The 72,089-nt window shown below is 37.8% G+C and overlaps 1 protein-coding gene across 1 annotated transcript; it reads right to left on the reverse strand.

Moving 5' to 3' along the window:
* Nucleotides 1–35,412: 35,412 nt before the first annotated feature.
* Nucleotides 35,413–36,832, reverse strand: LOC145132923 (uncharacterized). Its single transcript, XM_079067875.1, has 2 exons — nt 36,417–36,832; nt 35,413–36,143 (listed from the first exon to the last, which is right to left on the reverse strand). Exons 1-2 carry the CDS (start codon nt 36,739–36,741, stop codon nt 35,599–35,601), a joined length of 870 nt encoding a protein of 289 aa, XP_078924001.1. The 5' UTR covers nt 36,742–36,832; the 3' UTR covers nt 35,413–35,598.
* Nucleotides 36,833–72,089: the final 35,257 nt, after the last annotated feature.

The following is a 72,089-nucleotide window of genomic DNA, read 5'->3' on the forward strand; positions in this document are numbered from 1 at the left end:
CGCTTTCTGAAAATCAAACTTTTCCTCTCAATCTTCAAAACCTTCAAGAACTCCGTGTTTTCCTTTTTCTCTCATTCTCTCACAATGGTTAAATCAGGTGCATCAAAGAAGCAATCCAAAGCACCAGGCTCGATGAACCCCACTGGTTCAGACACTCCATTGATTGCTTCAAGTAATTTCAGGGCAGTGTTTGAAGATCATCCATCATACAATGCTCCAACAAAACTGATGATCAAGTTCCTCAAGAATCATCCCCTGATTGGCCCATTCGACGCCTTCACAGATGCTGTTCCAGTTTCTACCCTATTCAAATGTGCTTTTTCTGCTTACAGACCACTCGAAAACCCTCAAGAAGTTCACCTCAACCTATTTAACGATTCTTTGGTCATCCTGTCCAAAGAAAAGTTCCTTACAGCCATAAACCTTCTGATTCATCCATCGATCAAGATCTTCTCCCCATCAATGGCAGACATTACATCAGCCCTCTACCAAATAGGGTATCAGAAACCAATTCGAGGGATTGGTGAATTCAAGAAGAACCAGCTGCCTGCGGTTTGGCAGTTTGTATGTCACTTCGTCATCCGCTGTCTATCCGGCAGAACCGGAGGCATTGACAATATGGGTCTCAAGCTCTTAGAATTAGTGTGGAGCATCTTCACCGGACATGATGTCAACTACAGGCAAATCTTATGGGACGATTTCCTTCAGTACATTCCCAAAGAAAGCCCCAAGGAGAACCCAACAGAGCTCACATTTGCACGATTCTGGTCTCTCTGCATATCAGACCTGCATGCGGACGCTGGAATAGACATGGGTAGTGACATCAACTTCTTTGTCACTAAGGATCTAAAAAGGTACAATCCATCTTCCAATCAATCTGTTTTTAGACCGATCCCCAGACTCCCTACACACATTCTTTCAACCCTTGGTCTCGAGACTGCTGATGTCTCAGACCACATTGAGGCTATGGAAGGTATTGCCCCATACCCTCCTACCCCGCCTCTTCCTCAAACATCCGCAATTGTAAACCCTGAGGGTACCGCAGTCCCCTCTACCACTACACTATCCAATCTTTCTCAAAGAAGAAAGCAGTTGGCAACCAAGAAGCAGAGAACCCTAAAGAAAAACGCTCCCAAACCAACCGCACCCACCAAGAAAAGAAAAACCAAACCAGTCACACCTCCATCTGATAGTGACTCTGAGGATGCGCAACCGATTGCCATCCTTAAGAAACGGAAAACCACCACTACTGGCCAAATGCGTGACCGGACCGATACTGAAGCCTCTCAAAAGGCTCCAGTAGTCCTTGGGGTGCCCGCACACCCATTCAACACCACTATCCTCTTCTAGTCAGACTCAAAAAGTGAGTCTGATTCCCAACATCGTGGAGACTCCCCCCCCCCCCCCCCAGTTCACTCCCAAGAGGATGACACTGGTGCACGCCCTAGGGTCTCCAGGGCTACCCGACTGCATTTCTTTACTCCTACGGAGTTGCACTCCATCCTTCTTAATGTCACCCAAACACTTCATACACCTTCCCAACCGCAGGGCACTTCTTCCGCCCATGCCAGAACTGAGCCGAGGCCAAACTTGACCACGGGTCAAGGAGACCGAGGAAGCTCAGGAAACCCTACTCTGCTTACATCTTTTACAGGTGGTTTAGGCACGGTGAGCACAAGCGTACAAGGATCCGTGGACCCGAAGGACACTTCGGTGCATTTTACAGGATTTGACGGAGACGAATCAAACGACTCTTGGTTACGGTACACACCAGTAACCGAGTCAGATAAAAAGAAGTATGCTGCATTTAGAAGGGCTTTCCAAGCCCACAAGGAACAACAGATTAAGCAGCAACAGCAAAAGGAGCAGGAAATCCAGCTCGTGGCTACGTATTGGGCAAATGCCATCAGCAACGCCAATACTGTAGCCACCATCCTCAAAGTTCAAGACTGGATGGACTCAATGGCCGAAACAATCTGCAACGCCCAAGCAACAGGAGAAGCTGCAGGTTCATCCAGAGTAATTCCTAATCCTACTCCAACTTCCAATCCTACTCCAACTCCCATTCCTACTCCAATCATCAATGAATCACAAGACGAAGGAACCGCAGTCGAAGTCAGTTCTGCTCCTACCTTCGGTTTTGATGATGACGATATCCAAGAGGTCAACAAGCCCAGTCCCTCAGACGACGACCTCATGATGTTTGATGAGGAAGAGGAGTCCAGCGGTTCCCAACATTCAACTTCCAAGCCAAAAGACAAGAAGAAGAAGAAGAAGAATGTGGTCTCAAGAAAAGAGTTTTTAAGTCTTCAAGCCAAGGTCGATCAGATCTTAGCTACGGTCAAGTCCACTCAGCCACCACCAGAAGACACCCAGGGACCGTAGTCCCTGATTGAACGAATTGAACGTCTGGAAACAAGGGAACGCATGGCTGCAGAAAGAATCTCTCTCAAAGTAGAGATGGGGATCTGGTCCCTTGACAACAACCGCAAGGCGGACCATAAAGAATTCATGGCTGCAGCGGAACGCCTCATCACTGAGATGACCGCAATCAAAACGGATCTCCAGGCAGCCATCACGGATCAAGCCTCTCAGTCTAAGAAATTGATAGATGAGACTCATACTGCTTATGAGTCCACTATCTCTGTTCTTCACGCCACCATCAACAGACTGCAGAAATCCCTATCCTCCAACTTCCACGGTCCAGAAATCCTCCAGCTCACAAAGGACATTCACAAACTACTCTTCAGTTCCTCCACTCCTAACAATCAACAATTGGCCGAAACCCTCAAAGCTCAGTTCCAAGAAGTTTTCGCCAAGGTGGATGGACTTAAGCAATGGCTTGAGGAAGCTCCACCGTTGCATTCCTCAAGAGGGGGAAGTGAAGAAGAAGAAGTCCATCATTCTGATAAATCAGTCTCTCAACATCAAAGTCCCCCCATCATCACTGAAAAAATTCCCACTCCTACACCATCTCACCACACTCCACCACATAACACTCCACCGAGGGAAGTCACTCCAGAAAAGCCAGAGACCCCTCCTCACTTCAAGAACCTTGCTGAAAACATGTCCTCTCCAAGCACCACGGACTCTCCTGCCACCGCACAAAGAAAGCAAGATTGGAAAGCAGCCAAGCTGGCAGAGTTAATTTGGAGAGAATGCGGGTTTGACACCATGATGGATGAATCGCTGATAAATTCATGGATCAATCCGCATCGCCGCTTGCTGGATGAAGACTACCGACCCCACCTCACATACGCTGAACCCCCATCAGACGGGTACTGGGATGTACCAATTTCTCCAAATGCCAAGTACTTCACAGTATTTGAGCAATTTGACCGCAACCTTCCTGATCACAAACGACTGCCGATGGAATTTGAAAGACTTAATCGTTTTTATGCTAAGCATGCCTCTTCTATTGAGAACATATGGTCTAACGACAGACCATCCGCAGTCAAAAACTACAAAGTCAGGAAGTTCATGAAGGCTGAATACATCCAGTACACCCTCACAAGAAGGGAACATGACTACGTCCGCAGCCAGGCAGACTTCCCTTGCATGAATCCGGAAGAAATCTTCCTCATTGCCAAGGTGTTTCAAAACAAATCCTAGAAGCACCCCAAAATGAAGATTGCACTGGAAAGAGCCAACACCTTTTTGAAGGAAACTGTCTGCGACTTCACCAAGATTGATGCGGATATTACCCCACCATCCTCAAGAAGTTTGATCTCCCACCCCTTGAGCCTGCGCCAATGCCTACCGAAGCTTTCAAGAAAGATCATTAGGCGCAACAAACTTCCCTAAACTTGGAGTCATATTCAAAAGGAAGACTGATAATGTCAAATATTTCATTCCTATGACTGCCATGCACCGTCTGACCAAGAAGCAACTTGACATCTGCAAAGTCGGAGTTGAAAGATCAAAGCATACTACCGCAGAAATCAAGTTCGAGATCCTAAGGAGAATCCATTGGCTGGAAAACATCAGGAAGTTTTGGTGGATCCTGATCAAGTTCCTCAAACTTGATAACTGAACCGAAGTTTAAGAGGTCACTTAGGGGGAAATTGTTGAATCATAAAAGTGACCCTCTTGAACTTCAGCTACCGCAACCATTCCAGCTACCGCAACGGTTCAGCACCCGCAGTCATGTTGTTCAACCGCAACCGCAACCGGAGTACTTCTCAGCAGTCAACTTAGCTAGATTACTTTTCTTATCCTTTTATTGTAATACACTCTATTGTCCGGTATGCCTTGTATGGCTACTCATAGAGTTGTAATCTAGTGTAGTTCTATGTCTCTATAAATAGAGACTTATTCTCTTGTATTCACAACCGATAACTTATGCATTCTATCTGAATACACATTCTGAAGTTATCTTTCTATCTTTCTTCACTCATCTCTTCTTACATAAATCTTATCTTAATTCTGCTGATCAGAATCTCTCGTCTGAGCAAGTCATCTTTGACTTAATCACTAAGTTTGATCTTCCTTATTAACTTGGTTTGAATGCATTCCTCGTTATGAATCAACTTAAGTGTCTTCTTGATATAACAACTGCTGTCATTTATATTTCTTTACTTTTCCGCAACTAACTCTCTAACTATCTAACTCTAACTTATTAACATTATTGTTGAGCTTTTAGATCCTTTGAGATTAACTATTCCACAATATACTTGTTCTAACTTTTGTTCAAGTGTGTCTCTAAGTTTTTCTCTCAACAGTTATCAAACCAAGACTTGAGCCTTAGAGAACGCCTATCCAACTCATAAATAGGAAAGGCTAAGTGTCCATAGGATCACTGACTACTAAGAATCAAACGAAACCACCCTCAAGGATCCATATCCCTTATCCCGAATCGAAGATTTACTCGACCTACTTGTAGAAACAAGCAAAGATCAACCTCCCACTAGTTCAAAACCTCGTAGTAAGAAACTCCCATGGCAACCTAATAAGTATGAGTCCAACTATACCACACGCGACCTTAACTTTAGTGACAATAGTGTTCGCCCTATGGGATAGAGGCACTATTGTTGGGACGCCAAGTACACAATCCTCAATTACCATGACCTTCCATTCACTTCACCATATAGGAAACAAAAGCAGAATGCCTCTATGATTGGTTGCGATAACAAACACCCAACTAACTAAAGGAACAAGGTTAAAGGCCAGTAGCAAAGGTCCTCTAGAACACTAAGTAAAGACTTAAATTCCCCTAGGAACGAAGACACTAGACAAAACCGAGACACTCACACTTTTTCCTTAGTGCTTGGGATGCTGCTTTAGAATGAATTTCGGGACGAAATTCCCTCTAACGGGGGGATGATGTCAAAAATGACAAAAATTAGGTCAAGATGTGAATTCCTAAAACAATATAATCTCCTTGTATAAGCCCAAAAATCGATCCATAAAGCCAAGCTCAATCATTTTTGGGCCTTAACCCATAAATTCTCAACCTAAAACCCTTATTGGACCAAGATTTCTTTATTGGGCCCTAATGGGCCGATAACTTCTTCACTTAGTCTCCATGGGCCGAAAGTCCCTATTGGGCCAAGCTAAAAATCGAACACCCCATTAATTGGGCCAACACCCACCCTATAACATTTTGGGCTGACATGTGGGCCAAGAACCCACCCTAATCGGTTGGCCCATTTAAAAAAAAAGAACAAACACAAGGGTTGACTTTATGTGACACCTCATTGTTGCATGGAGGATATCCATGCTTGTGTCCATCATGCATCTAGGAAGTATCCAACAAATATCAAGGTTTAAATCTCTCTCCCCTCCTCTCTCTTTAAAACTCGGCCAAACACTCTTTTTCTCCCTACTCTTCACTTAAAAATCACTCAAACACTCTCTCATATCTCCCTGTCTAGCACAAGAAAACTCTCCTCCTTCATTTCTCTCAAAACTCGTGGGTGGGGTGCCATCCTCAAGATTTTCGTCAAGTATCATAACTTGGTAAGTCCATATTCATCTCTAGATGTTATATTTCAAGTCTATGCTAAGATCCTTCCTCTTACAACTTCATTTTCGTGATTTTGGACCTTAGAACCACATCCATCTCAAGATCTCACCAAAAACCCAAGCTAGGTTCAAAGTTTCATCATCTTCTTCTTATACATCTCAAAAACCCCCAAGGTGAGCTTCATACCCCCTTGTTTTCGGTTTTATAATGTTTTTGGGGGAGAATACAAGTGCTTTTGTGTTAGATCTATGTATATATGCATGTTTATGTGTTTAACTTTTAGATCTTTACTAGAAAATGAAGTTTATCACTTGGATCTTCATATAAACCTTGAGAAAAGTATGTGTCCTCATATATAATACTTGTAAAATTGTAGATCTGGGATTTATCCACTTAAAATAGCAAAAACAAGTGTTGTGAACAAACTTAGATAACTTAAACTCAAAAATCAGCCCTTGACAGAAAAGTTTTAGTCCAATATCGAACTGCTTTGACCTTCTTAATGGTAATATTTTTCAAAACTGTTTTACATGCAAAAAGTTCAGGTTATTACCTTTAAAATGACTACTCTCACGTTTTCATACTATTTTTCTACTATTTTTGGCGAATTTTACAAAACTGCCTATCAGATTTGAAATAATTTCGGACCAACCTGTGAAAGTGAGCAATTTCACACTTGTTAGAGGCCAATAAAAATTATGAGAAACATTCTGAACAAAGTAGACAAAATTTCCAAACTTCCAGAATTTACGGATCCAAATTTCGACTTACGATGCTTTTTCTACAAATTTTCCAACAAGTAGGTCAGAAAAGCCAAAAACCATAAAAATGTGTATTTCACAAAAATCAAGCCAAAAATGATATTTTTGACAAAAATGAGTTTAAAATGTCATTTTTACCACAAACTAGTCAAAAACACAAGTTTTGAACAAAATGGGGGCTAAAGTGTTATTTTTACTATAATTGGGCCTTAATTGAAAACTTTGTGGCTTATTGGGCCAAGAACGTCATTTTTACAAAAAGTGGGCTTTTTATATCAATTTTGTAAATAATCGAGCTAAAATAAACAAAACAATAACAAACGGGTTAAAAACGATATTCTTATCCTTATTGGGCCTGGAAATGGTATACATGTTTAGTGGGCCTTAGTGTCCTTTTACATGTATATTGGGCTCAGGGTAGACATTCACATTCCTTTGTGCCTGGAAATAATAGATACGTATAGTGGGCCTTAGTGGTCCACTTACATGTTTATTGGGCCTGGGAATGAGTTTTATATGTGTTCTTCTTTCTTTTCCGTGTAAATTTTCGAGTAAGGATCTAGTGAGACCTGTCGGTTGGCACATTTGAGTGTATAATCGTAGCCTGTAGTTATAACCAGAGTTTCCTGAAGGGAAAGCGGGAGTTTGTGTATAGATCTATACGGGGGTGACACCCCACACGTGAGTTGTTCGCTAGGGTAGACTAGGTCAGTCTAGGGTGACAAAAACCTTATTCTATTCCGGCGGCGTCCCAAAGACGCAAAGACAGGTGAAATTGTCATTATTATGTATGGTTATAGCGACTCACTTAAAGGAATTAACGTTATAAGATTTACGGGAAACTATTCTATTTTCTTTTTGGGATAAAACAGGAAACCATTCTATTTTCTTTTTGGAATAAAACGGGAAACCTTCTTTTTGATAAAACGACAATCTATAAGCATCGGTACTCAACTACCGGGGTTGAGATTTCAGCATTAACTATTGCAGACAACGTCGGGTTGTCTGGAAATCATTCTCTTTCTATTTTTGTAACCATTAACACACATGCATTATATAAGATCGGACACAAATATTTCAAACCATTTCTTTTTAGAAAGTATCGGATATTTTTGAAAGCACTTTGAAAACGATTCTAAACAAGTACAAAAACCATTTTTATTCAAAACTGCTTATGAACTCACCAACTTTTTAGTTGACGCTTTTCAAAACGACTTGTATTCTCAGGAATTCCAGTAGCAGGTAATAAGTTCGACTATAAGATCAAGTGGTGCGACTTCAAGAAATTTTACTTTCTTACTTTTGTGTAACTGATGAACAAGATTCAATATGTAAACTATGTAAGTGTGTATTTCCAATGTATGATGTTTGGTTGCTATGTTTCATTCATATTCAATTGTTATGATACTGTACACGAGTCGTCCACCCCCGGACGTTTCCGCCGTCCAGGTTCGGGGGTGTGACAGTTTGCAAGTCAAAAAATCTTTGTACTTGCATCCAAGTCCACCATTTCCTCCCTTTTGGTTGTTTTGTCTAATTATCGGTGGGTTGGCTTGACCAACAACCCCATTGAAGTTTCCTTAATCTGATTGCCCTTCACTCAATTCAGGCTGTACAATCAGCATTGAAAGTTCTTCACGATTCTGCTGAAGCAAACGTCTAGTTTCTTCCATTTGACAATCCAACATTGTTTGAATCATCGCTTGTACACCATCCATTGTTATTGGCTCAGGTGCTGATGCTACAACAGGTACTTGCACAATTACAGGTGGTTGATTCCTGTTTTCGTTCACGTTTCCAACTCCACTTCTAGTTCTTGCCATTCTTGATCTATACACCGAATAAAGTGAATTTAGATCCTCATTCATGATAGATATTTAAATTATCCAAATCACTCCGAAACGTTTACATGCTAGTTCTAATATTGTAATCCTACGCTTAGAATCCTAAACACATAAGGTTTCCAGATCCGGTTGGCAACAAACCGTAGATCCGAACAAATAACATCATATATGGAAAACATATAACATTTAGCACATAAAAGCATTTTAGGCATCTTTCCTAAAATATACTAGTGCTTGTGTCTAAAATACAACATACACTCATCTCACAATCTTTACTTAGCATCCTAAGTTTAAGTCTAGAAATCCCACAAATTCCTAGTTCGCTTAAACTGATGCTCTCATACCAACTGTGACATCCCCAAATTCACGGCCAGAAAAGACCGGTTTAATTTATGCTTTTAAAATAATTTCAGAGTAATCATTTGATTAAAAGAGTTGCGGAATTTGTTCCCAAAACGAAATATGATAAAATAAGATTTACCAAAGCATTTCTTAAAGAAATGTATTTTCATTATATAACAAAAATCGGGATGTCATGTTGACAGACAAAAGCATAAACGGCACATTATAAGCCTTACAACAGTTATATACACTACAAGCCTATAATCAAAATATCTTGATAAGTCGTCCAACTTATGCTCTCGCGCCACTACCTGTAATACAAAGAAAACTGAGTGGGTCAGGCTTGGGAGCCTGGTGAGCATATAGGGTTTTCAACCCACAATAAATAATTATATTAATTTCATCAACCAACAATAACCCAATTACTCATTCCCGTTATCCTCACTTTACGTCCCTAAAACAACTATCACAAGGGACCTAGCCTAAGGATTTTCATCGGGGTGACAACACATGCTTCGGGGTTTCCTCAGCAATATATATCAAATAAGGCAACCATATGGGGGATGGAGTACAACAAATGAACACCCAAGTTCATTAACACCTACAGGTGGTGAGCCTGCCAATGTTTCACTAGACTGTCTAGAAAAGTCTGTGGTCGTCATCTAAACTCCGCTAGATGACTGGATCACAATAACATCGAGGTCTCTCATGATTTTATCACACGTCAACTATCTACCCATGTTTTACCCAACATTTTAGTAGATAACAATATACTTATACATTCATATACAGCTTAAAACCTGTATAAAATATTCATTCAATACTCACTCCAAATACACAGATAATATATATACACATAGCACGTATTCTATAGAAGATACTTCATACCTATGTGTTAGGAGAAAAGGATTATACACTCTCTCAAAACATATACTTAATACATTCAAACAATACTTGTATTAAAATCGTGTTTATGAAAGACACTATGCACTCACTTGTTAAGACGATGCTCGGACAGCACTACGGCTCTTCAAGTAGTAATTCTTCGATGAATCCGGGATATCTTCACACACCAGGCTTCTCGCGGGCAGAGCTTCAGCTTGGAAACTCTTTTCTTCTCGGGATCTTCGGAGCGTCGGGACTTGTTTCGGGTGTCGGGATGATATCGGGGCTTCGGGGGTTCTTTAAGAGGGCTAGAGAGGGTATCGGGAGTGAGAGAATAAGTGAATTAGCAGTTATGGCCGACTGCCCTTCGGTTTCTATTTATAGGGCCATTTTTCTGGATTTACGTCGTGAATCTCAAAATTCACGTCGTGAGTTCAGTAGTCATCAGGTGCGTCATCGCAACTTGGGTCTGTAAGGATCCAGAAGACATTAATATTGAGTTCACATCGTGAACACTATGTTCACGTCTTGAACTCTGACACAGTGTCGGGGTTCGCGCCCCGAACTTCATAAATTCATATCTTTCGCATACGAGCTCCGTTTTCGACGTTCTTTATATCCACGCGTAGGTGAGATTATGTTCTACAACTCTCGTTAAGACTTCGTCAGCTAATTTTGAATTTATTTTTTATTATATTATTTTTAGTAGGCCGGGACAGGAAAACTCCGTTAGAAATTCACAACTCCTTCATCTGACGTCCGTTTTTGTCTGTCTTTTTTCCATTGGACTACTATCGATGAGATCTTCAATTTCGTTTAGATTGTTTCGGCTAGAAATCACTCGATCTCATATTCGAACTTTGGGTTGCATACCGCTAAGTCGAAACTTCGAAAAATCATAACTTCCTCATACGAAGTCAGATTTAAATGTTCTTTTTATGCACGCTCTCGGTTTAACGTATTCTACGACTTTTGTTTAGATCACTAAGGCTAAATATCGCTCTATCGTAAATTCACTATTTACGTCACGCAGTGTCGTATCGGTTCTGTCTCGAAACTTCGACAGGTCATAACTTCTTCGTTATAACTCAGATTTCGGCATTCTTTATATATCCGGAACCCTTGTCACGACCACTACAACTTCCTTCATAGATATAGGGTTTATCTAATATTTTACTTTATCGCTTATTTTTATCCTTAATTCATTTAAATCACACAATTAAGCAATAAACACATAATACTCAAATAATACATTTCTATTACTTCAAAATGAGTTACAAAGGTTAACCTAGACTATTACATCAATATTAATGTCTAGCCTAAAAACACGGGCATTACACTAACCCACCGATGTTTTAAAATATATAAAAAAGTCAATTGTTTTCCTAATGCATATAGAGTTTTGCTGACTAATCTATTAACTGTTGCGTCTATAAAAACAAACTTCTCAAAATTGAAGTTGTTAAAGTCCTACTTACGGTCAACAATTTCACAAGAAAGACTTAATCACTTGGAAATGATAGATTTTGAGAACAATATATTTGATAGATATTGAGAAGAATATTTTGGAGAGTATTTATTATGTCAAGTTGGTGAACAGCTTCGATTCTTAGAATGCTATTAGAGCATTGCGATTAATGTAACTATGTAAGATTATATTGTATGTTATCGATCCTTTTTTTATAATAATAATTGACTTATCATAGTATTAACGAATTTTACTTGTATATAAAAAAATTTATGTTTAAGGGCCTAATTTTATTTTCCGCACAGGACCCTCAAAATCAACGAGACACCCCTCTAAAATATTAAACCTTCGAGAGGGTGTAGAAACATCATAGGTTATATTACATATCTTATTTTCACCAAAAAAAATCGATAGCAAATAAAAATTAAAAGAATACAGATTTTATATGAACAAAAATGAGGTTAATATCATGGAGTACATACTAATGGAATTTCTTATGCCAGAAGAACGTTAAAAGAAACAAATACATGCCTTCGATGATGAACTTCATATTAAATGATGAGTAACACTACGAATGTGATGATTTGGTAGTATGGAAACCAATTCACCCTGTGATAGGGGTTCATCAAACCATACCATATGATTTGATGAACTTCATACATGCGCTCTATACAATCCATTATCAATCAGTTTTTAAAAAAATAACTTCATTGTAATTTTGATCGATGGGTTCATCAAACCATACCTTGTGGGAGGATTAGGGTTTTTATCAAAAGAGATGGGGGTGTCTTCCTGATTTATTGGGATTTCGTTGATAGCCGAATATTTTTTATAGCTTATTTTATGGGATTGAAAGGAATAAAAACGAATCGCAATGAATTTAAAGCAGAAAAGGGTAATTTTGTAATTGAACTTAAGGTAAAATGAGCAGGAAATCATCCCAGCAAGCATTAAGGAGAGGAGATGTGGCAATATTGTACTTTTTGTAAGAGTAGGGGATATTATCGCCTGTCCACTTCAGCTTCTTCTCTTTTGAAATTCAAATTGTTTGGGAATCAACTATTCCATTTATTTTAAAAACATAGCATCCTAAAGAATTAGCAATTAAATCGCAATAAACCAATGACTTCCAGCATAGTTGGAAAGAGGTATCGTCGTATCAGGTTTAATGCCAATGTGAGGTCAGAGGTATGGAGTTCAACTTGTGGTAAAAGTTCCTCTTAAACATTACCTCATGTGGGAAATTTTTCCATGGAAATCCATATGAGGGTTGAGTTTGTCCTGTAAAGGAGCTCGAACCTGGGGTGCCCGATGAAAAATTGTGAGTAGGTTTCCGCTAAATCATTTTTCGTTTCCAAAAAAATCACAATAAACTATAAAACAACATCATCTTCAAATCAACAATTAAATCGCACATCTAATGTATTGCAATTTCTTTTACAACGAAGCTAGGGTTCTTCCAGTTTCCTGTAAGCAAGTTGAAGGAACCATTTCAATCTTATTTCATTTTTTCCAAGGTACGGTTACATCGAAAGCATGAGTGAATTGGTGATTTTCCATATTTTGCGTTTTTTGAATTCAAATCATAACTTGAACTTAAAATCATAGATTCATCTACGTTCAAGATTTATTAATGATTTATAAGTAGTTTGGATCTCTCTCTCTCTCTCTCTCTATCTCTCTCTCTCTCTCTCATAAACCAAAACCAGGAATGATTTGAGTTTTCCAACATGAACATGTTTGTTCCGATTTTTGGGTCTTTATCTTTCTAGGTTTTAGTTTTTAATAGATCCTGCAAATTTGAACGGTTTTAGTGCTTTAAACATTTGGGTTCGATTTTTTTGCAAGGATCTATTTGTAAAATTCGATGGTTGTAAAAGATTATAAAGTTAATATCATTTTCATTCATTGTTGATAGGAGTGTTACTTCTTGTTGATTAGGATTGAAGTTGGAGCGGTTGATGAAGAAGCGTGTGGTTGATTTAGCAGGTTGCCTTGGAAAAAGTGGGAAAGTTGAACTTGATGGAAAGTATGTTCCTCCAAAAACATTTGAAGACTATGTCAAACTTTATCTACAATATTCTCAAGAACCTCTAAAATACTTTTTAATAGCTATCACCAATAATAATTACTTCTTTTTAATTTAATTGGTAGTTTATGGATACTAATAGTCTATTATTGTATGGGATTTATGAGAAAGTGAATGAAAGATGGGAGATTTGTGTTAGTATGGCTAATGGGCATTTTGAACAAATACTTTTTCTTGTGTTGGGTTAATCGGATTTATGAGTGCAGGGGCATTTTAGGAAAGTTATATATTTAAGTTTTGTTTGATTGTTTTAGAGTTTGATAAGGTTTCTATTTTACTGAGTTCATCTTTTAGATTTAGAGTTTGAGTAGGATACTGTAACATCCTGTTTATTGAGTAAATGAGTAGAAAAAGATTTATAAATGAATAATAATCCTAGAATAAATAATATTTAGCAGGGTGTTGGTGTTGGGGAGCTAATTGATATAATTTTTGGAGTTTAGGGTTAAAAGAGTAAGTTATGGATTTAAATTGAGAAGGGTTTCAGAAGTCAGGGTGTGTATGGTAAGTTTTGGACCTGATTTGAAAGGAGTCTATAGAATCAGGGGTTAAAGGGTAACTTTTGGAATTGCATTGAAAATAAATTAGTGGGGAGGGACCAAAAGTGTTTAATTTGCATCATAGTTTGGGAGGAACACGGGTTAATCCCGTATACTTGTTTTCCTTTTGTTCGGATGAGATTAGGAACCCTAGCGCTACACTATTGCATATCGGCCGTCACCATGCCTTTGAAGCACCTTCAGCCGTCGCTAGTGAGTCCTTAGAGGCCACCCATCATCTCCATCGCTATTCCAATCAGGCGATGTGCCGCCTGCTGCCACCATTGTGCGCCGCCTCATACTGCTGCCGAGAACGGGACGTGAAGCCGGAGGGAAACCGCTGAGGGCCGTGATGCACGACGTGTACATCGTGCGTGAGCCGGGAGCCATCGTAATTGCTCAGTAAGTCCAACCGCAATTTGTTTCCTCTTCCTTTCACCATTTGTTGCGTATATGGCGTTTTGACCGCCGACGGTGGTCGCTGGTGGCCAAGGGTCGCCGCTGTTATGCCATTAATTGTCGTCTGCCACCTGTGAGGCTGATTTGGTTATGTTTGTGTGCTCAAATCGCATCTGTGAGCGTGTTTATGGGTTTGCACAGTTAAAAATCAAAGAGACCACCACCACCACTTCAAGGCGGTGGCTGCCACCCATTTCGTTTTTCTGCCACCATTGGCCGCCACCAGTCACCGTGGGTGGTGGCTGTGGCTGTGTGTATTCTATATGGGAGGTCATTTATGCACTTTTTGGACAGGAACCATCACCATCACCATTAGAAATGGTGGCTGCCGCCAGCCCGCCGCCATGACCACCACTACCCGGGGTGGTAATGGGTGGTGTTTGGCATAGTGAACCCTAATTGGCCCAAATGCTTGATCTGGGCTTGATGGATGGCTATTGGGCTAAAAACCCTAATTTTTGGGCTTGTTGGATTGGGCCTATTGGGACCCGCATTTGGACCAGTGACTGAAGATATAACTCATGACAATTCTACTATATGATGTCTTAGTGGAATGATGGGCTTAATGGGTTAAGTCCTTAATGGGCTAAGTCCTTAATGGGTTAAGTGAGAAACACTTAACCCTAATCGTCATTTTATGTGAAAACCCTAATTTTTCTTGGGCCTTGTGTTGGGCTTTCCTAATGGGGTTATTTGTGGGTTTGACTTAGTGATAGAAGCCAGAGTGTAGCAGCAGCATGTATAGGATCTGTTCGCCATTCGAGGTGAGTCTTCTCACTATACTTATCTGTGTTGTAATTTGTGTGTGACCGGAGAGTCTTATTCTTGTTGATGAACAGAGGGTCTTATTTGCACTATCGACCGGAGGGTCTTAGTATATTATTGACCAGAGGGTCTTAGTACATATAGACCGGAGGGTCTTAGTACACTATCGACCGGATGGTCTTATTTGTTTATTATGTGTTATGTGTTATCGTGCATACTGTCTTTGTGACTTATGCTGTTATGGTAATATGTGTATATATTGATCTTATGTGTTTATTTGAGTACTGCGATGTCCTGCATTATGTCTCTGTGAATTATGTTGTGTATTTATTATGAGCTTATAGAGTTAGGACCGGAGGGTCCACAGAGTTAGGACCAGAGGGTCCATTAGAGTTGTGGGACTGGAGGGTCCCACTGAGACACATTGACCGGAGGGTCTTACAGAGTTATAGCCTCGAGTGGCTAATGTGTATTTGTGGTATTTTGGGGAACTCACTAAGCTTTGTGCTTACCGTGTTATGTGTTATGTGTTTCAGGTACTTCTCAGGATCACGGGAAGGCGCCGGCTTGATTGTACACACGAGATAAAGAGTTATTTTTTTAGGATCCTGGATTATTAATCAAACAATTATGGAACCGTGTTTTGTTAAATTGATAATTGGGATTTTTGTGAACTGCATTATGAGAATTTTTGTAATTTAAAAATGAAAAATTTGTTCGAAAATTTACGGTGTTACAGATGCTATCTTAATTAGTATAAACAGTTGTAGTCATTTGTTTTGTTAATGCAATTTCGATGCTTCTATTTAGTGTAACTTTGTTAGCAAGAAACTTGTTCCTTTTTTTGTTTCATTTAGTTTTGTTTCTTCCAAACACAACAAGGAATTTGTTTAGTTTATTACTTGGTGTTAATCATTTAAGTTTTTTTGGCTTAGTTGCTAACTTCAACTTATGTATAACTTTTCATTTTTTTTATTAAACATGTGAGTTTTGTGAACAATATATGCTACTCTCAAGGCTCATAATGTAAAGAATTACTTGTGGGTATTTGTCAATGTTCTAATTGAAAATCTTGCATTTGATTCACAAACCAAAAATATTTTAACAATCAAACAAAGCACATGTGTGAACTCACCCCAAAGTTCTTAAAAAAAGGTATGCAAATTAAACATGCTCAGTTTTATTTCTAGATCTGATGCATTCACAAAAGTAAGCTGTTATTTTGTGATTTGTTTTGCAGTGGTGAAATATGATATTATGAAAAAGCTATCTTAAGAGAACTGATGGTAACAAGAGGGGAAAACTGTTGTGTCTGGATTATTTGTTGCGGGACAAGATTAATATGGTGTGCTTCCATTAAAAGGTAAATTGTTGAGTGTGTCGCCTTGTTCTCGAGTTTTTTTGTAAATTCAATAAAGGAAAGGGAAGGAAATTTTGATAGAAAGAAAGGGAGGGGAAGGAAAATATTCATTATTTCGTGTTCCCGAGTTCGAAGGAAATGAAAGGAAAATTTTAAGATTTTGTGTTCCCGAGTTAGGAGAAAAAAGAAAATAAAACATAAAATTTTCTTTCCCCTCACTTTCTTCCCAAATCCGCCCAATTTGGAAGGAAAATATGGCTCCAAAATCCTTTCCCTCCCCTCACTTTCCTTCCATTAATGAAACTCAAGAACAACATTTTCCTTCGACACCCCTCACTTTCCCTCTGTATCCTTCTTTTTCCCTCCTTAAGTAGAACTCGGGAACAAGGCGTGAGGGAAGCAAGTCCTAAACAGTTGCAGGAAAATTCTGAAAATGCAGAACATAAAGACAATGTCAAATCTTTGAGATGTGGTTACCTGATGATAATGGGTGTGCCAAAATCTTTACATAACATAGTTGTCACACCCCCAAACCAAGGATGGCGGAAACGTCCGGGGGTGGAGGACTTCATATATAGTATCACAACAACGAATATAATAGTGCTCAAAGTAAGTACAACCATCATAAATATAATTGAAAAGGTTACACCATAGAATAAGTTTACATGTTTCAAAATCAATTACATTATGATGACAAAATGAACTGTTTGACGACTTAACGTCCTATCCTCAAAATGCTGTTGGTTTTCCTGTTTCACTGATTTCCTGAGAATACAAGTAGTTTTGAAAAAGTGTCAACAATTAAGTTGGTGAGTTCATAAGAGTTTTGTTTGAGAAAGAAACCGTTTTCCTTGTAAAAGCGACAGAGTATGTTTCCAGAAAATCCAATATTTTCTTTATTAAGTGTGAGATGAATGCTTCTATGTTATACGATAATGTACCCTAGAAGGACCCATAGATTCCTTCTATAATCGCCCAGCGTATATAAGTTATATAAAATTTAAGTTAAATAAACCCTTGAATATAATGGGTCTGCCATAGGTCCACAACCAAACAAGGAACAGGAGATAAGGCGGGCCCACCAATTCTAAGTCGATTGTGACTAGATTCTTATATAGCTCTAGCATATACACATAGCAATTATAGCTGAAGTCTAACAATTCCAAGACCGAAAGTGTACAGTACTATCCATACTTATTGATATAAAAAGTGATTTTAAATCGACATAAAACCTTTTTTGATTTGAGAAAAATCCCCGTAAACTTTATGTGTTGTTAACTCCCTATGTGAGTCGCTATAACCATACTATGACTAATGAACATGCCACGACGTTTCTCAGGCGTCGAAAAAGATAATGACACTTGTCACCTCAGACCTGCCGGTCTAGTTGTTGCATGCAGCTCAGGTGTGGTTTGTCAAACCCAATATAGATCTATACACAATTATCACGTTCTCCCTACAAGAGACTCTGGTTATAACTACCAGGAATTTTAACCCGTACTCTAGGAGTACTAAGAGGAATGTCTCACAATTTACGTTAACAAGTTTACGTGTGGTGTGTGTGAGTGTAAAACCTTTTTCTGTGGGAATAAAACCTTCCAAACTATGTTTGTTGTGTTAATGGAATCATAAACTATACATATTATAGTTTATCATGTAATATATGAAAAACCCATTTGTTTTGAGAGTAAAACCTTTTTCATGTAGTAAAAATCCATAAACTATGCTTATTGTAGTTTATTATATGTGTTCGAAATGAATGAAGAAACCTTATCATGAATGACTAAATTTCAGTTTATGACGATAAACTAACAAGAAAATACATTCAATATTTAAAACTTATGGTTATACACTTTGCTCAACATACTACAAAGTGTTATGAAAGTTGTAAGTTGTTAACTAGTTTTTAACCTTTCTACACTGTTTTAGAAAAATCATACGAAGTCGAAAACTAAATCCTTAAATTCTGAGAATTCCCAAAATGTGTCTAGTTTATTCATAATTTTTATTATGATTTTTAGAAGTCTTTAACTTGTGTTAAAATGTTCATATTCACAGACTGGTCCGAATTCGTTTCTGAAATGATAGGCAGTTTTGTAAAAATCACCATAAATCGTAGAAAAATCGTATGGAGATGTGCAAGTAGTCATTTTAAAGATATGAACCTGAACTATATTCATATTAAACAGTTTTGAAAGATATTAAGTTTAAGATAGTCAAAACAGTCCGTGAATAAGACTCAACTTTTCTGATGAAGGCTGTTGTTTGAGTTTAGTTGTGTTCTTGGTGTTTTAACTTGTATTCCCCCCCCCCCCTAAAACTTGAAGAAAACATGAAAATGTAGCGGTATGAACTCACCTTGAGTGATTTCAGTAGATGGATGATGGAGAAAAGAAGTGTTCAACTCAAGAACACTTGGGAGATGCTTGAAGATTTGAAGATCTAACACAAATATGACGATATTTGTGTAAGCAATCTATGATTTGGATGAAGGATAGTAGAATATCTAAGTGTAGGAGGAAGATACTTACCAAATGTGGGGGAAAAACCCAAGACCAGCCTTTGAATCTCGAATTTTTAGAGAGAGAAAGTGGAAGAGAGGTGTTTGTTTTTCTTGAGAAATAGTGAATAAAGCGGGAGGAGAGATAAGGATATCTCCAGCTTTTGCTCAAGATTATGGCTGAAAAAGAGTGGAAAAAGGACAATGATTGACTAGGTATGGGTGAATAGTGACTAGGGGCTGTACTATGAAGGTATGGGGAGGTTGCTTGTGTCCTTGTCCAAAGGATAAGTCAACACTCCACCTAAATATCTCACCAAATAGATTTTATTCTTCGGCAAGGATTTTCCCCAAAATATAGTTAAAAAAATATGAATATTTGGGGTTTATTATGTTAAAATACGAGTTTGGGTGAAAATCCCGCGTTAAAATCTCGAAAAACGGGCTTAAAACGAAGTTTGGGTCAAAAACCGGCAATAGGGACCGAACCTGCGAGGTTCGGCTCTTAGGAGTGAGAACCGAGAGTATAGAAGGAAGGAACCGAGAGTAGAGAAGAGGATCGAAGGTGCGAGGGGGAGGGTCGAAGGTCAGGCCTCGGTCCGAAGTAGCTAGGGAACCGAAATAGACCGAACCCTCGGTCCATTTCAGCTGAGAGGGTTTCGGTTCTGATGCATGTTCGGTCCGAGAATGGGAGGTTCGCTTCTGACAGGTTCGCTTCTAAGAGGTTCGGTTCCTAAGAGGGTTCGGCTCCTTAAGAGGTTTCGGCTCCTTAAGAGGGTTCGGCTCCTTAAGACTGTTTTTCGCGTAGACTTCCGTTTTCGAGCGGTTTTCGACTAATTTGAGGGTTGGGATGCCCCGAGTGATTATAAAAAGTTGAGAGAGATTTTGAGAGAGATTTGGGAGAGATTTCACACTCTTGGAGAGATTTCTCATACAGAGAGAGATTTGGGAGAGATTTCGCATAATTAGAGAGATTTCTCATACAGAGAGAGTTTTGGGAGAGATTTCACACTCTTGGAGATATTTTTCATATAGAGAGAGATTTTAGGAGAGATTTCACATTCTTGGAGATATTTCTCATACAGAGAGAGATTTGGGAGAGATTTCACACACTTGGAGAGATTTCTCATACAGAGAGAGATCTAGGAGAGATTTCACATACTTGGAGAGATTTGGGAGAGATTTCACACACTTGGAGAGATTTCTCATACAGAGAGAGATCTGGGAGAGATTTCACATACTTGGAGAGATTTGGGAGAGATTTGAGGTAGAGAGAGATAGAGTGAAAGAGATTGGGAGAGACTTCTTTTGTGACCTTTTTGAGTGTTTGGCTTTGTAACGCAAGGTTTGTAAACCTCGTTAAGTCTCGTTATGATTGTTATATGCCCCCGAGGGTTAAGGAATAATGTTTTATCGAGTAGTTTCATCACTTGCCCTGATTAGGGTTTAGAATTTCCGAACACGTGAAAACTCTAAGTGATACTTTGTATTAAGATTGCGAGTTGTTCAATAAGAAACATAATGGAAACCCTAATATACAAGGGTTAGATGAGTTGACCGGTTTGACTTGTTGACTATAGTTGACTTTGACTTGGCCAAAATTTAGGGTTGTCACATCATCCCCCCGTTAGAAAGAATTTCGTCCCGAAATTAGTGTTTCGACTGGGACTCCAAGAATTTGGAGGGAAGATGGGGGAACTTTTCGCAGTACAAGAAATTGATTATGGTGGGGACCAACCCGCCTGATGTTAAATGACGACCTTGGAATTTCTTATTGTAACTTGAGCCGAGTCGATGTAAAAGGAGTTATTGTTTTGGGAGGATAGTGTGTTCTATGTGTGCCTTTATGCTCCCTGCTTTATTCTTGATATTACTACTCCGAATATTTTATAACGTAGTTAGCGAGTTCCAGCATTACGAATGCTTTAACAATTTGAGACGAAACTTGCATTATAAGTCCTACCAGATCTTCTATAATCGCTTTGGTGTAAACTAATCATATATCATTAAGATTGTAAGGGCATTCGGATGAGTGACCCCGCCTTAAGCCCACAACCAAACAAGGAACAGGAAATGAGGCGGAATCACACATTCTAAGTCCATAGAATCTTAATGATATATGACCATAATGTTTACACTAGCCATCATAGATTCACCAGTAAAAACTCTGCGTTTTTATATAGATGATAAGACTTATTCGGGTTTCGCCGTGTTCCCGAGATGCTTTCAACCTTTCTCGAATTTGTACTAAGTCATAAGTGATAACTTCTCCTCGAAGCGCTGCATAGGGTCTGCTTTAGTGTTTCTCATTTGATTAGATCGGTAGGGAACATATGGGTTCGGTTTACACGACTAGACTTATTCGGGTGGTAGAACGTTCACTCGCACTCCTGGGTAGCCTTGTCCCGCAGTTCATGGTAGGACTTGTACCTGGTCCATCCATCATCAACTTGCGCATATAGGTCGTATGAACTTAAAAGGTTGGCAAGACAGTTGGATGGGTGACTCTGCCCCAAGTCCACAACCAGACAAGGAACAGGAAATAGGGCGGAAACACACATCCAATGTCCGTAGAATCTTAATTATACATTATCCTCGTGTATACACTTAGTGGTGATAGACTAACCGTATTCGTCCCAAGCTTCTGTGCTTGAACCTTATCTGTTGCATGCGTGACATTCCCGAAGGCTCTTCTGGAAATACTTGTGATAAGGTTTCAGAAGGTATAATACTCCTCTGGTGAGTGTTTTGGGGTTTCGCAGCGAGAGATGACCCGGAGGCCCATGTCAGATTTGTGTTTATGGGAGACGAAGGTTTCGATATTTGGTGGGTTAGGTGAAGGGTCCTTTCGTAGCCGTTAAATCGGGAATGTGAGGACTATACCAATCGAAATTGAATGATGACAACAATATCTTTTTAGGTAAAACATGTGTTAAGCTGTATTCGCAAGAAATGCTCATTAGGGTGATAGAGTATCTTGTGTTCCTTTTCAGTGTGTTCCGTTTTGTTCGATGTTATTATTACTGCAGATGATTCCTACCACAGCGTCTAGCACTGGTAGTGAGTGTGTTCTGATAGCTAGTAATGATACTTGATATCATGATCCCTGACAGGTCACTCTATGATCGAGCGGTATATGTAAGTCGCATGTAATTTGATATTGGTGAAATCGTCGGGTGGGTGGCTCCACCCTAATCCCACTACTAGACATGGAACAGGAGTCAAGACGGAATTATTCGCTTTAAGTCTTTAGTATTTTGATTATAATTAACCCCGATGTATGCACAAAGTCATCACAGCTTACAGGTAATGATCCTAAGGTCATACATGAGTGTATTTGATTTGATTTGAACGAGAGAGTATTTTAACTACTTTTTGAAAGACGGTAATTTTAGCAAGCATACCAAATTCATTACAAACATATGGTACTTAAACGTTTTTGTTTGTTGGAACATTACAAAAGTCTTAATAAGGTTTCCTTGTTGCCCCTGCTGGTTTGTTCATCACACTCCTCCTGCTCCCCCGTCATTCTTCTCAGTTGGACATTCTCTCTTGAAGTGTCCCGTTTCACCGCATAGGTAGCATACTGGACTTACACTGGCATTGGGGATTGAAGTGATGCGTTGGGTCTGGGTCCTACAGGAGCGGGAAGTATGTCCATTCTTGTCGCAATTTTTACAATGCGGCACCCGGCAAACCCCATTGTGATGGTAGCTACACTTGTTACACTTTGGGAGTGTTCCCATATATTGTCTGACCGGTGCCTGGGTGACAGACCTCGTGGCTAGTGTCGAGGAATGTGTCGTGACTGGTGTTGTAATGGCAGGTGCAGCCACGGATTGCTGTCTTCCAGCGAATTTTTGAGGTAGGTTACACTTCTTTTCGTCCCAAAACTTTCGTTTCTTGTTCGTAGGTTTGTGGCCTGAGGCGCCTTCATTGGCAGACACCCGCCGGTGTTCCTGATTGTTACAACGATTTGTATTGTCGGTACCGCTTCCATCTCTGCTGGCGTTGTTAGCATTGAGATACGCTATGACGGCTGTCATGGCTGCCGTGGCTGCAGCTTGAAAAGTAGCAGGATCTATCTGCAGGATTGCTGCCTTGCTTGTCGGCTGGTTACCTTCTTGTGAAGACATAATCTTGTTGCATGAGGAGAAACGATGTCGTGAGTGGGGATGATTATCTCTAGTTATATCCTTACCATTTATATACACATATATAAATTTCACACTTTACTGAACTATTCTCGGTGTTTCTGCTGACGTTCCTGAGACGAAGTTATGGTAGTGGGTAGAAGTAGGTTTCGTGCGGGCGTTAAGCTTTCCTCATCTTACAATCATGTTTGTCCAAACACACCTGGCTAAGGAGTTTTTATGGGACCCGGTGCATTAGTGTTGGTATGATCGCACCCTCATATGTCTACGAAAAGGGCACCTTTTAACTATGAGGCTTAAAAAGGTGAGATGATAGTGAGGCTTGAATAAGGGCTTATTCGTCGGGAGTTATTTATCTTAGTTCTGAGTGTATCGTTTTCCGGTTGTTTATGGTGTTCTGAAAACAGTTCATAACGAGAGCCTATATATGATAAACTTATGAATTTTAGTAGTATTGCTCCCAATGAAATAATACGCATGCCCCTTTTATTTGTATGATTTTAGCATATTTAGTTTTTAGAAGAAGGTTTTGAGCCTGATGCAGGTCCACACCACATCATTGCAAGAAACGTTTGGACCGCAAATAAATCTCTCGACTAGTGTAATCACTAACTCGCGGGGTCGGGCCTACACATGGAGGGGAGTAACACCGACGCATACTCACAGACCTAATCTACAAGGTCTTCTGAGTAAAATGAACTCTGCTTACGATAATACGTCCCCAAATGGCGAGTTGATGTTGCTGATGGCGACTCCATCCCTCGATCAATGCTGCCCAACGGGGCACATGTTTGATGGAGTCGAGACGGTTCGCGAGAGCCCAGGCTATGTGAGGAGAGTTTTCGACCTCTGGCTCCACCTCCGACTCTTTTCCTCATCACTCACTAACTCTCCGGGTTCAGAAAGTAGGGGTCTCCTGGTATGTAAGATCTTGTCATGATGTCCGTGCGAGAATAGGGGTGGAAGAGATAATTAATAGACGTCTAATCCTATAATTACTTATAGGGGTGATCCTTATCAGTCACGTCTATAATCACATAGTGCATACCAGTTATACATAATCTAAGATAGAATAGACCTTGGAATAAATGACTCTACTCTAAGTCCACAACCAAACAAGCATCAGGAAGTAGAGCAATAGTCATAGATTTTGAGTCTATAATATCTTTAATTATGTATAACCTTGGCGTATGCACTCAGTCATTATAGACCTACTAATAGGGGTCTTTAGTTTTCACATAAGTTGATTATAGTATCACCAAATACTCCTATAGTATTTTTAATGTTTGTCTTATGTTTTTCAATGTTTCTTTGTAGATAGAGTTGGTAAGTTTTTAGACTTGTTGTCCACCATGACTATCCCTCGGCACATGCTAGTCATTTCTCGGACGAATATAGTTGATCAGGCTATATCCCTCCTAGACTTGATTGCATATCCTAGGGCATATTCACATTGCACAACTCCTCTATTTTTAACTTTTGCGTTTTCCTTAGACATGACACTAAACCGGTATGCATGTAGGTATTTTTAACAAGAAACTATTTATTTCTAAAAGTATAGTTATTTGAAAATGTTAATTCAGAGACCTTAGTCCCAATGCATTTATAGTTTGTATATCTTATGTGGTTCGATATACTTAGTTCACTATAAACAATGCTCTGATACCAATCTGTCACACCCCCAAACCAAGGATGGCGGAAACGTACGGGGGAGGAGGACTTCATGTATAGTATCACAACAACAAATATAATAGTGCTCAAAGTAAATACAACCATCATAAATATAATTGAAAAGGTTACACCATAGAATAATTTTACATGTTTCAAAATCAATTACATTATGATGACAAAATGAACTGTTTGACGACTTAACGTCCTATCCTCAAAATGCTGTTGGTTTTCCTGTTTCACTGATTTCCTGAGAATACAAGTAGTTTTGAAAAAGTGTCAACAATTAAGTTGGTGAGTTCATAAGAGTTTTGTTTGAGAAAGAAACCGTTTTCCTTGTAAAAGCGACAGAGTATGATTCCAGAAAATCCAATATTTTCTTTATAAAAGTGATGTGTTGTCTTTAATTCCAAGACCGAAAGTGTACAGTACTATCCATACTTATTGATATAAAAAGTGATTTTAAATCGACATAAAACCCTTTTTGATTTGAGAAAAATCCCCGTAAACTTTATGTGTTGTTAACTCCCTATGTGAGTCGCTATAACCATACAATGACTAATGAACCTGCCACGACGTTTCTCAGACGTCGAAAAAGATAATGACACTTGTCACCTCAGACCTGCCGGTCTAGCTGTTGCATGCAGCTCAGGTGTGGTTTGTCAAACCCAATATAGATCTACACACAATTATCACGTTCTCCCTACAAGAGACTCTGGTTATAACTACCAGGAATTTTAACCCGTACTCTAGGAGTACTAAGAGGAATGTCTCACAATTTACGTTAACAAGTTTACGTGTGGTGTGTGTGAGTGTAAGACCTTTTTCTGTGGGAATAAAACCTTCCGAACTATGTTTGTTGTGTTAATGGAATCATAAACTATACCTATTATAGTTTATCATGTAATATATGAAAAACCCATTTGTTTTGAGAGTAAAACCTTTTTCATGTAGTAAAAATCCATAAACTATGCTTATTGTAGTTTATTATATGTGTTCGAAATGAATGAAGAAACCTTATCATGAATGACTAAATTTCAGTTTATGACGATAAACTAACAAGAAAATACATTCAATATTTAGAACTTATGGTTATACACTTTGCTCAACATACTACAAAGTGTTATGAAAGTTGTAAGTTGTTAACTAGTTTTTAACCTTTCTACACTATTTTAGAAAAATCATACGAAGTCGAAAACTAAATCCGTAAATTCTGAGAGTTCCCAAAATGTGTCTAGTTTATTCATAATTTTTATTATGATTTTTAGAAGTCTTTAACTTGTGTTAAAATGTTCATATTCACAGACTGGTCCGAATTCGTTTCTGAAATGATAGGCAGTTTTGTAAAAATCACCATAAATCGTAGAAAAATCGTATGGAGATGTGCAAGTAGTCATTTTAAAGGTATGAACCTGAACTATATTCATATTAAACAGTTTTGAAAGATATTGAGTTTAAGATAGTCAAAACAGTCCATGAATAAGACTCAACTTTTCTGATGAAGGCTGTTGTTTGAGTTTAGTTGTGTTCTTGGTGTTTTAACTTGTATTCCCCCCCTAAAACTTGAAGAAAACATGAAAATGTAGGGGTATGAACTCACCTTGAGTGATTTCAATAGATGGATGATGGAGAAAAGAAGTGTTCAACTCAAGAACACTTGGGAGATGCTTGAAGATTTGAAGATCTAACACAAATATGACGATATTTGTGTAAGCAATCTATGATTTGGATGAAGGATAGTAGAATATCTAAGTGTAGGAGGAAGATACTTACCAAATGTGGGGGAAAAACCCAAGACCAGCCTTTGAATCTCGAATTTTTAGAGAGAGAAAGTGGAAGAGAGGTGTTTGTTTTTCTTGAGAAAGAGTGAATAAAGCGGGAAGAGAGATAAGGATATCTCCAGCTTTTGCTCAAGATTATGGCTGAAAAAGAGTGGAAAAAGGACAATGATTGACTAGGTATGGGTGAATAGTGACTAGGGGCTGTACTATGAATGTATGGGGAGGTTGCTTGTGTCCTTGTCCAAAGGATAAGTCAACACTCCACCTAAATATCTCACCAAATAGATTTTATTCTTTGGCAAGGATTTTCCCCAAAATATAGTTAAAATATGAATATTTGGGGTTTATTATGTTAAAATACGAGTTTGGGTGAAAATCCCGCGTTAAAATCTCGAAAAACGGGCTTAAAACGAAGTTTGGGTCAAAAACCGGCAATAGGGACCGAACCTGCGAGGTTCGGCTCTTAGGAGTGAGAACCGAGAGTAGAGAAGGAAGGAACCGAGAGTAGAGAAGAGGACCGAAGGTGCGAGGGGGAGGGCCGAAGGTCAGGCCTCGGTCCGAAGTAGCTAGGGAACCGAAATAGACCGAACCCTCGGTCCATTTCGGCTGAGAGGGTTTCGGTTCTGATGCATGTTCGGTCCGAGAATGGGAGGTTCGCTTCTGACAGGTTCGCTTCTGACAAGTTCGGCTCCTAAGAGGTTCGGTTCCTAAGAGGGTTCGGCTCCTTAAGAGGTTTCGGCTCCTTAAGAGGGTTCGGCTCCTTAAGACTGTTTTTCGCGTAGACTTCCGTTTTCGAGCGGTTTTCGACTAATTTGAGGGTCGGGATGCCTCGAGTGATTATAAAAAGTTGAGAGAGATTTTGAGAGAGATTTGGGAGAGATTTCACACTCTTGGAGAGATTTCTCATACAGAGAGAGATTTGGGAGATATTTCGCATACTTAGAGAGATTTCTCATACAGAGAGAGTTTTGGGAGAGATTTCACACTCTTGGAGAGATTTCTCATACATAGAGAGATTTTGGGAGAGATTTCACATTCTTGGAGAGATTTCTCATACAGAGAGAGATTTGGGAGAGATTTCACACACTTGGAGAGATTTCTAATACAGAGAGAGATTTAGGAGAGATTTCACATACTTAGAGAGATTTGGGAGAGATTTCACACACTTGGAGAGATTTCTCATACAGAGAGAGATCTAGGAGAGATTTCACATACTTGGAGAGATTTGGGAGAGATTTCACACACTTGGAGAGATTTCTCATACAGAGAGAGATCTGGGAGAGATTTCACATACTTGGAGAGATTTGAGGTAGAGAGAGATAGAGTGAAAGAGATTGGGAGAGACTTCTTTTGTGACATTTTTGAGTGTTTGGCTTTGTAACGCAAGGTTTGTAAACCTCGTTAAGTCTCGTTATGATTGTTATATGCCCCCGAGGGTTAAGGAATAATGTTTTATCGAGTAGTTTCATCACTTGCCCTGATTAGGGTTTAGAATTTCCGAACACGTGAAAACTCTAAGTGATACTTTGTATTAAGATTGCGAGTTGTTCAATAAGAAACATAATGGAAACCCTAATATACAAGGGTTAGATGAGTTGACCGGTTTGACTTGTTGACTATAGTTGACTTTGACTTGGCCAAAATTTAGGGTTGTCACAATAGTGTACTTTCAAAATACACTAACCATTATTAATAGTGGTATGACTTTTTGGTCACTCATTTTTGACCCTATTAACCTTTTTCTACTTATAAGTCATAGCATATTTGATCATATTTTTCCGAAATATGAAAAACTCTATTGTTACCATTTGTCTATGCAAATCCTTAGTGACGGTTGTTGATGGAAATTTCTCAATTGTCACAATATATATATATATATATATATATATATATATATATATATATATATATATATATATATATATATATATGTGTGTGTGTGTGTGTGTGTGTATGTGTGTTAAATAATGAAAAAATGATTTCACCACTCTTTTATTTAGGCTAAGTTTGATATTAAACGGATTGGGTTCGGTTAGTATTTTTGGCTGATTCGGTTTGGTCAGCCTGTTTGATAAAGGCCAAACTCAATTGACTCGGTCAGTCATTGATGACCCGTCTACATACCCGACCCTTACTTTAAATGTGGCTGACACAAAATAAAGATTGTTGTGCCTAAAAAAATGAACACGGCTTCATCGATCGGTTGTTCTCCCTTCCTTCTTTAATAAAAACCTATTTGAAGTGGACTCTCTTTTGGGCCGCTTAGACGTCACCGTCTCAAGTAGAGCCGTCGGCCTCCAACTATCGCCAACGCCTACCTCCACAGTGCTTCGTCTTTTTTTTTAATCAGTTGAAAAAATGGTGCTGATACTTTTGTATGTATATTTGATGAATGAAATCAAAATTATATTTTATGTTGTTATTTATGTTGGTATGTTTTATGTATGAAAATATGGATTAAGCTTTAATTTCTTCATACAATGTATAAAAATCTGAAATCAAAATTCTTGCTTGTATGATCTAATGTATGAAATCTGAATTCTGCTTGTATGATCTTGTTATGAAATCAAATTTTTTGTTATGAAATCATAATTTGTGAAATCGTAATTTATAAAATCTTGGTATAAATCAGAACTTTTTGATATGAAATCGAAACTTATGCTCTACATTTGTGTTAGGTTGGTTGGTTTATTAGATTTTGTCCTTGAAATCATATTTATGAAATCAGATTCATGTTGGTTTATGAAATCAAAATTATGTTCGTTTGTGAAATCAAATTTATGTTATATATTTATATTTGGTTGGTTGATTTATTATTGCTTTTATCCTAGAAATGACAAATAAGAGACCTAGAGATAGGTGGAAGTTGGAATGCGTGGACAAAATGTTTCTGGAAACATGTATACATGAACTAACAACTAACGGTCGGGAGGGTAGTGGCTTAAAAGGAAGCTCATGGAATGTATTAACGGAAAAACTAAAAAATGCTCAAATTTTTTTTGTTGACAAAAAAAACATATGAAAATTTGATATGACTGCTTAAAAGTAAAGTGTGTTGTTTGTTTGAAACTTAAAAACAAAATTGGGTATCTTTATAATCTTGTAACAAACACATTCAATATGAGTGATGTAGAATGGGATACGAGGGCGAAGGTATTTAAAAAAAATTGTTTCTTTTGTTTTACTAGTTTGATAATATTTATTAAATTTTCAAACAGTCGAACAAGTTTGTAGACAAATTGATAAATGTATCCCTATGTTGCCCTAGTCTTTGTACCCTATTGTTTGATGGGGTGACATCGACTGACCGTTCACAACCATCTTTTACATTCCCTCATCTCATTGAATAGGATTATGCATGTAGATGTGCTCATTGATCGACAACTCGTTATAAGGGAAGAGGAAAAGGTGAATGTTATCAAAATGTATTGAGAACTTGTGGTTTGATACAATATTCATCTTTGTATGGGCTGAATGGGAGGGCATAACACATGATTCACGAGTTTTGAAAGAATTTGCATTTAATCAGACTTTCGGATTTCCATTTCCTCAACGAGGTTTATAATATTTCTATATTTTTTATTATTAAATACATTATATCTATTCTTTATATAATAGGTGTCACACTTACATACAAATATTACCTTTGTGATGCGACATATACTAACACTCGTGAATTTATGACTCCCTACTGCAATATGAGGTATTGGTTAGCCCGTTTTCGACTACGGCAAACGTTAACTAAAGAAGAAAGATTCAATCATGCTCATACACAACTCAGTAATTTTTTTGAACGTGCTTATGGTATATTGAAGACGAGATTTTCAATCACAAAACAAATGGTTCCTTATCCATTTGCAGTACATAGAGACATAATCATTGTTTATTTCGCAGTCCATAATTTTATAAGGAATTAAAATATTCAAAATGACTTATTTACAGACTTTGAAGAGAACATTATGGTTACTGACGTGCAAGATGGAGAAAGTGAGGGACAAAACACACAAGGCGTAGAATGAAGTTTCAGAAATCATTGAATATATGTGTATTTTACGTGACCATATTGCTAATCAACTACTTTCAAATGGTTATTTTCATCATTCAAACACAATCAAACTCAATCAGAGTTTCTGACTCAGACAAATATGATTCAATTAGCAACTATCAAATAATCTCTTTTGATGTTTTATAACATATGTAATATTTTTGTTTTATACAATGAGCATTTATATGCCACTATGATCCGACGTATGCTTTATTGGGTCGCGTTTTCCATCTTAATGTCATTGTTGGTCTCATGATCATGACCCATATCTTCGTAGTTCGCACTTCGCATATGAATTATGAAGACTACTTTTGGTTAGTGGGTGTGAGTGAAGATCAAAAGAATGGGCTTCACATTTTTAAGTTATTTTATTCTGAAGTCCAAGTTTATATTGAATATTTGGTTATCAACTCATTTACCAGGCATGTCTCGTAGTGATAAGTTTATTAAATGTTTGTCGTGGCTCCATCATATTCACTGAAAAAACTCATAGGGTGATTCAAAGCAGATATTTTTCTAGGATATTTGACGATTAATTTTATCTTCTATTTTAGGGGATCGTGTAACAAAGGTTATCTCATCTGTTAATCTTTGTGTTGCTAATGTTATCTTTTGACTTTTGAAGCATAGTGTTTGTGTAAGAAACCGGTGGATGGTATTGTTTGACTAATTTTTTTATTCAATCAACGTTAATATTATTTTTTCATCGGTCGTTGTCTTTTGGAAATCCTTGCTTGAACACCAAAGTTTGGTGTTAGGTAAAAGTTGGACATTTGAGTTAGACATGAACAATAAGACCTGCTTCAGGTCGGTTCCGGAAAAGAAAAACCAAGATCGGACCAAAGGCCGGAAAACAAATTGGTCGAGAACGGTCTGAAAAATAAAACCGGACTGTTTCGAAACCGATCAAAGACCGGTCTGAATCCAACCCGAGACATGTCTCAAAAAAGAATAGAAACCAAGTTTATATACATATAATTTTTGTGTCATTTACATATTTGTTAATCACACATTACCCAACTTCTTCCCTTCTTTATTTTATTAAATTTTAGTATATAATTACCCAAATTCTTCCAACTTGTTAATCATACATATGTACATGGAAACACCCGAAACCGAAACCAAAAAACCGAAAAATATTGAAACCGAACCGAAAACCCCCTAAAATTGAACAAAAAAAAGGTGTATACAAAGAACGCGACACATGACCAAAAAAAATGCATGCAAAGACTGCAGACCGGACCAAAAAAACAGAGACCGGTCTAAAAAAGACCGGCTTAAAACCGTCCAAGTTCGGTCCGAAAATAGGATTTTTCCTAGACCGGTTTTAAAAAAATCAAACACTTCCGAGACCGACCAAAGATCAGGACCGCTAATATGCAATTTAGGGAAATTGTGATGGATAAACCAATATCTAATTAACAAGTAAACTATTATATGAGTATTAAAATGTGGTTACATGAACAATGGTTAATGATTTTAAGGACGCGTTTGGCAAAACTAGTCGGTAGTTAGTAGCTGACAGCGTTTTGTTAAACGCTATGTGAAATAGTTTTTAGATTTTGAGTGTTTTGTTTAAACTAAACGCTAAAAATTTGTAGTGTCAAACAAGATTTTTGGTTCAAAACGGAGCACTTTGTCAAATCCTAGAACCTCCTGAACGCTCTGTGGCAAATGCTAGAACCTCCTAAATGCTCTGTGTCAAACACGCCCTAATGTTATGGTAATTGATTTGTCATAAGGGTAGAAATATTTTTTTTCCATACGGGGCACTAATGATCATATATATGATCGTGTTAGGTCAAATGGTTAATATCAAGGTTGTAGAACTCGCTACTCGGTACCTGCTCGGCCGACTGGGGAGTAGCGAGTACTCGGGAGTACTCGGATTCAGTAATTCATGTAGAAATATTTTTAGGAAAATTATATATGTCAAAATCATAATTTGATTGAAATATATAACAAAATTAGATACATGTGAATACATAAAAACTGAAATACACACAATTGTCTCATTTCGTGAATAATTACTAAAAGTTTAAGATATATATGTAGTAATAATCACATATGTGTGTTAAATAATAAATCATTAAGTGTATTATACATATTAATCTTGAAATTCTTGATTTTCTTCTCTTTTTATGACAATTTTGACCATTTGACCAAGTTTGACCGATTTTGACCGAGTTGGCCGAGTTTGACCGAGTAGGCCCGAGTAAGACCGAGTAATACCGAGTAGGCCCGACTTAGTGAGATGTTGACCGATTTTTGACCGAGTTTGACCGATTTTTGACCGAGTTTGACCGATTTTTGACCGAGTTTGACTTAATCCGAGTTTTTTTGCCGAGTTCACATTACTCGCTTCGGTGGAGGGCCGATTCCGAGTAATCGGCCGAGTAGGCCGAGTTTTGCAACACTGGTTAATATAACTCTTCGGGTCAAAATAGTATGCTTTTTCGATCATTTAATGAAAAATACACAGCTAATTATTTTCAATAAAAAGAAAATTGTTAGATTGTTGCATAAAAAACTGCTTTCTTAGATACGTTATCATAACCATAACATAGTCTCAATTTGCTATACCTCAAGAAACATAAACATAAAACTTACTAAACGAATTTTGCTGATTATGAACAGATAGTGGCTTGCAAATGCAATGTCCTAAGACATAAAATTGGTCCCTATTTGTGCAATAGTTTATAGACTTCTGAATTTAGGATACACCTGTCTAGTGTATGTATTCATGAAATTGAGAGAGTTTGAATTTGTTTATGGTGTGTGTTCATCTAAGAGATCAAAAAAATCATATTTCACTTGTTTAAATAAGATCGCTATGAAACTGTCAAAATACAGTTTTTGATAACTTCTCAAAACCAACCTTATGATAAAACCGAAATTAATTAAAAATAATAATTAATACTAATTTTCGGATTATCTCTTAAGACCCCGGGATCCATCTTTTGACCATTAATATGTATTTAAATCACTAGAGTCCACTAATTCAAAGCCTACAAACCTACACTAGTCCACTTCATGGTCTTAATCCATTATGATAAGAATTGGAGAGCAAGCCTTCTAAACTTAATAAAGTTTGATGTCCCCTCGTAAGTGGGACAAGTAGCTTTGACAAACTCCAACAATTTTTACCCTCAATTTGACTTCCAATAATAAGTTCTCTTAAGAAGAGACTCGTTTTTGGTGACTCAAAGCATGAAGGATCTAATAGCATAAAAAACTAGTCTAGAAATTGATAAATATAATCTAAGGTATAATGCATACTCTTCCTTCGTTATAAACTTAATAACAAGATTATATTTATTTGATTTAGGAAAAGTTGCAAGTGAGTCGTATCCATCATTAAATCTTAGATCTTTTACATCTACTTCATGAGGGTTTTCTTTCTAGTCGGTGGCAGAGTTGAACCTCGTCATGTGGGGATCAGCAAAGGATTTCGAGACAGAAGGTCTAAGATAGGTCTAATGTTTCTAGCCGTTAAAGTTTTCTAAAAAACTCAGTTGAACCGGTAACTTAGAAACCACAAAAACCCGAGTCGAACTGGTTTTTGCCCACACAATTTGAAAATAAAAAAGTTTTTTTATCTACTTTATAGTAAAAAAAAAAAAACCAGTATGTTTAGCCTCGAAAGCCAAATATATCCTCTTATATGAGCTCATAAAATAGGGATTCATGGTTGTTTTGTTAGAGCTTGGAAGCTTGCCAATTGTATTTGATGTTGCCAAAGTCAACTATTGGCTGCTGCTTAGATTATCTGTCGAAGTAACTACCTTATTACCTGTATTTAATTATATTTAAAACGGATTCAACCAATTGACCCGTGACCTGATCGAGTGAAGTTAAAAACCAAACCATCGCACAAACCTTATATGCAAGAGAGTTGAGACTTTTTTTATACTTTCACAGATGTTTTAAGTATATTGACAATTATACCTAGGGGTGAACAAACCGGTTTTTTTTCAAACCGAACCGGTTCAGTAAACCGGTTCGGTTCAAATTCGTGAATAGTAAAACCGGTTCAACCATAAACCGGTTCGGTTCAAACCGGTTCCGTCATAGAAAATCTCGAACCTGTCTAAACCGGTGCTGTCTAAACCGGTTACACCGGTTCGATCGGTTTGACTACCGGTTCCAAACCAGTTCACAGTTATTAAACCGGTTCTAAACCGGTTTCAATATTTAAAATCTCGAACGGGTGCGAACCGGCGGTTCGGTTCTTGAATCGGTTCGGTTCATAGTGGACCGGTTCGTAGTGAACCGGTTTACCGGTTCAGTGACCGGTTCGGATCCTGAACCGGTTTTTTTGTGCAAGCCTAATTATACCCATGCTCTATATAAATATGATGGACATTGGACCCTACCAACTTAACTCTCATCTTTGATATGTCTTTCCTCTCATTAAGTTAAAAAATCCAGTAAAACTCAAGGCCCAAAATGTAACTCGGGTTTTCTGAAATCCAACTTCTAGAAAAATGCACCATTATGTAGCACACTCTCAAAGCTTTATGACAATTTATTTCTCTGTGCAGAATTTTGACACAAACTGAGTTTTGTTGGCTGCTTTGACTTGAATGGGAGGTTTATGTTCTTTTTTTGAAAGGGCACTACCAAAGAAGCAGCACTATGTAGGAAGGGCATAATTGTCAACTTCCAGAGGGAGTATAAAAAAAACCCCTATATGCAAAGTTGAAAGTTCAGAAACTTAAATCCCAAGCTTTTGAAAAAAACAGTTATCTCTAAATTCAAAATATGTTAATTGATGAAAAAAGATATGTCAAATGTTTTAAGGATTTTGATTAAATAAACAACTCAAATAAAAAGAGTCTACAATCTTATCACAAGTTTTAATGCACATCAAAACATGAACAATAACTCCCAAAAATCTTGCTTACAAACAATGTAGGTAGGAAATTTTAAAGAAGAAACGCAAATGTAAATTCATGAAAAAGCAAAAAAGACTAATTTGCCCTGGGAGCAGCCCACTCAACACTCAAGATAAGGTTATCATAACCATAACCATTAAGCTTAGCAATAGCTCTTTCACCCTCTTCCCTCCTGACAAAATTAACAAACCCAAACCCTCTGCTCATTCCAGTCTTCTGATCCATAGCCACATAAACCCTAGAAACATTCCCAAAAGGTCTGAACAGCTCCAGCAAGTCAGGCTCACGAGTGTCCTCTGAAAGGTTATTGACCCGAACCGAGTTCTCATCATTCCTCCGCCTCATGTCTGCACCAGCAGTGGTTCGAACCGCACCCGCACGCATCGTGGGTGGGACATATGCACCCTTGGTTGCACCGGTTGCACCCGTGGTTGATGAGTCTGAAGGGTTTGGGTTCTCAGAGAAGGACTCGGTAGGCTGAGCCAAGTCCTTGTAAGGGCACTTTGAGGTCCAATGGTCTCCTTTCTTCCCACATGTCCTGCATACCATCAATACAGCTCCTCCTTTCGACATTTGGGCTAATGGGTCTCCAGATGCATTTGAGTCTTCAGCTTTTGTACCTAAAAGACAAAACTTCGCATTCACAATCTGTATATCTAACAAGCAGCAATGAAATTGAGATAGATTCCTAAGTGTTTAAATCGGTAGCGATTGACTATTGTGATTATAATTGATATGTGCATAGTCAATTGCAACTGAAACTGTTGATCTAGATGTAGAGAACTAGCGCTAGAGATGTAAATAAAGTAATAAACTTCTTCAACTACATATGGATTAACAATTTAACAGGATTGTTACAACTATATGAAATTTCAGATCTAGGGATGACGTACCTGGAGCCCTAGGTCGCTCGAAGATGATTTCCTCGGTTGAAACCATGGTGAGTCTGGCGCCGACGTCCTCTTGAACGGCATCACCGAACTTAGGCCAAGAACGCCTCTCCACGGCGCGCTTGCTGAGCCGAGCATTGGCGAGTTTACGGACGCGTGTGGTGGTGGTAATCTTAACCCGATTACCTTCGTCGTTGAATTTGTACTCAATAATCTTCTTCAACCCGTGTTCGTCGGGTCCAATAACCTGTTTCGGCGGCAACAAATAGTCATAGTCACCGCCATCATCTTCTTCCTCCAATTCTCCCCATCTGGGTTTTTGAGCCATGTCTGCGAAGCTGCTAGAATTGTTGCTGCGGGAAAATTAGGGTAGGAGATTCGAAGTGGTAATGTGAATAAGATGAAGATGTAATGAAGTCGGTTGTTGTGATTCTCTAGGCTTCAAAATTTGGGCTGTATATTAAACGTGAATTTGGACTCTGGTTTTGGGCTTTTGGACCTCTATCAACTATCAAGTATAATCGTGTTATCTAACTGGTTATAACTATTTTTAAATTGAGAATTAATTTTCAAATGGAGATTTGATAATCTAAAACCACTTAGGTGTTGTTTGTTTTTTTGAAGCAAAAATTCATAAAGTCTACGGACCACCTCTGCAGACCTCTGCAGCAGAAGAGGTGGACCAAACGACTGCAGACTGTAATAAGAAGCGTGCTTATTTTTGTTAACATCTGCAGACTGCTGCAGACATTAAAAAATTAAAATAAACTAATTTAATACACCAAAAATTGTTTTTAAACACAGAAAATTTAATAATTGTAGTCTTAAAACATTGAAATAAATTTCATACAACCAAATTAGTCTTACAATAACATTTTGCAATAAAGTTCATACAACCAAACTTTAATAATTCTCATTCGATATTTTGCATCAATTGCTCAACAATTTCATCCCGTAACTGGGTTATATATTCACGGTCCGCTACAGCTTGTAGTAAAAAGCGTATTTGTTTTTTTAACGTCTGCAGGATACTGTAATTGAGGTATAAGATTTCTAAAAGGAATAGGTATCTCCAATTTCTAAACTTTTTAAAATTTCACAACTCTATAACCTTTAATCCTAATCAAATCCTAACAACATTTGAAGGGTTGTTTTTATAAATAAATATCCTAACACTCTAACTACACATCTAATAATTCAAACTTGTTTTTTTTTTTTCATTACACTATGTAATGTAATATGTATAGGCAGTAACCTCAACTTCATATCACAAAGGGAAAATGACTCTTGAGGGTAATTAACTTTTGCGTTTGTACTCATTTGGTCTCTTTCCTTTTTTTGTATTCAATATACCATTGAACTTGTTGTTTGTGTTCACCATAACCCTTTTGACCGGCTTTTGACCTGTGATAGTCGGTCAAAGGGTTATGGTGAACATAAACAACAAGTTCGATGGTATATTGAATACAAAAAAAAGGAAAGGGACCAAATGAGAACAAACTCAACAGTTGGTTACCCTCCTGAGTCATTTTCCCCAAAAAGTTAAATGAAATTAAAGTTGCAAAATTATCAAAGACTACAACCTTCTATGGCTATAACGTATATGAAGAGCGTTTCAGAGGGATAACTTCGTTAAAACATGGTCTATGTTATGCTTACTGTGGTTAGTTGTCAACACCTCTCTTCAAAAGGATATGATTGTGTATGAGAGGTATATTTATCAGTATAAACGTTTACCTCAAGGTATATTATGGTGATGTGTATGCAAAAGCAGCATGATATTATACATATTGATGTTGTATCTCATCCCATGAATTCGATCTTAAAGCTAAGTAAACTAAAAAATCACAGCACTTGTGATTCCACTCGTTTGTAGACTTGTCTAAAATCCATGATACGATAAATCATTTGATTGGAAATGTAAATGTAGTCATGAAATGCGTCTGCTTAGTCAAGATTCCCCTAATAAATATTCAAATGCATTACAAAGTTGTACATGTATGAATAGTGTTCTTTCGTGGGTTATGTTTTGAAGAGAAGCAAGAATGAATCTCATAAAGTCATTAATATCAGTAGGAGATGACGTAGGATTTGCTGTAAATGAGTAAAGGGAAAATGACTCAGGAGGGTAACCAACTGTTGAGATTGTTCTCATTTGGTCCCTTTCCTTTTTTTTTGTACTCAATATACCATCGAACTTGTTGTTTGTGTTCACCAGAACCCTTTGACCGGCTATCACATGTCAAAAGCCGGTCAAAAAGGTTATGGTGAACACAAACAACAAGTTCGATGGTATATTGAATACAAAAAAAAGGAAAGGGACCAAATGAGTACAAACACAAAAGTTAATTACCCTCAAGAGTCATTTTCCCTATCACAAATGCACAATTTTCCATCTTCTTCACGAGGAGGCTGCTTCTTCTTTTTCTTCACCCCCATCCAACCCCACCACCCACAAAATCCTCCAACATTGAGCATTCACCTACAATAAAAAAAAACACAACATCATCTGTTTTCTATATGAAAACAAACAATAATTTTTTGCAAAACAAAGCAACAAAATTTGAGAAAGCTATTAAAAATTTAAAACCCTCTAAGCATCTTCCACCACACAAACAATGACTTCTTTGTTGAGGGTAAATTCGTCTAAAGCATGGACATTTTGAAGTAAAAAATCAATATCCATTCCACAATTAATTCCAACACATAAGTATTGTCAAGATCTCATAGCATTTTCAATAAGTTGAGGGATGTCAACAAGGGTAAAATCGTCCAAACAAGGTTTAAATAGCAGATTCCATTCCAAGATCCATTAAGCAAGAACTTCAATCGATATTAGCAAGGGTAAATTGTCCAAAAAGACCTGGACAACTCCATCAGCAAGAACTTCAATCGATTTCACACTTGGATCCAAGAAATCAACATAACAAGCATATCCAATCAGGAAAAAAAACCGATTTCAACAAGGAATTCACACTTGATTCAGAAATCAGTAGCAAGCATCATGAATAAAAAAACGATTTCAACAAGGATAAAATTGATTTCAGCAACACTTGAATCAAAAATCAAAAAAAAAAAAAAAACTTACCTGTGGACTGATTTGAAAAAATCAGCATACCTGATGTCGACAATCAGAAGGGCTGCTGCTGCACCGACGAGAAACTAGATGTGTCGACGAAGAGTTGAGGCCGACAACCAGTTCGTGGAGAAGGAAGAACGATGGAGCGAAGATGAGGATGGAGCGGCGCTTGTTTGTGTGTCGGTTCTTTTTTTGGGGAGTGAAGAAGTGTTTTGAAGCGGTTGTTCCACTGCTGCACCAAGAAGCACACGGTCAGAGATTTTTGACTTATAAGACTTTTAAAAAAACAAACAGCTGTAAAAGCCCAACTGTTACGCATTGTGACATCCCCAAAATCTCAGCCAGAAAAGACCGGTTTCATTTATGCTTTTTAAACATTTTCAGAGTGAATCCTTTTGATTTTAAAAGAGATGCATAATTTGTTCCCAAAAACAAAACATGGTAAAATAGATTTTTATCAAAACATTTCATGAAGAAATATAATTTCATTTCATAATCCAAAAACCGGGATGTCATGTTCCGATACAGACCATAAAGCATAAACGATAACATTACAAGTCATTCAACAAATATATACATATACAGACTTGTAAACAAAACAACTTGATGATTCATCCATCTTATGCCCTCGCGCCACTTCCTGTAATACAAAGAAACTGAGTGGGTCAGGATTGGGAGCCTGGTGAGCATATAGGGTTTTCAACCCACAATAAATAATTATATTAATTTCATCAACCAACAAAAACCCAATTACCCATTCCCGTTATCCTCACTTTACGTCCCTAAACACTTTTCTCAAGGGACTTAATCTAAGAATATTTCATCGGGCGACAACACATGTTTCGGGGGTTTCCCGGCAATATATGTCAAATAAGGCAACCATTGGGGGGGGGGATGGAGTACAGCGAATGAACACCCAAGTTCATTAACACCTACAGGTGGCGAGCCTGCTAGTGTTCCACAGGACTGTCTAGAAAAGTCTGTGGTCGTCATCTAAACTCCGCTAGATGACTGAATCAAAAACAACGACATCGAGGCCTCTCTTCATTTTAACACACATCAACTATCTACCCATGCTTTACCCAAAACTTTTGTAGATAAAAATACATATATGGTTTAAAATTTGTAGAAAACATTTATTCAACACTTGTTTCAAATAAACAAATAATGTATAAACACATAACACGTATTTCAAAACAAAGACTTCATATTTGTGTGTTAGAAGAAAGTAACCACACACTCACATGTATAAACAACAATATATATACACATAGCACGTATTTTATAAAATACTTCATATCTATGTAAGATGAAAGTAACTATACACTCACTTGATCAGAAGATGGTCGGACAATACTACAACTTGTAAAAGTAGTATTCTTCGCTAGATCTGGAAGATCTTCACAAAAACCGGGCTCCTCGCGGGCAGGGCTTCGGCTCGGGAATAACGCTCCTCGGGATCCTCGGGACTTCGGAACTTACTTCGGGGCTCGGGAATGATACCGGGGCTTCGGGATATAATTGGCACGCAAAACGATGCAAAACTTAGAGAGAAAGGAAGAAAATGAACAAAGAAAATGGCTGATCTCGGTTTCTATTTATAGGCTGATGGGTCTGGGATTACGCTGGGCGTAATTTCCAAGTACGCTGGGCGTAATTTTGGTTACGCTGGGCGTACGCTTCGGATAAGCTTTGGTATGCGTGCCACGATATTCAAAAATTCATAACTTTCGCATACGAGCTCCGTTTTTGACGTTCTTTATATCCACGCGTAGGTGAGATTATGCTCTACAACTTTCATTTAGACTCTGTTGGCTAATTTTGAATTTATTTTTTTATTATTTATTTTTAGTAGGCCGGGACAGTAAAACTCCGTTATAAATTCACAACTTCTTCATCCGACGTCCGTTTTCGTCCCTCTTTCTGTCGTTGCACTACTATCGACGAGATCTTCGATTCTCGTTTAGAAAGTCTCGGCTAAAACTCGCTCGATCTCAATTCGAACTTTTGGGCTGTCTACTGCTAAGCTGAAACTTCAGAAAATCATAACTTCCTCATACGAAGTCAGATTTAGACGTTCTTTTTATGCACGCTCTCGGTTCAACATTATCTACGTCTTTCGTTTTGATCACTAAGGCTAAATATCACTCCTTCGTAAATTCACTATTTACGACATGCTGTGCCACACCGGTTTTGTCGCAAAACTTCGACAGGTCATAACTTCTTCGTTATAACTCGGATTTCAGCATTCTTTATATTTTCGGAAACCTCGTCTCAACCACTACATCTTCGTGCAAAGATATCGGGCTTACCTCACACTTTAATTTTGACGCTTATTTTATTCTTAATTCATTAAATTATAACAATTAAGAAAATAAACACATAATTCACATAATATTCAAATATTTCATCGCTAATACTTCAAAAAAAGTTACAAGGGTTAACCTAGACTATTACATCAACAATAATGTCTAGCCTGGAAACGCGGGCGTTACACGCGTGTTCAGCCTGGCGAAGTGAAAAGAGGTTGGAAGAGGTTTTTTTATAAAAACAAACAACACCTTAGTATCTGATGGTGAGCAAAACCGAAATCGAAAAACCGACAAAAGCAAAACCGAAAAATTAAATCTTAACCTAAACCGTCGATTTTGAGTTTGGATTTCTTTTAAAAAATGGTTTGGGTTTTTAAAACCGACCCAATATAGAAAACCAAAAAAACTGATCGATGAAACTAAAACCAACCCAAAATGTATATATTTTAAAATTTAAAATAAACATGTTGTATCTTTATGCAACTTAGGTTAGACTAAGATTAGAACTAGAATCGTGAAATCGAAATCATAGTCTATCTGTCTCCCTCTCAAGTCTATGTGTCTATAGCCTTAGCTCTCTATGTCTCCCTCTCAAATCTCAGTGTCTATAGCCTTAGCTCGTAAAATCGTGAAGACAACACAGAACCCAAAACCCATGTCGGAAAACAGACCACATAAACTGAAAACCAAACTCATTCCAAAACCAAACATGACCCATGTTCAATCATACTAGTATCTGTAATTTTAAAATTAGTATACCAATTCCTATTTGAATTTTCTTGTGTTTTATTGGTCTATATAAGTTGTTTAAAATATACTGAAATGAAGCTTTAAGATGTAATCTTAAAAAACCGAAATATTTGTCAATATTGAATTTTAAGTCAATGTCATAAAACTTTGGAATGTTTGTTTGTGGAAAAAGAATTCCAAACCAACTTTTTAAAGAAAAATATACCATCTACCCCCTTGAACTAATAAACAAATGTGTGATTGATATGCTTATGTCAAATTTCTTTTATATTATCCAGAAAATTATAAATCTCATCTACCCATACCTAAACTACGACAAGTCCACACATATATGTAAAAGTCCAATATTGTTGTAATTGAACCACATCGGAAATATCAAGTCGTAATGCACCCAGAAAAAGGGCTATCACTTTTTCTTCTAGTTCTTCGACTCCACACCGCATTCGCAACCTGTCAAAATCATTAATGAAGTCTTCAACGGTAGATGATCGTTGGGACAAGTTATGGTATTCTAAGAAAGCTTCCTGTCGATGGTTTGTGAGAAGAAACTTTTCACATGACAGTTTCTTCATCTTAGACCAGGTCCCAACTTTAGATTTTCCTTCCCAAACCCTTTTTTCCACGTCCTTGACTCGTTGCAACAAAGTGATCTCTGCAATGTCACGGGGATCTCGTATATACTTATTGTTGCCTCTGTCGGCGTCTCTATGTGGTTGTCGATTTCCCCGTCCATTGTGAGCCATCGTCGTGTGAGCTTTTGTAACAACCCGATATTTCAAGTCAATGTAATGACTTAAAGTCAAATATTGTAACCTATTTTTAAGTTAATAAAATAGCGTCAAAAATGAAATGTTCAAAAATCTCAATTTTGATGTACCAAGTGATAGATATCGTAACAAGGTTTTCAAAAATATAAAGAACACTAAAATCCGAGTTATAACAAAGAAGTTATGACCAATCGAAGATCCACAACAAACCTGTAAAACCCTGTTAAGCATAAAACGCGAAATTTCAATAAAATACTTTTTAGCCTTAGGTATCTAGATGAAAGTCATAGATATCATTAAATCGTAAGCGTACATAAAAAGAACGTCCAAATCAGACTTCGTATGAGGAAGTTATGATTTTTCTAAAGTTTCGGATATAGCAGTAGACAACTAAAAACTCGAAATAGAGATCGAGCGACTTTTAGCCGACGCAACCTAAACGAGAATCGAAGATCTCGACAATAGGAGTACAACGGTAAAAAGACAAACAAAGACGGACGTCAGATGAAGAAGTTATGAATTTTTAACGGACTTTTCCTGTCCCGGCCTGTTAAAAATATAATATTAAAAATAAATTCAAAATTTGCCGACGGAGTCTAAACTAAAGTTGTAAAGCATAATCTCACCTACGCGTGGATATAAAGAATGTCAAATCGGAACTCGTATGCGAGAGATATGAATTTCTGAAGTTCGGGACACGATACCAAACACTGTCAGGAAACTCACGACGTGAGCCAGAAGCTCACGATGTGAGCTTGTGACTGATGTGTGCCAGAGACGGGATATCAGACGTCGCGTCTACGGAAGAGATAAGAACCAAACTCACGTCGTGAACAGCTCCATGCTCACGACGTGAATCCCAAAAATGCACCCTATAAATAGAAACCGAAGGTGTCGGGTTTAGGATGCTCAATTCTACTCTCCTTTCTACTTTTACTCTGTGTTAAGCATCCCGAGACTATCCCGACGCCCCGGTTATGTGTCCAAGCCCTGACGGAAGCCCGAAGTCCCGAAGTTCCCGAGAAACTTGCTTCTTTCCAGTCGAAGTGTTGCCCGAGTTAAACATCGTCTTCATCAAACCGTCACTCTTACCAAGTAAGTTCATACTCCTATCACTACACTTTTAAATGCTTTTTAAATGCTTTTAAACACTTTAAGGGGGGGGGGGGGGGGTGGGGATACAAGTAAACACATGGCTAAAATCGTGTGAAAACATCAATCTTTTGCTATAATCTTGTGGTTGTTGTTATAACTATCATATGAAACCATTAGCATGCAAAAACATCTCACAACACTATTTTACCCTCTCTGGATAACATTACGTATACATAAGAAAATACAAATCATTGTTATGCCTTTAGCAACCTAGTAAAAAGGGTAATCATTTCGGACATAAACACAATCATTCCAAGAATATGTGACTTAGTTAAGAATATGTGAGTCATTCGTCTTCCTCGTACCTATCAAGGTATACAAGAAAGCCCTGTTTTATAACCAGAGTCTCAGTCCGGAGAACGTGATAAGTGTGTATAGATCTATATGGGACTGATGATCCCGCACCCTGGCTGTTAGCTACAGCCGGACTGACAGGTTAAGGGTGACAAGTGTCATAACATTTTGATGCCTGAAGAACGTCGATGCAGGCAAATTCATCTTAGTATGGTTATGAAAACTCATAGGATAGACAACTATTATGATATTATGTTTTATGGGAAAAGTAATATTACAATTATTTTTACGTAAAAATACAAGCTTCCTATAGTTTTATTCACTAATAAAACTATACATTTTCAGTTTAAGTATGACATATTTACTTACAAAATTACAGTTTTGGAGATTTAAGACTACTTCTCACTTTTAGGAAAATATAGGATTTTCCTGGTTCAAGTACATCCATTTTATACAAACAAGGATTCATACTCATTTTATACATCTTATAAGAAAATATCGGATTTTCTTAAAACAAACCCGAACTTTCGAATGGCATGCATTTTACTCAAATAACTACTTATGAACTCACCAACTTAAATGTTGACACTTTTTCTTTGAAATAACTTGTATTCTCAGGGAATCGCTAAACCAGGTTAGCAACTACTTTTGGGGATTAACGCTCTGGCGTTAGTATCATCTTTTGGAACATCATATTATAATTACGTTTTTTTTAAACATGTAATACTACAATCATGTAAACTTTTTAATTATATATATATATATATATATATGATGGTGGTGTGTACTTTCTTTACTATTCAACTGTTATGATATTGTACATGATGTCCTCCGCCCCCGAATGTTTGTCGTTCAGGTTTGAGGTGTGACAACTTTGAGCTCTGATACCAACTGATGTTGATTCTATGACACCTGAAGTTGGAATCGAAGGCAATAAAGAATTTCCCAGGAACACACGTTTTATTAATCAATCAAAATCTAAATCCTCCAAAAACACGTCCCAAACTAAAAAGGATAAAAAAAATAAAAAGAAATAATAAAAAATAAAAAATAAAAAATAAAAACTAACAAAAGGATAAATCTAGTCTTTTCAAAACAAGATAATAAGATAAATGAAAATAGTGAAAAACCAATGGTCTGGGATCCAAATAGGCTTTCACGAGCCCACAGCTAGGTCGGGTCATCGTCGTCAAATTCAAAGCTCACAAACCCACACTAGTCCACTTCATGCTCTTAGTCCATTATGATAAGAATTGGAGAGCAAGCCTTCTAAATTTAATAAAGTTTGATATTCCCTCGTATGTGGGAAAAGTAGCTTTAATAAACACCAACAATTTGTATCCTCTATTTGACTTCCAATAATAAGTTCTCTTAAGAAGAGGCCCGTTTTGTTGACTCGAAGCATGAAGAATCTAATAGTATGAAAGACTAGTCTAGAAATTGATAAATAATCACCATAATCTAAGGTATACTGCATATTCTTCCTTGTTATAAACTTAACAACAAGATTAGGTTTATTTAATTTAGGAAAAGTTGCAAGTGAGTCATGTCCATCATTAAATCTTAGATCTTTTACATCTTCATGAGGGTTTTCTTTCTAGGTGCTGCCACACTTGAATCTTGTAATGTGGGGGTGAGAGAATGATTTTGGTACTATGCAAGGCATACACTACGTATGCAGGGCATAGTGGGACGCACCTTTAATGGGTTACGTAGGGTGTAACATATGTGTACTGTAACATCCCGACCTTGAGGTTTTTTAAAATTTAACCCTTACGTATAAAGACTTATAGTATTTAGCCCTTATGCATGAGAAAGTTGGGTAAATAGACATAGTGGCATTTTGGTAATTTTGGGTCGAGGTTAAGTATGTTGGGCGTACATTATGTACGCTAGGCATACTTATGCGGGTCTAGTACGTTGGACGTACGTGCAAGTGTTTCAAACCCTAAAGCTTAGGGTTTGGACCCTATTTAAACATCATTATGGCCTCCAACCTCATCTATCATCAGCCTCCAACACCTTCATACGATTTAAGTAAACTCTAGCCACCTTCTTGAGCATTCTTGACCCTTGTGTGAGTTTTTGGTGGCCTTGAAGGAAAAAGAAGGAAGTAGAACCACCTTGGAAGCTTGAAGAAGCTTTGGATTTGGGATCTTCACCTCTCTAGCAACCTCCAAGAGGTATAAATTTTCAAACGTGGCTTATATTTCATTAGATCTTGCTAAGTCCTTGTTTCATGAGCATTTTGTCCCAAGTCTTGACCTTTTTGGTGTATGGAATGCTCTAGTCCATTCTAGCTATTTTTTCAGATGTTTTCAGGGGTTTAGAAGCATAAAAATAGGGTCTTTGCTCTGAATACTTCTTCATGCATGTGTTTGTTGGTCTTAATGGGTTAAGAGGATGGGGTTTCTAGCATTTAGCACTTATTGGCCATGCAAGTCCATAAAGTTGGAAACTTTATGGTTAAGGATGATATTTGGGACTTGGATTTGCATTTTGGCTTTTATAGCTTAAGTATTAAGCTCTTAAGTCATTAAGAAGGAAGCCAGTTGTGTACGTTGGGGTACCAAATGGTACGTTACGCGCACGCAGTTCAATCCTCGATCCTTCGAACAGCGAGTACACCCCGCGTACGAGGGCTAAGTTGATCCGTCTGAGTTGACTCGGTTAGGTTGACTCGGCTGATTTCGTTAATTTTGACCGACTTTGACCAAGGGTATTTTGGGATATTGATATTGATTTAGATTGGGAAATGTTTTTGATTATTAGGAGTCGGGTAGAGCTAGTTGTCGGAGCAGAGCTTCACTCAGACTGTTTTCAAACTGAGAGGTGAGTTTTCCTCACTATACTTATGGCCCAAAGGCACCAAGGCCAACCCATTGGATTAGATATCCTGTTTTGTTGTATGTTCTTATGATGAGATATGTGTTTACTGGTGATGTGATTAGACTGGTAGATCTGTAGGACTACTTGTGTTTTTTATTATTATGGTAATGTTTATATCGATATGTTATGGTTGTGGTTTACTGGGTTGAGGTAGGCCAACTAAGACTAAAGGCCAAGATACCCAAGGTGGTTCGGATAGACTGAAGGTCTGTGAGGTGGTCCAGTTAGGTCGAAGGCCCGGAGAGCAATCCAAATAGGCTGAAGGCCCAGTAATGCGGTCCAGTCATGCTAAAGGCTTTGTATGTATGTTGTTGTTTTCTTATGTTTATGTGGTGGTACTTTAGGGGAACTCACTAAGCATTGGCTTATAGTTTTAGTTTTGTTTCAGGTACTTCTGAGGACCGTGGCAAGGCGAAGGCGTGACCATACACATCCTTGGTTTTATGTTGTTGGATCTTGGGAGACTCTGATTTCAAATAATGTTTTTGGGAACAATGGTTATGTAAACACTTTTTGAGTAATTGGGATGTTTTTGAAAAGTTTAAATTTGTTGTGATTTTTAAACGTTACATGTACAGAGGGTGTACGCGACCAGAACCCAAACCCTAATTTCAAGGTTTTAAGCCCTATTTAAGGACCTTAACCTTCATAACCCTTCCACTCTCAACCTCCATTCCTCCAAACAACTCCCTTAAAAGCCAAACCCTATATTAGTGCATTATGAGTTTAAATGTGTGTTTTTTGGTGCCTTTGAAAAAAGAAGAAGTTGGTGGTGTTGCTTGGAAGATTGAATCAACCTTGGATCTGGAAGCTCTTCACCCTCATTCATCTCCAGAAGGTATAAAGTTTATAGATTTATGCCTCCATTGATAGTTCTAGGTTAGATGTTGAAGTTATGCTATTTTGCCCATTATTTTGGTCCCTTTGAGTATGAACGACTCTAAATGTAACATCTCAAAAATCATAACAAAATTAAACTTTTCAAAAACAACCCATTTACTTATAAAGTGTTTACATAACCATTGCTTCCAAAAACATTATTCAAAATCAGAGTCTCCCAAGATCCAACAACATAAAATCAGGGATGTGTATGATCACGCCTTCGCCTTGCCACGATCCTCATAAATACCTAAAACAAAGATAAAATTGTAAGCCAACACTTAGTGAGTTCCCCCAAAGTACCACCACACAAACATAACAAGCAACAACATGCATATAGAGCCTTCAGCATGATTGGACTGCCACCCCAGGCATTCAACCTATATGGACCGCTCTCTGGGCCTTCGGCCTTACTGGTCCGCCTAGCAGGCCTTTAGTCTATCCAGACCGCCCTGGGTATCTTGGCCTTCAGTCTCAGCTGGTCCGCCTCAACCCAATAACCATTACATATCAACATACACCATAACAATCAATAGCTAGCAGATACAGGTAGTCATACAGATCTAACATATCACTATAACATAGCAACATCCTATATATATATATATATATATATATATATATATATATATATATATATATATATCAGGATACAGATCTAACAGATCACTACAACATAGCAACATCCTATATACCAGGATACATATCTAACAGATCATTACAACATAGCAACATCCTATATACCAGGATACATATCTAACAAATCACTACAGCATAACAACATACAATAAACCAGAATATCAATTTAATGGGCCGGCCTTGGTGCCTTTGAACCGTAAGTACAGTGAGGAAAACTCACCTCTTAATCCGAACACAATCTGAATGAATCTCTGATCTGACAACCAGCACTACTTGACTCCTAGTAATCAAACATTTCCCATTCTAGATTAATAACACTTCCCATAATACCCTTGGTCAAACTTGGTCAACGGTCAAAATTCAAGTCAACACCCAACTGTAACATCCCCAATTTCACAGCCAGAAAAGACCACTTTGTTTATGCTTTATTTTAAAATCAGAGTATCCTTTTTGAAGAATAATATTGCGGAATTTGTTCCCAGAAAACATGATAATGATATTATCAAAACATTTCCGAAGAAATGTATTTTATTTATATTAAAACATTAGGATGTCATCGTCAATACAGAGACATAAGCATAACGAAATATTACAAGCCTGACAGTAATTAAAATAGTGGCCTCATACTCCTTGAACCTCTCAGTAGAATGTATCTTTCATATAACCACCAGTGATACAATAAACTGAGTGGGTCAGGTTGGGAAACCTGGTGAGTATATAAGGATTTCAATCCCACAATGTGATAATAATGTATATCTCAAACCTGCAAATCCAAATATTATCATTAACACGGATATATCATATCTCTAAAACAATTTATCCCATCCCATCGATTCCCACGTATAGATCCTATACAACAATCTTACAAGATCTAGCCTAAAGGACCAATATGAACAACAAACTGACGACGTTTCTTTGGAAATTTCCTAGCAGCAAACGAGGATCAATAGATACATCAAGTAAGGGGAATGGAATAAGTTCACCACAAACCTCCATTCGTAAAAACAACAAGACAATTAAGTCGGGGGTGGTTATCTATATAACCGTGCCTAGCAGTGGTCTGACACCATGAGGTATTTAACCCCCGTACTCACCCTATCCGGCAATACAACGTCAAATATACATAGTAGTGGTTTATTACCGACACACTCTGTTAGGAATTCTACGAACTTCCCTCAATTACTTCGTGAAAGGAAATGCTGACACATAAAGCTCATCAAAAGAAAAAGTATGGGGAAATACTAATAAAGTACTCCCGTACGCTCCCGTACCTCGACACACAATAGTGTCAAAAAAAGGACTTTGTACATGATAGTACTTCTGGCACATTATAGTACCCTGGTATGAGTAGGACTCGTACCCTAGAACATAATAATACCCCGACACAAGCAGTACCTAAGACATAGAGCTCTGAAAAAGACTTGGTACATAGAAAGTACTTTTGTACGTAGGACATACTCTATCGATCATCAATCTCCTCGAACAAAGTTTCTACTCTCTATTCCGATCACACACGTACCCTTAATAAGATACTACTCAATATCCAAACTTAATTAAACTAAGCATCCATTTTAAGTCTTGTTTCATCCCTAAGCAATACTACAATGCTTATAATCAACTTTCAATACTAACTCTGTTTTCGCAACATTGTCGTAATTTAGTGTAATATTTTATATAGAGTATTAAGTATTAACATACATTTATCTTCTCATTTATGATACTTATATTATTATTATCACGTAAATACATCTTAACACATATAGAACCATGTTTAGTTCGCATAGCGTATATCATCAAATATACATATAACACATATTTCCAGATAATAAGCATATTAATACTTATATTAAAATCATGTTCATGAAAGGGACTATGCATTCACATGTGTACGGTAAGCATAACTCAACTTATAGGGGGTTTAGCGAGGAACCGAGCTCTACAGGATCATAACTTCTGAACCGAAATCTCTTCTCCTCGGGGCTTTCCGGGGCTCCGGGCTTCGCTACTAACACCTAGGAGGTGCTAGAGAAAAGGTCTTGGGACCTTGGGGGGTTTGGGAAAGAATGGAGTTGAAAGGTTTGAAGAAATGAGTGAACTTCAGATCTATTTATAGGTTGTCAAAGGTCCTCTCATGTTGTGAGTCTTTTGTAGGCACCACGGCTTCGTCAGGTGCTGACACATGGCGTAGGACGCAGGTAAAACAACCAATCTTAAACAATTCATAAATTTCACATACGATCTCTGTTTTTGACATTCTTTATATCCACACGTAGGTATTGACAAGATCTACAACTTTCGTTTTGACCCCATTGGCTTATTCTTGACCGATTTTAAATTTAACAGTCTGAGAAGATTACATTGTTAACGACCGTGTAAAATTCATAATTTCTACATATGGACTCCGTTTTCAACTGTCTTTTTATCTTTGAATTCCTATTAATGAGATATTCAATTCTCATTTAGATCATTTTGGATAAAAATTGACCAATCTAAAATTTGATTTCTGAGTTGTATACTGTTGTGCAAAATCTTAGAAAAATCGTAAGTTCCTCAAACAAAGTCAGATTTTGGCCTTCTCTATATGCACACTCTCGGTTTAGCATATACTATGACTTTCATTTATATTGCTAAGGCTAAAAATTATTATGTCAAAAATTCACTTCTTACATTATGCGGAGTCGTGCCGGTTTAATCACAAAACTTCGTTATAAGTCGGATTTCAACGTTCTTTATATGTACGGAATCCTTGTGATAAATTTTGTTAAGATTATTTATCCTAAATAATCTTTTATAAATAATTCATTTTAACGTTAATTATCTCTAAATTGTTTAGCCCGAATCTGTGGCCGTTACAGTCGAGTCAACCCAGCCGAGCCAACTCAGTCAAGTTGACCCATCCGAGTACGTTAGGCGTACTCCTATGTATATGGGGCATAAACACTAGTTGACCAGGCGATGGGACCCTGACCACATATGCGCATCGTACCACTTGGTACGCTCAAAGTACATACTTGGTCATTTCCTTTCCCATTAAGAGCTTATTGTGTCCAGCCCTTACGTCCAAAACTCAAATCCAAGCCCAAAAGGATGTCCTAAGTCATAAAGTTTCCCACTTTATGACTTTCCATGGCTATAAAGTGCTTAATGTCCAAAACCCTAAGTTCTTAACCCAATAACACCATCTAACTCATGCAGGGGTTACATACAACACTTAAGATCATATTTTTATGCACAACAAGACTCTGAAATGTCTAAAAGGACGGCTCAAATGACTTAGAGTAACACATACTCAAAATGCCAACCTAATGGGACCAAAATGTTTACAACTTCAAGGCTAACAAGATCTTAAATAAATCATCACCAAGTTTAGAGCTTTTTACCTTAAAATGATGCCAACAGGTGGTGAGATTCTGGATCTAAGGTGCCACACTTTCCCAAGGTGGTCCCCTCTTCTTTCCTTCCTTCTTAATCACCAAAAGCACCCACAAAATCTCAAGAACACTCTCAAAGTAGATTACGGTTCTAGACGGACGAAATGGCAAGTGTAGGCTGAAGAGGGAATGAGAAATAAGAAGTTAATGATGTTTATATATTGACTAAACACTAAAAATTAGGGTTTGAGGATTCTTCACGTACTCCCTGCGTACACGGTGTACGCCAAGCGTACTAAGACCCATGCATGTATGCCCTGCATACACGACGTACGCCCAACATACTAGGTCTTGGCCTGAATTTACAAAAATTCCACTATGGGCCATTTTGCATTCTTTCTCATTCCCAAGGGATAAAAATCATAAACCTTCATACTTAAGAGTTATTTTTGGAAATACCTCATTGTCGGGATGTTACACTAAACTTTGTTGGGTGTATTTTGTAACATCCCAAAATTCAAGACCAAAAATTACGTTTTAATTAAGTTATTATATAAAACCAATAGTATAAAAACATTCATATTAATATCTCATGTCAAAGCCAAAGTGTAAATAATCAAAACATATTATCATAAAACCATATCAGAGCGTAATCCCAAAGATCTCATGTGCGGAAAACATATTGTGATGCGCTGCGATCAAGTCAGCTCCTTTCCTTTGAAAACGAGTACCTGAAACCAAAACTGTAAACCGTAAGCACGAAGCTTAGTGAGTTCCCCCATTCATACCACATACTATACAATCACATATTTCCAGGCATATCTGGGTGCCAGACCTACCCTGCTGAGCATACTGGGGTGCTCAACCTACCCCGCTGTCAGGCATACCGGGGTGCCCGACCTACCCCATGTCAGGCATATCTAGGTGCCTGACCTGCCCTGATGAGTATACCGGGGTGCTCAACCTACCCCTGCTAGGTATACCGGGGTGCCTAACCTACCCCTGTCAGACATACTGGGGTGTCCGACCTACCCCTCCGGTTTATCTCAACTGGTGACGGAGACTATTTCACCCCTACAACTACCACATAATATCATATCACATATATCATAATCTGTCTAGCATAGTTGGGTACTTATCTACCCCTTTGGTCATATCGACCGGTAACCGGGGACTATTACACCCCCTACTATCACTATCACATAAAATCACATCATACTAGCACATAAACATAACAGGTAGTAGCAAACATAGACAATTATCACAAAGACAATCATCTAACAACTCCTATTGGTGGGCCGACATTGTGGCCGTAGACCCACCCCTACTAGAAGGTAACTCACCTCACACTGCTGAAGTCCGGCTGACAAAACCCTAGTTGTTGGATGACAGATTCCCAAATCTGTCAATTATCAAAATAACACCCAATTAATAATTGGGTTCCAACTCATAACCATAAGTCCATACTTGGGGTAAAATACTACTTTACCCTATCTTAGCTTGACTCAAGCCCAAGGTCCAATCCAAAGGCCCAAAAGTCTAATAATGGACCAAGGCCCAACTATGGCCCAATTTTCCCAATTGGGCCCAAGTCCCTACATGGTCTTGATCAAAGTCCCAACCATTTAGTCCAGTCCAACATTTGGCATTCTACTGGCCCAATATCATATAACCATTAAGGCCCAAATTATGGCCCATCCATGGCCTAATTTTCCAAATTGGGCCCAATCCTTCATATGGGCCTTACCCTAAAGCCCAACTAATTACTCTAGTTCATTTAATTATTCTTGGATGCCCCATTAATAAACCAATTACTAAAGCCCAATGGAAAGGCCCAACTCAAGGCCCAAGTGAAATTAGGGTTTCACATAAAATGACGATTAGGGTTAAGTGTTTCTTACTTAACCCATTAAGGACTTAATCCATTAAGTCCTTTACTCTACTAGATAAATGATATGGTGAAATTGGGCTTAATACACAATCCAATCTCAATGGCCCAAGAGTGGGTCCAATAAGTCTAAGGCCCAAATACTCACAATTAGGGGTTTTCACTCAAACATGCCCTAATAGGCCCCAAAACTAATCCTTAAGCCCATTAGAGTTTTGCTAGGTCCATTAGGGTTTTGCTTGTGGGGCACCACCCACTACCACCTCGGGTAGTGGTGGTCAATGGAGGCTCACGGCGGCGGCCACCACCTTACGATGGTGGTTATTATTATTATTTTCATTATTCAATGCTAATTACAGTTACAAGTCTTTTATCCAAAATAACACACACACACACCCACTAACACACACTAACTATACACACACAGCCACGTCATGGCGGCCGGAGGTGGCGCTTGGCGGCAGCCACCACCTCACGGTGTTGGTAGTGGCGGTTCTTGGCTTTCCGGCTTGACAAACACGCACATAAAAATGTTAGACTGCATACAACACTTCAGCCACCCACCTGATGGCTCAAGGCGGTGGAGATGCTAATAGCGGCGGCAGGCAACAACACCCAGCGAAGGGCGGAAACAGCAACAGCTTGACACCGATGGCGGCCTAAAACCCATCCCCGATTCTCGACTGATGGAGCCCACAACATCACAGGCAGCGGTTGTGGCGTTTGGGGTGGCGAAATAGCAGTGACAATGTAGCAGTGGAACGGTGGCGCCGATCCTCGGTGGTTGTAAGGCTCTAACAACGACGGCAAGGGTGGGCAACTCCCACCGGTTATGAAGCTAAGTCAACAAACAGAAGAGGAGTGAGGAAGGAGTGAATACGAAGAGGTAGGAGGCGGCGGCCTTGTCGTCATCGGCGAAGGGTAGGAGCAGCAGCACTCTTCACGGTGGTGGTTTCCGATTTCCAAGGTGATGATGGTGCGGCGCCGGATGTGGAGGAAGGAGGTGACGCCGGAGATGGGAGGTATTGTTGGATAAGGTGTCTAAGACAATAACTATTTCTGGTATGTACTTGACCCGACCTGGCATGGTCCATTTGGGTTGCATGGCATCATGCATTTGGATAGACTAAATGAGAGAAATAACACTTGTGGTTTATTAATATATTATAAGTTTTAATATATTAATAATATTATTTAATTAGTATTGATCAAGAATTAATTTGGAATTAATTAAGTGATCAAAAGATGACTAATTAAATATATGGGTTGATTATGTAAATCATCCATAACTTGTATAGTGGGCTAAAAGGCTCCATGGATTATCAAGTTGGGTTAAACCCATAGAATGCTCCATTGATGCTCCATGGGAGTTACAAACCCATGGGTCATGGAAATGAAGAGCCATGTCACATTAGGGTTTACATGGTGTAACCCTAGATGTGACACACTATATAAGTAACATGTTCTCCACCAAAGTCGGCTACACAAGAAGTTACAAGAGGGCTAGGCCGATTTTTACAAGTGTTTACATTCTCTCAAAGTCATTCTAAAGCATTTGGTGTTGTGTGAAGCATTTGAGGCATAACACTTGGGGTGCTAGGCTCTCAAGGTTTTCAAGGAATCAAATCAACTACAAGGTATGTAATTCTAGCCATCTTATAGATTAAAAGTTCCCCATATATGCTAGATAGGATTATGAACCTTGGAAATCATATTTTGCATGTATATTAAACAAACATAGATCCAAGGTTTTCTAGGGTTGCATGTACACTTAGGGGTGTTAGAATGCTCAAACCCATCAGTGGTATCAGAGCCTAGGCTTGTTTGTTAATACTTGATGCAAAATAGTGATAAAAATTGAATTTTGAGCTGTCTGCACAGGGAACTCAATGAGTCCATGGGGAGGACTCGACGAGTCCAAGTCAAAGTGCATCCAACTCGGCAAGTCAGTTCGTGCACTCGACGAGTTGGCCAGGCAGAGTGCAGAATTTCGATTTTTGCTACTGGAAATGGACTATAAACATTACCCTAAACTGTTTTGATGTTGTAAAACTTGTTTTAGATGGTGTAATGGTTGTTCTAATCCATTTACAATGTCTAATATCAAAATTTCATGATCTTATGTGTTCATATGTTCTTGAAACTTTTATATGAATATTCATGTTCTTATGAGTTTTTGATAGATCATAGGAATTACTTGTTTAAATGTTTAATTCATGATCTTTATGTGTTTTAATGGAGTCCATAACTTGTCCTCAAGTTATGGATAACCAAAAGTCTCTTTGTGTTAAAAGCCATTAAAAGAACACATAAGTTATAAAATGAAGAGTCTTCATTTTAATAACTCATAAGTTATGAATTTGAAAGGTTTTGTAAAGTTACAAAACTTGCCCTCAAATTTTGGAACATGTAAAGTCACTTATTAAACTTTAGTTCCAACCACTAGATTTTTAAAAGTTAAAAATCAACCCTTATACTTTATAATATTATAAGTTAATAATATATATATATATATATATATATATATATATATATATGTATAAGAGCAAGTCGTCTTACCATTAGTAGGCCTCATTCACGAAGTCGGTCTATAAGGGGGGTATAAGGTTGCTGCCTATAAAATGGTAGCTTAATGGGTGTCCACTCTCACCCACCGCTTCCTTGATCGGTAGAGGGTCGTTAGCCGAACAGGTAGGACAAGGACTTATAAATTCTCATTAAAAGTATGATGAATATTATAAAGGAACTAAATCTTTTATTAAATTCCCAATCTTAGTTACTTTAGGAAAATATGAATAAGGTGCTAGTCCATGAAATTACACTTTACACTTTGATTAAGTCGTTAGTGGAGCGTGTGTGGTTAACCGGCACACTAACCTGGACTTAACAAGGTAGGTAAAGGGTGACTTAAGGTTTATCATAGTATTGGTGGAGCGCGTGTGGTTAACCGGTACATCGATTGAGTGATAAACATTAAGGGTACCAAGTGATTTGCATGGTTACTTCACACATTGTTTTGTGATCCTCGGTATCCCAGTCACAAAACTTGGAGGGCACACTTGAGATTGAAACATGCCTTTGAAAAGTTCATTGAATCTCAAAAGAATATAGGAATTTCTAAGAACCAATTAAAACCTAATAGTTTATATTTCGTTTTTTGGTGGAAATTGGTGAATCGTCATTCACCTACCTTTCAAATATGTTATAGCTTAGATTACGGCATACCTCTTCTAAGTTATAATATATTGTGATTGGATCCTAGCCTTAATATTACATTTGGGTGTTTTATTAAGGACTCTCTTTATATCTAAACTAAACTTGTTCTCTTCTTTTTCAGATGTCTTCCAACAACACTGCTTTTGGCTCAAACCCTACTGGCTCCTTCTCCCTCATGAACCTATGTGGGAGGGTCATCTTCGATGGTTCTAACTTTATGGATTGGATCTGGAACATCAGGATGGTGACTTGTTACAAGGACAAGGAATGTGTCCTCGAAAAGGAGCTAAAGGAGATCGATGAGTCCACTGCTACTCCCCAGGAGATCGCTGACTTCCGGACTCATGAAAGAGATGCCACCAAAGTGGCATGCATCATGATGGCCACCATGACAGCTGAACTCCAGAAGTCCTATGAGGACTACTACCCTTTTGAGATGCACCAAGATATGATGGAAAGATACCATCAGAGTGCTCGTCAAGAGCGGTATGAAATGATCTCCTCCATGATAACAACCAGGATGAAGGACGGAGAATCCGTCACGGCCCACATGCAGAAAATGCAAAGGTATGTGGATCGTTTGCTGAAGCTTAATGTAAACTTCCCCGAGGAGCTTTCAATAGATATCACTTTGCACTCCTTACCCTCGTGTTATGAACAATTCCGCATGACATACCACATGAATAAGGAAGAAGTCACACTCAGGAAACTTCAAGGACTCCTAAAGACCGCAGAAACAGGTCTTAAAGGTAAATCGGTTGTTAACACTCCTACTCCTACTCCAAACTCTACCCCTGTCTTGGCAATTAGGAAAGGTAGAGGGAAGAAGAGGAAGAGCTCTTCGAAGGGTACCAAGGCTAGGACCCTTGATGGCTCTTCTTCAAGTGGAACCAAGAAAGGTTTTGTCACTCCTTCTTCTGACCCAAAAGAGGCTGAATGCTTTTATTGCCATGAAAAGTCACACTGGAAGCGGAACTGCCTAAAGTACCAGCAAGATGTGAAGGATGGGAAAGTTAAACCCAACCATGCAGGTATTTACACTATTCTATCTAATAACTCACCCTATTCTAACTCTTGGGTCCTTAATACCGGTTGTGGTATTTATACCTGTTCTGATTTGCAGGGACTAAGAAGAAGTGAGAATGTGGAGCATGGAAAGATAAACTTGATCATGAGGAATAGGAAAGCTTCACCTGTCACCAAGATTAGAGTTTATTCTTTGTTGCTAAGTAGTGGGTTTACTTTAGATTTGAATAAATGTTGTTATTCGCCAGAAATGGCAAGAAATATTATTTCCTTTCATGCTTTGTACAAACAAGGGTTTAACTTTTCTTTTGATAATGAAATTGGTGGAATAAATGCTTTCTTTAATAATGTTCTTTATTTTAAAGCATTACCTTGTGATGGTGTGTATGAAGCTGTATCTGTTGTAGATAATCTAGGAAATAATGTGTTGTGTATTGATTCTAATGATAATAATAACTTAGATAAAGCGTCATTATGGCATTTTTGTCTTAGACATGTGAGCAAGAAACGCATAGGCCAACTCCAAAAGGATGGAGTCTTGGAGTCATTTGACCTAAAGTCATATGATAGTTGTGAATCATGCTTACTTGGAAAAATGACAAAGTTACCCTTCACAGGTTCTTGTGCTAGGGTTGAAGGTTTGTCGGATCTAGTGCACACGGATGTGTGTGGACCCTTCAAATCTGCCACAAGGGATGCTAATCGTTATAATTTGACTTTTACTGATGATTATAGTAGATATGGATATGTCTATTTAATCAAGCATAAGTCAGAGACTTTTGAAAGGTTTAAAGAGTTTAAACTGGAAGTCGAGAATCAATTGGGCAGGAACATTAAGATGCTTCGATCCGATCGTGGTTGTGAGTATCTTAGTAAAGAGTTCCTTGACTATCTTAAGGAATGTGGGATTATCTCACAATTGACACCTCCCAGGACACCACAACTTAATGGTGTAGCTGAGAGGCACAATCGAACCTTGTTGGATATGGTTCGTTCCATGATGAGTCGAGCTTCGCTACCAATCTCATTTTGGGGGTATGCCTTAGAGACTGCCGCTCATATCCTTAATCTGGTCCCTACAAAGAAAGTTGCCAAAACTCCTCATGAGATGTGGACTGGTAAAGTTCCCAAACTAGACCACATCAAGATTTAGGGTTACGAGGCTTTCGTGAGACGCAGTACTCATGATAAGCTCGAACCTCGAAGTGAGAGGTGTATTTTCATCGGCTACCCACAGAAAACCTTTGGTTACCTCTTCTACAGACCTAGTAACAATGTGGTCTTTGTAGCAAGGAGGGGTGTCTTTCAAGAGAGAGAGAGTTCATAAGCCAAGGAAACAGTGGGAGGAAAATTGACCTTGAAGAAATTCAAGAGTCAAGTTGTGAAGGAACTTCAAACCCTAACACTCAACCTGAGGAGGAAACTCATGTTGAGCCAATTGACAAGTCTGTACCTCTGAGGCATTCCACAAGTGTTAGGAATGCACCTGAGCATTATTATGGGTTCCATATTACTGTGGAAGTTGAGACACTTATCAGTGATGAGACATTGGTAAGTCTGGATGAACCTAACAGTTACGCGGAAGCCATGGCAGGCCCCGAGTCTACCAAATGGAAAGAGGCAATGGACAGCGAGATACAGTCCATGTATGACAATCAAGTTTGGAACTTGGTTGACAATGTACCATGTCATAAGACAGTTGGGTGCAAATGGATCTTCAAGAAGAAGACCGACATGGATGGTAATGTACACACATATAAGGCGCGACTAGCTACAAAGGGCTTTTCTCAAACTCCGGGAGTTGATTATGATGAGACCTTTTCACCAGTAGCAAAGATTAAGTCCATTAGGGTCCTGTTAGCCATCGCTGCATTTCATGATTATGAAATATGGCAAATGGATGTCAAAACCGCCTTCCTTAATGGAAGTTTAGCTGAGGATGTTTACATGAGTCATCCAGAGGCTTTTATCAGTACATAGTACCCTAATAGAGTGTGTAAGCTCGATAAATCCATTTATGGATTGAAACATGCACCTTGGAGATGGAATCTTTGCTTTGATGAGAAAGTCAAAGAATTTGGCTTTTCAAGGAGTGAAGATGAATCTTGTGTCTATGTCAAGGCTAGTGGGAGTATAGTCAGCTTTTTGGTACTGTATGTGGATGACATACTACTCATAGGAAATGACATCCCAACCCTACAGGAAGTGAAGTCCTGGCTTGGGAAGTGTTTCTCTATGAAAGACCTAGGAGAAGCTGCCTATATTCTAGGGATAAGGATTCTGAGAGACCGGAGTAAAAGACTAATTGGACTTAGTCAGAGTACTTACTTGAATAAGGTGTTGAAGAGATTCAGCATACAGTACTCCAAGAAAGGAGAGTTACCCATCCAGAGTAAAGCCAGACTGAGTAAAACTCAGAGCCCGAGTACTGAGGCTGAGATAGCAGAAATGAGTCGAGTACCTTATGCTTCTGCAGTAGGTTCGATCATGTATGCTATGACCTGCACTCGACCTGATGTAGCCTTTGCTTTGTGCATGGTTAGCAGATATCAGGGGAACCCTGGCAAGGCACACTGGACTGCGGTAAAGAATATCCTCAAGTACCTGTGGAGGACTAAGGACTGGGTCCTTACCCTCGGTAGGAGTGATGACTTGAGAGTTGTAGGGTATAGTGATGCTAGATTTCAGAATGATTGGGATAATTTCCGCTCTCAGTAAGGCTGGGTCTTTACCTTAAACGGAGGACCAATTACTTGGAAGAGTTCCAAGCAAGAGACAGTGGCTGATTCAACTTGCGAATCAGAGTATATAGCAGCAAGTGAGGCAACAAAGGAGGCGATATGGCTGAATAACTTCATTGGAGACCTTGGAGTTGTACCAGCTATAAAGGAGCCAATGGAAATTTTCCGTGATAGTGAAAGTGTAGTTGCCTTAGCCAAGGAACCAAGGGATCATGGGAGATCCAGACACATTGACAGAAAATACCATTTCATCAGACATCGAATAGAAGAAGGACTCCTTGTGGCAAAGAGGGTATCATCGGATGAGAACCCAGCATATCCCCTCACGAAGGGACTGACTCGGGTTAAGCATCTCCAGCATGCTCGGAGCATAGGGCTAAAGGATGATATTAGTTTTAGTAGTTAGATAATTTTGAAATTTGTAAAGTGTAATTGACATTTGATGATGAATAAAAGTTGTGTTTATTTATGAGTAAAGAGTTGCTATCTCTTGTCAATCGTTTACTATATTTCTTTTGCATGTTTTGACTTCCAGAATAATTATGTTTGGTATATCATATTATTCGAATCTCCACAGTCGGTCATATGTTGGAAGTAGGTATGAATCAACACTGTCATGAGTTGATTGTAGAGGTCTAAGTTGTTGGACATGGCTACAACATTCATAAGTGCTCATAAGTTTTAAGCATTGGATTCAACCCACGCTCACTGGTATCATTTCATGGAATTTATCTCGAGTGAGCGTGAGACAATAATAGTTGGATTAATGTCTAAGTCCATAACTATAATTGGTAAGACTTGACCCGACCCGACATGGTCCATTTGGGTTGCATGGCATCATGCATTTGGATAGACTATAATGAGAGAAATAACACTTAAGGTTGGTTAATATATTATAAGTTCTAATATATTAGTAAGGTTATTTAATTAGTATTGATCAAGAATTAATTTGGAATTAATTAAGTGATCAAAAGGAGACTAATTAAATATATGGGTTGATTGTGTAAATCATTCATTCTTATATATGTGGGCTTGTGATCCAAGATTCCTTATGTTGGACTAAGTCCATGGGGTGACCCATGGATACTCCATGGAGGTTAAAATCCATGGAGCTTAGGAATGGGTAAAGTTATGAGTTACATGGTGTAACCCTAATAGCCACCATATAAAAGAATTCCATGGCTCAAGAAATCGGCTACTATGTGTGAGAATGAAGGGCTAGCCGATTTCATGAAGTGTCCATTTTCTCTCAAGTCATTCCATGTGTATTTGGTGTTGTGTGAACCATTTGAGGTGTCACACTTGGGGCACTAGGCACTCAAGCTTCATGAAGACAATCTACATCACAGAGGTATGTAATTCTAACTTGATATATTCATTTGAATCAATGTTATTATGCTAGTTAGGATGAATACCTTGGAAAGTTCATATTTGCATGTATAATAGAGAAAACATAGATCCAAGGTATTTAGGGTTGCATGTACACTTAGGAGTGTTAGAATGCTCAAAACCCAACACTGGTATCAGAGCCTAGGCTTGTTTTCAATTATACTTGATGCAAATTGCTGAAAAAATCGATTTTCTGGCTTTCTGGGCACTGGACTCGCCGAGTCCACTGATGAACTCGCCGAGTCCATGAAGAAAATCATCCTACTCGTCGAGTAGGTTGATACGCTCGACGAGTAGGAACCCCAAACATCATATTTTCGAGTTTTTTGGCTAGAAATGGACTAGGAACATTACCCTAAGCTGTTTTTGGACTTATAAACTTGTTTTTGATGTGGTAATGTTCATGCTAATCCAATTTCAAAGATAATTATCAATAGATTCATGTTTTGTATTAGTTTAGTGATTAGGCTAATTACATGAAAAAGTTTGATTTGAATTATCTTGTTCTTATGGGTTGCTTAGATTAATAGAAAAGTTAATTGATTATGTGTTTTCAATCCATTTTAATCTAAGAGTTGATTCTAAAATGTCTTTTTTGTAACTTGTCCTCAAGTTATATAAAAAGTCACATTTAAGTTTCATAAAACTCATAAAAGTTGGCAATGGTTACAAAAAATGAAGAGGCTTGTCCGCAAGTTATGGAGGTTCAAGAGTCACTTCATTAAGTAATAAAATGAGTAACCTTAATTAATTCCATAAGTTACAAAATAAAGGAAAAGTTACATTCTTTTATTAGTTTAAAGTCTTCCATAACTTGTCCTCAAGTTATGGAACTTGAAGAGTCTTTTAATTAAAACTACTTTAAACACATAAGTTATGGAATTAATTAGTTTTGAATAGTTTCAAAACTTGCCCTAAAGTTTTGGAATTTGAAAAAGTTTTCATATGAATACTTTAATTCCAAGTTAGCCCTTAGAATTTTAAAAGTTAAAATTCAACCCTTATACTTTATAATATTATAAGTTAATAATATTTATATTTATGTATAAGAGTAAAGTCAGTCTTACCGTTAGTAGGACTCATTCAGCCTATAAAATGGCAGTTTAATGGGTGTCCACTCTCACTCACCGCTTCCTTGACTGGTGGAGGGTCGTTAGCTGAACGGGTAGGACAAGGACTATAATTCTACTTTCATTAAAAGTATTAATGATAAATACTAAGTAACTAAACCTTTTATAAATACCCAATCTTAGTTACTTAGGAAAATGTGAATAAGGTGCTAATCCATGAAATTACACTTTGCACTTTGCTTAAGTCGGTTAGTGGAGCGTGTGTGGTTAACCGGCACACTAACTCGTATTTAACAAGGTAGGAAAAGGGTAACTTAATATTTATCATAGTATCGATGGAGCGTGTGTGGTTAACCGGCACATCGATTGAGGGGTAAACACTTAAGGGTACCAAGTATATTTGCATGGTTATTCACACCTTGTTTTGTGATCCTCGGCATCCCAGTCACAAAACCTGAAGGGCACACTCGAGATTGAAACATGCCATTGAAAAGTTCAATGAATCTCAAAAGATCTAGGAGTTTCAAATCCAATTAAAACCTAATAATACATTTCATTTATCTTGGTGGAAATTGGTGAATCGTCATTCACCTACCTTCAAATATTTTATAGCTTGGATTACGGCATCCCTCTTCCAAGTTATAAAAGTATTGTGTTGGGTCCTAGCCTTAATATTTCATATTGGGTGTTATATTAAGGACTTTAAATCAACTATCTTGAATATCTCCCAAAAAGATGTCTGGTTTCGACATTTATGATCTTCCCAAATCTCTTGAAACAAGCTTTCCTAAATGAAGATGATGTCCCATGGAAATCATACTTCTTTCACCTCCTCCAATTATTCTCCCTAACCCACAAGTTCTTGAAAAGTTTAAGGTCACTCAAGCCCTATTGGCAAGTAAAGGTCTATGTGTGGTCACATCTTGGAGATGTAGTCACATATTGACAAGCCGGGAGAGTTAGGTGTCAAAGTATTGAGAAATTTGGTGGTTCAATCACTCTCTAAGTCACATAGTGAGTTCCTTTAGGACTCCTATGAAACAGACTATGACAAGACCCTTAATGATCTTATCTATTTGCTAAGATCAACTTCCTAAAACTTATGGACATTGACAATAATGACATTGGATATCCAGTAAAGCTCTCTCTTCCCAATGGAAAGGGATCGGCCATAGTCAACTCGGTTGACCAAATGGTAAAGAGAAAGGCTAAGTCTGTGATAGTCCCATGTTCCATTACCAAAGCGTCCATATGTTAAATTGCCAAAGGAAGGGGCATTGGTTGCGAACCTGCCAATTTAACTAAGGGTGTTAAAGTCAATAAGTTTGACTCTACTTCAGGTAAAGTCCACTATCTAACTCTGCTAAGTTTCTATTCTGAGATTCTTAATACATGATGTGACTGGGTCACATGGTGATGTTTTAAGAATCAAATAAAAGTGAAGAAACTTAAAGAAAGAATATGTTGAATCTGATCGCGTAGATGGATTTCTATCGCATAGTTTGAAGATCGGATTCTTGAGCTACTTCTTAGGAGTTATGATATATTGCTTAGGAATAGATAACAACAAAGTTTTCATGCTATTTTGCATTGTAAGGATAGTTTTTCTGCAAAGTTTTTAAAATAAAAGGAAAAATGATGATTTTATTTATTTTAAAATATCCTTACAATGACATTTGAGGGAAAAAATTGTTGCTTATATGATTCCAATAATAGCAAGAGTGGAAATATGAAATTGATTCTTTCATTTGTGGTAAAGTCTAAATTTACCAAATAAGGAAAGATCCTCATCACCCAAGTTTCAATTGGACCGGAACTTGGAATCATGCAAGTTGTATAGCATGATGAATGAGAATTTTTCATCTTTGGAAAAATTAAGACTAGTTCCTTGTTCACATGTATATGTGAGTCAAGTGAAGGACTAAGGGATCGAGTACACATTCTTCTGCACCGGTCAAGTCCACTACAAAAGATCGATAAGATTATTCGTCATAATTTACTATAGCTCAGTAAATATGGTTATACTTACAAGCTTAAGTGTAATTCTGAGACATTGGAAAATGTTCCAATTTATGACAAAGCGAATAAGAAGAATCAACTTAGGCAGAAAGATAAAAGTTTCTCAAATCTGAAAAGATGGGAGAGTACTTTAGTATCATGTTTTAAGACCATCTTAATGATTTTGAGACCTTATCACAATTCATCCTCTAAGTGGATTCTGATAGTTAAGAAGAGGCGTTATGAATTGTTGAAGTGGTTAAATCAAGAAGATGAGTCATACTTCGTTCCAAAACAAGTATTAGAGTCATACTCCAAGATTGTAACTTGAGTGACATATCTTAAAGGAAGGTTTCTTAACACAAGTCAAATGTAAGAGTAAAAGTATCCTACTCTTGTACATTTGAAATTGGTAAGTTGTGATGTTTTGGATAAAACAAAGACCAACTAAGGCCAATTGTGTGAAGTGTTTGTCTTGATTAGAATCAACACTATCTCTTGAATATCTGACAAGAAAGTCTTATATGTCAAGAGGACAGTGGGAGTCTTAAAGGTCTTGAAAGTCTCAAGAACTAATCAAGAATAAAACCTGAAGTTCTTCACTAGCACACGACTTGAGGTTTATAACCTATCGTGTTGACATATTCTGTGCCCATTCCAATTAAAGTTGGGTTTGCATATGAGTTCTTAGAGTTCTCAATTGGTTGCACAACAACTTGGAAGCAATGGCAGGCCCTTGAGCTGCCAGGTGGCAAGAAATTAAGATTGAGTTCAGTCCATATGAGCTTGAATTTGTCATTATCCTTGTCTTGTGACTATGGTTTTGACAATTCACATGGATAAGAACACATACACCATTAAATCTAAGTTTCATAAGGTTTCTCTCCGATTCATGAAAATGATGGTGAGGAAACACTTTCACTAAGTAGATTTTAGCTAGATAGAAATTGTGATATTTGCATTCTCAAAGTCGTTAGTGTAGCGTGTATGGTTTACCGGCACACTAACATGGACTTGTGAGAAGTGGCAAAGGTCTAAACAATCAAGACTATGATTACGGCATCCCTTTTGATAGTTCTTAAATTTGTTTAGACACACCTGTGAGCTATCTAAGATAAGGTGTATGATTATGATAAAGTTTTATCAAAGCAATCTAGTATCAGAAATCTGAACTTTGGTAAGAAAGTCAATAAAGTATTGATTTCTAGAAGTCCAGCTGATTTCTGAGTACATGTCAAAGCTAGTGGGAGCATAAGTGTTATGCTAATAATCATCATGTTAGTGGGAGCATGATAATTATGATAAGTATTGCAAGTTAGCAATGTTAATTATAGAAAACAAAAAGTTTCAATTGGGAAAGAGTTGTTTTGCTATAATTAATGGAGAGGAAATTATACTTCATCTCAAATCTAAAAGCTTAGATTGAGGTTTTAATCGTATTTAGTCAAGGATATATATATGAATTTCATGTTGGAATGGCTCAACATAAGGAAATTCTGTATATGGGTCCATTATTTGCGTTCTAAAATTCGATTATGATTACGACATCCCTTTTCATAATCTGAATTATGAGAACTTGGCAAATAGAAATGGAAATGTTATAGCAAAAGACTGGTTTAGTCTTTATGTGAGACATCATGAATCATGTCCCATATGCTTCGGATATAGGATCGATTACATGTGCTATATTCATCCTTTATAAAATTTTCCAAATGCCTGGGGCATTAAGAAGGGAAAAGGTCTAGAATTGGATATGACTAAAAGGATTAAGCAATTGTCGAGGACAATCTAAGGTTTACCAAAGATTGGTTGCTCAAGGACAGTTGGAAGTATAGTGATAACTCTCGAAGGACCATATTGACATAATCTGTAAGGAGGCAACTCTTGTTTAGAAGTGATAGTCAAAATGGAATATGGAAATGTTTCAAAGTTAGAAATTATTCAATCTGTGTAAGATTAGGAAACATAATGCAAGAAGGATGTTTCCAAGGAGCTGATCTCCTTTGGAATGCTCTGTAATGGTTGTTGTCAAGTCTTTCTGAATTTGTGCATAATCATTACAAGAGGATCAATGCATATAAGTTTAGAATCTAACAGATTTCAGTAAATGGCATGAATTTGGAATTCTTGCATTTGTAGTAAGGATTTGGGACTATGAAAAGAGGATCATTGGAGTTATGTTCAATTGATCTATTTCACAAAGTAAAGATCATAGACAAACATAGTATGCATACTTGGTGTATGGCATGACTAGTGTTTAAAAAACATAGTGTACATGCGTGGAGCATGGGACAACTATTGTTTTAAATTCAAGAATAAAGTTGATAGCTGAAACAGTATACAATGAATAATGTGTAATCATATGGTGATAAATAAAAGGTGTTTTATTTATGTTCATAGGTTTTGATACCATATTAGATTCAATTATTCTTGTGTTTCATTTTGCATGTTTTAACTTCCAGAATAAACTAGGTTATTCTTCCGGAATGACTAATTTATTCAAACCATCCACAGTCAGTCATATGTTGGAAGTAGATATGAATTAAGACTGTCATGGGTTGGCTTGTAGAGGTCTAAGATGTTGGATAAAGGGCTACAACACTCATGAGTGCTCATAAGTTCTGAGTATTGGATTCAACCCGCGCTCATTGGAATCACTTCATGGATTTTATCACGAGTGATCATGAGACGATAATATCTTATATTCTTCAAACCTAGAGATATGAGTTGTTACTATGAGTTGGTTGTACATTGATTGCACGAAAACGCATTGGTAACTCGATGTTATAAAATGTGCCTTTATGTATGATTCAACAAGTAGTAGAACAAGCCATATGAGTCGAAGTTTATCCATTCCTTTTACCTTCGGGATAAAAGCGATATCTGTGGGCCCCTCGATGATTTGATGATGACAAATGGAAGTGCTCGGCCGGGCCAGGACTGATTTGATTTGTTCAATTAGTCAGTCGTCATAAATCGGATATCGGGAAACAACAAATGGACAAAGAGAATGATTATAATCCATGTCTCAGTCCATATGATATCTAGAATGGAGGAATATATGATCCCTTATCTAATGGACAAGTCATTGACAAAGGTCAGAGTTCATCTACAAGGTCAGAGTTCGACAGAAGCTTTTCAGAGCTACGATTGCCAGTCGGTTCTTGAAGTCATATGCAATAATAGTTTTAGACTTATCCAAGTGGGATACTATTGGATTAATGTCTAAGTCCATAACTATAATTGGTAAGACTTGACCCGACCCGACATGGTCCATTTGGGTTGCATGGCATCATGCATTTGGATAGACTATAATGAGAGAAATAACACTTAAGGTTGGTTAATATATTATAAGTTCTAATATATTAATAAGATTGTTTAATTAGTATTGATTAAGAATTAATTTGGAATTAATTAAGTGATCAAAAGGAGACTAATTAAATATATGGGTTGATTGTGTAAATCATTCATTCTTATATATGTGGGCTTGTGATCCAAGATTCCTTATGTTGGACTAAGTCCATGGGTGACCCATGAATACTCCATGGAGGTTAAAATCCATGAAGCATAAGGAATGGGTAAAGTTATGAGTTACATGGTGTAACCCTAATAGCCACCATATAAAAGAATCCCATGGCTCAAGAAATCGGCTACTATGTGTGAGAATGAAGGGCTAGCCGATTTCATTAAGTGTCCATTTTCTCTCAAGTCATTCCATGTGTATTTGGTGTTGTATGAACCATTTGAGGTGTCACACTTGGGGCACTAGGCACTCAAGCTTCATGAAGACAATCTACATCAAAGAGGTATGTAATTCTAACTTGATATATTCATTTGAATCAATGTTATTATGCTAGTTAGGATGAATACCTTGGAAAGTTCATATTTACATGTATAATAGAGAAAACATAGATCCAAGGTATTTAGGGTTGCATGTACACTTAGGAGTGTTAGAATGCTCAAAACCCAACAGTAATATCATATAAGTCTTCAAACCTAGAGATATGACTTGTTGCCTATGAGTTGGTTATGCATTGATCGTACGAAACCGCATTGGTGACTCGATGTTATAAAACGTACTTTTGTGTGTGATTCAACAAGCAGTAGAATAAGCATATGAGTCGAAGTTTATCTGTTCCTTCTTGGATTAGAAGCGATATCTGGGCCCCTCGATGATTTTGTTTTGACCTATGTACCGGGCCCGGTAAGAACCGAATTGATGTGTTCAATTTAGTTCTATGTCAAACAAATCGGAAATCGGGAAACAAACTGCTGGATAATAAGTAAGACATTGTTCCATGTATTTGTCTGGCTGATATCTAGAACAGAGGATTATATGATCACTTATCTTAAATGGCACATCATCATCTTCTCAGTTCCGAGAGACCTTGAAAGAGCTATGATTGCTGATCGGTTCCTGAAGTCATACTTGCAGTTATAGTTATTAGACTTATCTAAGTGGGAGACTGTTGGATAAGGTATCTAAGTCCATAAATATTTCTGGTATGTACTTGACCCGACCTGGCATGGTCCATTTGGGTTGCATGGCATCATGCATTTGGATAGACTAAATGAGAGAAATAACACTTGTGGTTTATTAATATATTATAAGTTCTAATATATTAATAGTATTATTTAATTAGTATTGATCAAGAATTAATTTGGAATTAATTAAGTGATCAAAATATGACTAATTAAATATATGGGTTGATTATGTAAATCATCCATAACTTGTATAGTGGGCTAAAAGGCTCCATGGATTATCAAGTTGGGTTAAACCCATAGGATGCTCCATGGGAGTTACAAACCCATGGGTCATGGAAATGAAGAGCCATGTCACATTAGGGTTTACATGGTGTAACCCTAGATGTGACACACTATATAAGTAACATGTTCTCCACCAAAGTCGGCTACACAAGAAGTTACAAGAGGGATAGGCCGATTTTTACAAGTGTTTACATTCTATCAAAGTCATTCTAAAGCATTTTGTGTTGTGTGAAGCACTTGGGGTGCTAGGCTCTCAAGGTTTTCAAGTAATCAAATCAACTACAAGGTATGTAATTCTAGCCATCTTATAGATTAAAAGTTCCCCATGTATGCTAGATAGGATTATGAACCTTGGAAATCATATTTTGCATGTATATTAGACAAACATAGATCCAAGGTTTTCTAGGGTTGCATGTACACTTAGGGGTGTTAGAATGCTCAAAACCCATCAGGTATAAGGTGGTAGAGATTTGGCGGCTGCAATGGGTCTCTAGGGTTAGGGTTTCATAACCTTTATATACTGGCTCCTTATACGAGTTTCCATAATGAACAAAATGGTCCCTCCAGCTCCCATTTATTTCGAAATAGATCCTATACTTACCATATAAACCCTCAACATTAAATCCTTTACAATTTAGGTCTAGATTTTACTAAAACAACCCCTCCTCTACAAATTCTTTTCAAATGAAGTCCCAATAATTACCAAGTAATCCATGCCCTCATAATTATTTACGGAACCCATCTGAAACTTACACTTTTAACCCCCGACTTTGAAAATTATGACAACTAGCTCTTTGAGACCATCCTCTTTTTTTATATATAATTATTTATTTTAGGGCTACTATTCGCTCATTAATTTAGTTATTTATCTAATAAATAAACGGGGTGTTACATATTTCCAGAGGTATTTAAGGTTATTAAGTCATAAAAATGGTGTGTTGGTCATTTCCAACAATCCACGCATGAGTTTGAGATCCTTAGAAGTTGTTATGAGATTAGGTCTTGCTCTTGAGCTTTGTTTAGTCATGAAAGTGCATAAAGGTTGGAACTTTACCACTTACGATACCTATTTAGACTAGATTTGAGAGTTGGATATGATGTCTTTATGTATTAAGCACTTAATGGGATTATTAGCCTCAATGTGAGTACGTAGGGCGTACATATGGGTATGCAGCGCATACCCTTGGAATGTCCTGTAAAAACCAAGCGACACTCTAGTCAGGGTGTAAAGTTAGAGTACGCAGGGCATACTCAGTTTGTATGTTGATCTATAACACTTAGTTTTTTTAACATCCTGATTGATCATTTATGAATTTTGAGTTTTATTCATAGAGCTTTGAGACTGTGATGAGTTACTAGAAGCGTAGGGCTTCTCACCACCTTTCCGGTGATATAAGGTTCGTTGGACACGGACTTGTAACGAAGAAGCTACGATAGTTTGAAGTT

This window comes from Lactuca virosa, chromosome 8 (assembly GCF_052849685.1).
Source record: "Lactuca virosa cultivar CGN04683 chromosome 8, Lactuca_virosa_CGN04683_v6, whole genome shotgun sequence".
NCBI lineage: Eukaryota > Viridiplantae > Streptophyta > Magnoliopsida > Asterales > Asteraceae > Lactuca > Lactuca virosa.

Excerpts from the sequence above, each read along its gene's own strand:
- LOC145132923 (XM_079067875.1), bottom strand. The coding sequence starts at position 36,741 with ATGGCTCAAAAACCCAGATGGGGAGAATTGGAGGAAGAAGATGATGGC. Across the intron at positions 36,144-36,416 it reads CGAGCGACCTAGGGCTCCAG|GTACAAAAGCTGAAGACTCA; the intron begins GTACGTCATCCC and ends TTTGTCTTTTAG.